The 72,089-nt window shown below is 38.4% G+C and overlaps 2 protein-coding genes and 1 non-coding gene across 4 annotated transcripts; 2 read left to right on the forward strand and 1 right to left on the reverse strand.

Annotated features, from left to right (window-relative positions):
- Positions 1-7,160: 7,160 nt before the first annotated feature.
- LOC112766231 (expansin-A4) lies at positions 7,161-9,479 on the forward strand. The gene is made up of 3 exons (XM_025812127.3): positions 7,161-7,436; positions 7,746-8,064; positions 8,675-9,479. Exons 1-3 carry the CDS (start codon positions 7,286-7,288, stop codon positions 8,982-8,984), a joined length of 780 nt encoding a protein of 259 aa, XP_025667912.1. The 5' UTR covers positions 7,161-7,285; the 3' UTR covers positions 8,985-9,479.
- An 831-nt stretch (positions 9,480-10,310) lies between these two features.
- Positions 10,311-17,736, reverse strand: LOC112764640 (protein INVOLVED IN DE NOVO 2). 2 transcript variants are annotated; one of them, XR_003183272.3, is made up of 11 exons: positions 17,504-17,736; positions 16,549-16,902; positions 16,044-16,400; positions 15,536-15,886; positions 14,420-15,358; positions 13,830-14,011; positions 13,094-13,183; positions 12,718-13,005; positions 11,850-12,059; positions 11,236-11,526; positions 10,311-10,728 (listed from the first exon to the last, which is right to left on the reverse strand). XR_003183272.3 is itself a non-coding variant. In XM_025810345.3 (10 exons), exons 2-10 carry the CDS (start codon positions 16,868-16,870, stop codon positions 10,507-10,509), a joined length of 2,961 nt encoding a protein of 986 aa, XP_025666130.1. In that variant the 5' UTR covers positions 16,871-16,902; positions 17,504-17,736; the 3' UTR covers positions 10,311-10,506. The 2 variants fall into 2 exon arrangements, 1 of the variants encoding a protein (XP_025666130.1); XM_025810345.3 differs by lacking the exon at positions 11,236-11,526.
- Positions 17,737-58,253: 40,517 nt separating this feature from the next.
- Positions 58,254-58,359, forward strand: LOC112768259 (small nucleolar RNA R71). The gene has a single exon (XR_003185696.1). It is a non-coding gene; the product is annotated as a small nucleolar RNA R71 (small nucleolar RNA).
- The last annotated feature ends 13,730 nt before the right edge of the window (positions 58,360-72,089 follow it).

Below are 72,089 nucleotides of genomic sequence, written 5' to 3' on the forward strand. Positions count from 1 at the left end.
AACATTAAATTAACAAACAAATTAAAATAAAACGAAATAGAAAAAAAATTCTAACTTAATAACATAACAAATGTTGGTCAATAATCATAGTCTAATGATAGTATTCCTTTTCACACACATATACGCACGCACATATAAAGGATATTCAAATAATTTTACTCTAATAGATTAACATGAAAGAGATATCTAAATTTCTGTCATACACACAGAGAAACGCATATATAAAATACATTTAAATAATTTTATTTTAATAGCTTTATATAAGACAGATATCTTCTCAGTCTCCATCTCTGTCCCTATTTATTCATTCATGAGAACGGATCCTTATATTTATAGAGATTTTGCGAGCTTTTATTGACACACGTATAAAAAATATTCAAATAATTTTACCCTAGCAAATTTACATGGAATAAATATCTGTCTCCGTGTCTATCCTTATTTATTTATGGAACAGGTCCTCATGTATGTCCATAAGGACTTTGCATGTCTCTATTTTGTTTCCATTGCAAATAATCTTTATAGATATTTGCGGGTTTGGGTTTATTGTCATTCTGACCAGAGACAACAAATAAGAATTGCAATGGCATTATGTTTTTATTAGGGTCGGGGTGAATAGAGATTTTGTGAAATTGTCAAGAGTCGGAATAAGATTTTATCAACGAAAAAAAAAAATTCATAGGTGAGACTGACGTTAGAAGGAAGCAAGAAAGGTACGGCGAATGCACGGCGTAATACGTGGAGCGATAAATGCGCCATGTCTTCCCATTCCTTCCACGTGGGTCCCATTCCCTCTCATTCCTTCTTTTCCCTTTTTCTATTTTGACGGTTAACACACATATACATGCATATGAGTTATGACTTTCCACACTAAATAAAAATATGTAAATAATTATAAATCTTATATGCTCCACATTTTTTATTTACTTTTGCATCAACAAAAGTTTAGGTCAATTGAAAATTATTGTATTCATTTCATTCCGTTAATTGATCTATAAACATATTTCTAAACAACGTAAGACATACATTAAGCTTATCAATAACTGGAAATGATAATAGATCATTAAGAGATCTTACTAATCGAAGGCTCCAAGCTAAGCTAAAATGATCTATACCTATATGATCAACCAAGACATTATTCAACTCTATTATGAGTATATATTGATTGTGTTTAATAATTTTATAATTTTACGATAATATATTCCTATGTAGAGTTATGTATCTTCCGTTACAAAAATGTAATATATATTATTCAATTATCTACCGCTAATCTATCTATCTATTATATAAAAGAAATATGAAAGTAGTTTTATGTTTAAATAATAAAATGTCATTCATTATGTATAATTTACAAAATAAAATATTTTGTTGTTTATCATCTAACTAATTTCAAATTTATTATTATTCTATTTATATATTAAAAAAGGTGGATTAATAGACACCAAATGTATCTATTGATACACCAATGCAATTATTATAAAAGCTAGTAAATTTGATCACAAATGATAGATTTTAGGGCATTTTTTTGTCTAATAATAAAAAAAGACTAAAGTATTATATGTATATATACAACATTTTTTACAATAACATTTTATAAATGATAATGACTTTCTCAATATGTTTAGGAGCACGACATTTATATAGCTCTCTTATAATTCTATTTTCGCGGTTTAGACTGTTCTCATTTTTTCGTTCGCTTTTATTATAAGAATATGATTATTGGTTTCTTTTTCTTTGGCTAGTAAGACATTTTCATTGGCCCCTAGACTGTCTTATGTAATAACAAGTCAAAATATGACATGTATGGTATCATCCAATTTTAGGTTGTACTTTGAAAAATCAATCAAAGATTCCAAAAATAGAAATGGTTGAAATGGGATTGGTTGATAGCACAACTTGCAAGTGAAGCAAAGGTTAATTTAATGAACATTGTATGGTGGCCCTGCACTGATGCTCCCTTAAACAGTTAAACCCTTTTGTCTCCTACACTACTCATCCCACTACTACTTCTCATACTACCCTTCTTCTTATTCTTCAAATGTGAAGTATGTATGATTAAGTTGGGTAGAAATTTTCCTTACAATATGTATGCATACAGTAGCGATGGAGGGTAGTGTAGTACTTGAAAGCTAAGGGGTCATCTCCCTAAAATTTATGAGTATTTTTATTTTTGTATCTATATTTTCTAAATTATTTTGATTATAATTAAGGTTTAATTAATTATACTGGTTCTCATACTTTCATCAAGTTTTCAGTTAGATCTTTATAATTTAAAAGTTTGTTATTGATCAATCTCTATAATTATATTAGATAAAAAAATTTAATTAAGTCATTTCTAATTTTTTCTTTAAAAATTTACATTTTTCTAAAAAAATTATTTTTATATTTGATAGAATGAATTATGAAATATTTTCAAAGCAAATATTTTATGATTAATGTGTTTATTTTTTTAAATAACAACTTATAAGGATGTAATTACAATTTTTTTTATCTAATATAAATTGAGACCCAATTTTAAGTTTTTAAACTATAAAGATCTAATTAAAAAAATTTTAAAAATTAATAAAGTAATAATTAAACCTATAATTAGTATGTATATTAAATTATTAATTTGAGGTATAACTTTAACTTTATTTTATCATATTTAATTTTGACAATTAAGAGAATAATGTGTGTGCTCATAATAATTTTTTGTGTATATTTAACATTAGTCATTATTTTACGTGATTAGTTTAAAAATGTATATTTAGGAAAACTTTCCTTTCTGTATAACAAATAATATATCGTACATAATCCATATATTTTTAAAATTTATATTTATTTAGTTTTATACATTATATGTTATATTTTAATCTGGTCACACTTCAACCAAAATATTGATAAATTATTTGTTCAGAATAAGATGCTTAATAAACTATATATAGTATTTTAATATTAAACTTCGTTATTGTTAATAGGTACTGCTTAAAAAAATAGTATATGCTAATTATTAATTTATTAGTAAATTAATATTTTATGAATTAACATATCAATATATACACTAATTATTGAAACACTATGATATCAGTTTACAATTAAACTATTAATAATTTATAACTAAAAACAATATTTTTTTTCTCTTAAAATTGATTCAAATGTTGGCCCTTAAGTATTTTTTCTGGTTCCACCCGTGTGTATAATGTTAGCTTTTTGTTACATGATAAAATATTTTGAAAATTAAGACTGCTTTAAGAATGTTATTTAAAATGGTACGTGTAAATTTAAAATAATGATTTATTTACTTACTAAAAATTAAACTACGCATAAGAATATATAATTAATCAACGACCACCAATTTAGTGTAGCTTTTAGACAATGTGGTACATTACATTTTTTAACGTAAATGGAGTTGCATATTTCGGAAAGAGAAAGTTTAAGGAGCCAACACTTTTATTAAATTTTGGCTAGCATTTAGTCAACAAAAGAAAAATGAGTAGTTCTTTATCATTAAATGAAATCTCACACCATTAAAAATACTATTGATGATTAATTGATGACTATAAATTATAAAATCTGCTGATCTCTTAGTATTCCTCTTTTGCAAAAAGAAAAATATTGGTAACGTTCAACTCGTAAATGAGAAATAAAATTAAAGAAAAAACGAGTTGTTATATATACAATATAAATATAGTATAAAAATATTCTTTCTTTTCAATGGCGTAAATTTTCATGTTATTTCTACAATTTTTTTAGCTAAATTAGAATGATAGAACTAAAAATATTTTAGCAAACTGATAGATTTTATTATCTTGATTCTTGCACTGAATACAAGATTCTTACATTATATTATTATTTAATAATCACTCATTTGTTTGTTTTATTAGAATAATACTATACATGCAAATAATTTTGTTAACTATTTCCAATTAAATTGGTCTAACATCAACAAAAATCAGTTATAGATAACATTATTCTAAGTTTTGTTATATGTTGTTTTTTTTTTCTTTCTTTTATCTATTTTATTGTGATAAATTAAGAAGAATTATATTTCTTTTTTTCTTTCTTTTATAAATCTTATATGCTCCACAATTTTTACTTACTTTTGCATCAACAAAAGTTTAGGTCAATTGAAAATTATTGTATTCATTCCATTCCGTTAGTTGATCTATATAAACATGTTTCTAAACAACGTAAGACATACATTAAGCTTATCAATTACTGGAAATGATAATAGATCATTAAGAGATCTTACTAATCGAAGGCTCCAAACTGAGCTAAATGATCTATGCCTATATATATATGATCAACGAAGACATTATTCAACTCTATTATGAGTATGTATTGATTATGTTTAATCATTTTATAATTTTAGAATAATATATTCCCTGTGATAGAGTTATGTATGTTCCATTACAAAAATGTATATATACTATTCAATTAGGCTAATCTATCTATTATATAAAAGAAATATGAAATATGAAAGTAGTTTGATGTCCAAATAATAAATGTCATTCATTATATATAATTTACAAAATAAAACATTTTGTTGTTTATAAAAACTAGTGAATTTGATCACAAATGATGGATTCAAGGGTATTTTTTGTCTAATAATAAAAAAGACTAAAATGTTATATGTATATATACAATATTTTTCACAATAACATTTTATGAATGACAGTAATTTTTTTAATATGTCTAGCGTCTAGCAGCACGATACTTGTATAGTTCTCTCATAATTTTATTTTCACTATTTAGACTACTCTCATTTTGCTCGCTTCGCTACTATTACGAGAATTACTTTTGTCTTTTTTTTTTTGGGTTTTAGAAGACTTTCAAGTTTCAACAGGCTAGTACTCTTAAATAATAAGTAAGTCAAAATATAATATGTATGGTATCATCTAATTTTAGATTCTACCTTGAAAAATCAATCAAAGATTCCAAAATGAGAAATGGTTGGAATGGGATTGGTTGATAGCACAACTTGCAAGTGAAGCAAAGGTTAATTTATATGAGCATTGTATTGTGGCCCTGATGATCCCTTAAACCCTTTTGTCTCCTACACTACTCATCCCCACTACTGCTTAGCTTCTCACACACCCCCCCCCTCTCTTCCCCTTTCTTATTCTTCAACTGCGAAGTATGTATGATTAATTTGGGTGAAATTCATTCGCATGGAGAGTAGAAATTAAAGTGAATTCCTTACAATATGTGTGCATACAGTAGTGGTGAAGGGTAGTGTAGTACTTCAAAGGGGGAGATGATCTCCCTAAAATTTATGAGTATTTTTATTGATAAATTATTTGTTCAAAATAAAATGCTTAATAAATTAACTATAATATTTTAATATTCAACTTCATTATTGCTAATAAGTATTGCTTAAAAAATATAGTATACTAATTAATTTATTAGTAAATTAATATTTTATGAATTAACTTATCAATACACTAATATTGAAACGCTACGATATCAGTTTACAATTAAACTATTAATATTTTATAACTTAAAACAATATATTTTTTTTTTCCTTAAAATTGACTCAAATGTTGGCTCCTAAGTTTTTTCCTGGCTCCACTCGTGTGTGTATAATGTTAGCTTTTTGTTACATGATAAAATATTTTGGAGATTAAGATTGCTTTAAGAATATTATTTAAAATGGTATACGTGTAAATTTAAAATAATGATTTATTTATTTACTAAAAACTACGCATAAGAATATATAATTAATCAACGACCACCAATTTAGTGTAGCTTTTAGACAATGTGATACATCACATTTTTAACGTAAATGGAGTTGCATATTTTGCAAAAGAAAAATATTGGTAATGTTCAACTCGTAAATGAGAAATCAAATTAAAGAAAAAAAAAAAAGAGTTGTTAACTTGTTATGAAATATAAATATAAGTATATAAACATATTTTTTTCTTTTCAATGACGTAACTTTTCATATTATTTCTATAATTTTTATACTAAGAAGTGTAAATCTAGATAAACTAGAATGATAGAACTAAAAAATGTTGTAGTAAACTGAGATTTTATTATCTTGAGTCTTGCATTGAATACAAGATTCTTACATTATATTATTATTTAATAATCACTTATTTGTTTGTTTTATTATATCTTTTTTTTCTTTCGTTTACCTATTTTATTGTGATAAATTAAGAAGAATTAGATTTCGTGTATCAAAGAATGATCCTAATAATAAAACATTTCAATAAAAAATATATATGAAAGTTGAAGTTGAAATCTCATTATTGTTAATATAATCAACAAGAGAATTATCGGTGCTAACTGCTAAGAATTAAATAATTTAATTCCTAATGCAAACAAATAAAGCAAGTAAAAATTAATGAATAATAGCCACTCAGATGAAGATATATAATCATATCAAAATAATAGTTAAAAATTATTAAATAATTTAATATATTTTACTAATTTATTTAACATTTTTATATAAGTAATTACCTTAAAATTACCAAAATTTGAGGATTTGATTTTTTGAAAAATAATTTTTATATGGAGAAAAAGATCTCCTGGAAAGTAAAATTTGAACAATTGGAAGAGAGAAGTACAATGGTATCAAACGATTTTATGGGGATCAAACCAGACCAAATAATTTATGTGATATAAAATTTATTGAATCAATTTAAGTATATATAATCAAATAATTTGTGTGATATAAAATTTGTTGAGAATCAATTTAAGTATATATATATTGGAAAAATATTTTTTTAAAATAAAAATATTAGTAAAATAGTAAATTAAGATTTAATCAATTTTAAATTTGTAACATTTATTGGTTGCTTATGACATCTTTAATTTTTCCAGCTCGACGCGACTAATTCTACTTAAGGTTTGTCGTTGCCTAATTAATTATTGTATACAAAAGTTAAGATTCAAATATCTAATTTAAAAATAATTAAAATATTTTATTATTGAGATTCTCAAAAAAGCTTGATTCATATATTTATTGACTAATTTTATGGTATCTATTATTTAGTATTTAATTTTTTTCTAATTTACTTTTTATATTAAATTTTAAATATTTAAAAATGATTTATTTTTATATTTTTAAATTAAAAATTAATTTTTAATTATTTTTAACAAGTTAAACACCACTTTTCGGTTTTCAGTTTTCACTTTTGATGCCCTAAAGTCCTAAACCTCAACAATGACCCATTTCTCTCTCTTGCTCTCCCTCCATATATACCAACACTCTCCACGCTCTTCCCTCCTCACACAAACACAACCCTTTGGCCTTCTCTTTCTCTGTCTCCAAAACACTAAAACTCGCATACAGAGAGAAGAAACCATGGCCACCAAAATCATCAGCATTGCAACACTACTCTTACTAGCTCTCTTCACAACAACACAAGCCAGAATCCCCGGTGTCTACACTGGCTCCGCATGGGAGACTGCTCACGCCACATTCTACGGTGGCAGCGACGCCTCCGGAACAATGGGTATCCACCATCACTTCAAAGTTTCTTCCTTTCTAACCCTTCAACTCAAAAACCTTCACTTTTCTTATATTTTACTATGTTTCCTCTGTTTTCCTCTGTTTTCAACTAAACCCATCTATCACCAAACCTTCAAAGTCCAAACCCACACATATAATGTTCTCTCATTTTCCACCTTCAAAAAATTTTAGCTTCCAAAATGGAAAATCGATTTTTTTTAATTAATAATTAGCGGCAAATGTTAATAATGTTCCATAGAAGAGAAGAGAAAGGAAAGCTGAAAATTAACTTGCTATTATGATTACTACGCAGGAGGGGCATGTGGTTATGGAAACTTGTACAGCCAAGGGTACGGTGTGAACACGGCGGCGTTGAGCACTGCACTGTTCAACAATGGCTTCAGCTGCGGAGCGTGTTTCGAGATCAAATGCGCCAACGACCCCAACTGGTGCCATGCGGGTTCGCCATCGATATTCGTGACGGCAACTAACTTCTGCCCTCCCAACTACGCTCTCCCAAGTGACAATGGGGGTTGGTGCAACCCTCCAAGGCCACACTTCGATCTCGCCATGCCCGTGTTCCTCAAGATCGCTCAGTACCGCGCTGGTATTGTTCCCGTCTCTTACCGCAGGTAACTAACTCTTCTTTGACTTTTTGAGATTGTGTCTTTTCAACTTATCAAAGAAAAAAAAAAGAGAGAAAACGGTGTCGTTTGGGGAGACAAAGTGAGCTAAGATTCTGCTACGGTGGAGACAAGACAGTAATAGTGGGAATGGTATGCAATATTTGACGATGTAGTCTCAACTCCCAACTATGAATACAAATGAGAGGAGGGTACCATTTTCTACGTGGACCCCAGTAGCCGAAAACGGACAATCTGGACCGTTCATCTCAACGGGATTCGGGATTCTGAAACATTTGGCCGCGTAACTGCACGATTCCCCAAACATAGAATCTTCTTTTTTCATCTTTCCACTCCATGCATCATGATTCCCTCCCACACTGTTTAACTATACAGAAAAGGAAAATTAAAAAAGATATTAAAAATTTGAAGTACTCTCAATTTTGCAGTGAATATTATGAGACTAATTTACTTTTTTTCACAAAACTAAAATATTGTTAAAGCTATATTTGTCTAAAGGTTACAAAAACTAACTCATAATTGGTGGATTTTTTTTTCTCTTAAAAAATGATAAAACCCTGTAACAATGTTTTATTACGATTGTGCCCCTGTTGTGTAGGGTTCCATGCCGCAAGCAAGGTGGGATGAGATTCACGATCAACGGTTTCCGTTACTTCAACTTGGTTTTGATCACGAACGTGGCAGGTGCAGGGGATATCATGAGGGCGAGTGTGAAGGGTTCCAATACAGGGTGGATGACCATGAGCCGTAACTGGGGTCAAAACTGGCAATCAAACTCTGTTTTGGTTGGTCAGTCACTCTCCTTCAGGGTCACAGCCAGTGACCGTCGCACTTCCACTTCTTGGAACATTGCACCCTCTAATTGGCAATTTGGCCAAACCTTCACCGGCAAAAACTTTAGGGTCTAGAAATATACATACAACATGTTATTATCGTATATATTTTATTTGTGAAATATTTGTATCCATTTGCGTATTATTCATCATTAAACGAGGTATAGACTCAATTTAATTGGAGTTTATATTTTATCTAATGATAAATAATATTTGAATTGGTACAATATTTCACATCTTATATATATGTTCAATGAACATCATTAAAATAGAAAATTAAAAAGCGGTGGTATGTATTAGTGATACTTTTTGACATTTTCTTTGTCTTGTTTTGAGGTAGTGGGGAATCAATCAAATATATGTCTTCGGTATATGGGTTTAGGTTTTTCTTCAAGTTTTTTATATAGATATCTCCATTTTGAGTAAAAGATGGTGGAGAATATGACGATGTAATGAACTTTTTGAAAGGAGCTGAAGTGGCTTGCAAGTTTATATGCCCGCAGCTATGCTTACTATATATATTATCATATTATATATTTTAATATAACATGATCATCAAGTCTGGTTAAATATTTTCTTTGTTAATTATAATTATAGTTTCTCATTGATATTGCTGAGATGAGTTTGATGTGAGTTTATGCTTTGCTATCTCGAGCCTTGGATATGGTTCATTTTATTAGTACTAATGATAAGCTACTACTAATTGAAATTCGAAAAGTGTGGTTAGTTGATGCATGCATCTTTCATAATTAAGCATGCTTTATTTACCAGCGCCGAAAAGTTAAAGGAGAAAAAAAATATTCAAATCAACGTTGATTAATAAGAGTATTTGTCTCTTCTTTGATATATTGGTATTAAAAGTAGATTCTATGCCTTCCGTGATGGTTTTCCTAACTTCTCTGATGCTATCTTATGTATTAATTATGTTAGTAATGTCGAGGTTATCTTTAATTTATTTGTGAAATTGCAAAAAGGTCTGATTTAGGCATAATGCAAGTCGAATTATATTAAAAGAAAGTAGGTTTATATATATATATATATTAGGATTTTCTAAGAAGTGTGCCTTAGAACATCTTCGACAGAAGAATTTATTTTTGTTCTTATTTTTGCTTCATCTATTCTTAAAGTTAAAGAGCAAGATAGTCGCATCGCAATCCACAATTACATCATACAAAGTAACAAAACTACACCAGTCCTTCTTTACTCGTCACTTTAAGAAAAGAAGTGGCATAATTATAATATATTTTATTATGTGTCATTATCACATATCAATTAAAAAAATTTATTTAGTTTTAAATTTTATCACACGATTACAATTCTAAGAATAATATTGACACAAACAATGAAACATAATGTAACAACAGAATAAATTAATCAGATGATAAAAACTAAGTGAAGACATTTCTACAAGCATATTTGATAATTAAAGCACATTGCTATAGTGAAGGACAAAATGATTTGAAACATTAATATAAAATTTCCCATGCAATAAATCTAGAAGTATTTTGAGAGAAAAGATGTAAATTTAAGCACTTAGTCCTTGTCTAAATAATTTTCTTTCTAGCTATTCACATCCAAGCATTTACATAATTTCCCTCTAACGTTTATGAAGTTTCCATTGCTCCAATAGAAAATTTACCCCTTCTTGCAAAGTGGCTTTTCTTCCATCTTTGTAGTTCCATAATTCCGAGGTTATGTACCGTCCACTTGGATTGTATTCATTTATCTCTCTTAAAGCTTCCACCACAGCGTTGTACACTTCTTCCCCCATCTCGTTTTTTAGTCCTTTCAACTTTTCATCGTTATCATCTACCATTTCCTGAAATGAAACAAATGAGCAAAGCCAGATAAGAAAAACATAATATCATAAAAATAATGCAACAAAGTTTTAGACATGAATAGAAGTTGTAAATGACTAAATGCAGTATTCCTGTTTGGAATAACAACAAATAGACCAAAACAATGGTCCACAACATTCCTATGTTCAACTGATATCCATATTTAGTTATTTACTTTCCATTGAAAGCAAATATGTTTAATCAAAAGTGTAATGCCAATGAGCCGTGGCTCAGACGGCATATGTCCCCCCTCCTCGCTAAGAGGTCTCGGGTTCGAGCCTCATCTAATATAAATTGACCCAAAAAAAAAAGTGTAATTAATCTTAAGGCGTCTTCCTCAATAATATTGGACACAAAAATAAAGGGGCAAAAGACATTACACCTTATGTAAAATAAGCTGATCGGTGTCACATAAAGACTAAAGACAAACCACACAACTTAGTTTGTCATAAAATTATTCAACTTAAAACATATACATTCAATGTTACCTTCCATTTTTTTTCCTCCAGTGATCTAAAGTCTTTTTCTAGATTTCATTTTATGGCAGATAGGGCCTATGAAATCCCAATTCTCAGTAAACATAAACCCTGAAGTTTCAGGACCAATATGTTCTAGAGGTCACACAGTTATAAACCTAGAGGTTGGCTGGCTATGGGGAAGGAAGGGTTTTGAAGGGTGTAAAATTTACACTACAAGCTTTCCCGTCCCCTCCCTTCTCTTCCAAACGCAATTCACAAACAAGCCTTATGGTACATGGATCAAAGCTTCTTCTTCATCTCCTGTTTCAAGTAAAGCAGCTATCATGGATATTTATTATCTTCATCCATCAATAAAACAATGGGATAAATGGAATGCTAATAAACGAAGGGTATTGGGTTATATAGAGTAGAAATCTTTAAAAAAATTTCTTCAATAAATACACTATAGAAGCATTGGAAACTACAAAGTTTTAGTTTTTTTAATAAATTATTTCTACATTAAACACCTTAACGAATGCCCTTTAGAAAAACTGTAAAAGAAAGATACAAATTCTATTAAGACTGAAGAGCAATATCAAGAAAAAAAATATTTCAATAGATCTATAAGATTAGCAAAGGCACACCTGATGTTTCCCATCAATTGTGCTGATTTTAAAGGGATGCCAGTCTGGGTCCTTAAGATACTCTTCCCACAATGAACACAGTTCTAAAGCTCTCTCTTCTGCTTCCTCATCATTATATCTTTTCCTCATAAATTCAACAAACGGTCTAATATCAAGTTCCCCCATTCTCCTCACACCAATATTGCCACGAGTACACATGTCTTTAACTCCCTGAAACATTTAAAATATAAGAAAGCATGGAGAAAGGAAAGGAAGTTTCAATGTTCAGAGCATAAAAATCCATGAGCCACAAGTCAGGTAACAGACGAGAACTGAATATCCACACAATATGACTGTTGCACCATTACAAGTCAGCAGTGCTGGTCTCTTCTACAAGTACAGTTTTAGAGACCTATGAATTAGAAATAATCAATTGGGCGACATGTTAATTAGATATCAAATAAATAAGTTTTGACTTTAGTGGAGTTACTTGGTTACCTTGATGTCTAACTGAATAAATTAAATTTGGCAAATAAAAAAAAGAAAAAGAATGCACTATAAAAGAAACCTTAATTTAAAACAAAGTATATTTCATCTCCAACGAAATTTTTATTTCTTTCATTGTGGTTCATACAGGACAGTTTCATCAATCAGTTAATATCTTATCTGATTCATATAAGAATTTATTGAGCTGACAACAAGCAAAACCTGTGTCTATAAAATGACCGGGTCATATTCCAATGACAGCCAAGAAATCAGATATCAAAGTATTAAAAAAAACAGGACCTGATTGAGCAGATGCGCTTACAGTGTAGTTCAAAAAAATATGCACTTTGGAATACTTTTCAATATGCGGTTATCAGGGAAAAAGGGAAAACAAAAAACTTACACTAATCAACACTTTTCGAGCATCCTGCAGCTCATCGTTGCTCTTACGCTCTTTAACAATTAGTGCTTGGTTCAATGTCCCTATCTCTCGAAGTGACTGTTCCTTATCTCTTAATTCGTTATATAAAATATCCATCACATTCAAAACTTCAGAATCTCCATCATCTTCCATGTGCTTCATGACATTTAATTTTCCTTTTAGTTGGTGAATCTCCAACTCCAATTTCTGTTTCATATCCAATTGTTTTTCAAGCCGGATAATTTTAGCATGGAGTTCTTCTTTTTGTCGCTGGATAAACAAATAGTCAATAGCATTAACAATTACACCTTTTTGCAATATAAAGTATAAATAAAGCCTCAAAACAGGTTATGCAAACCTCCTGATCTGCAGCCAGTCTCAAAAGATTTTTATTAGCCTTCTCTTGTTCATGAACAGCAATCTGAAGAGAGCTGTTTTTCATTGCATTCTGAAAAGACAATAAAATGAGGATTATCAAATAAACCTATCTTACATGCATCTTAATCACGCCAATATTATTAAAGGGGATCGACCACTCGTCTAAATAAAAAAAATATGATGCCAAAGTGTTGGTTACAGATTCTTCGGAATAAATAAAAAAAATAAATCTCATTTGGAGGATACAGGTGAAGTGGTAAAACTAGAAAAGCCACTGTAAAATTCTAATGCATACACCTCTAGACTGATGGTTTACTTTCTCCCTCTTTTCCAAAAATTTCATCCCATAAATTGCCTGCTTAGTGTATGACAACTCAATGGTATTCATTATTGTTCAATTGTAATTGTTCAACCCACGACACATATTGAAGATTGTGTCTGGTGATATCTACTAGAATGGAGTAAAGATCACACATAGTATAAGCTGGTTTAAGATCAAATTTTGCATGATGTAAACAATGATTATTGAATGCAATATAAAATTAAAACATTTACTGAGACTAGGTAACCATGTAATGCAGTGTATTTATCAATTAAGAATAAAATACACAACCCTCCGTCTTAACAACTAAGCACCCTTGAAAAGTATTTTCTCCTTCAATCTTCATTTTGAAGCATCTTAGAAAAGGAGTAACAAAATAACAAAAGCACCGCACCTCCTCAATCTCTTCTTTCAACTTTTTTCTTTCACTTTCATTATGTGCTTCCCGCTTTTCCAATTCTATTCTTCGCAACTCAAGCTCGGTTTTCTGAGATTCTAATTGTAACTTAAGCCTTTCATGGCCACTAAAAATATTCTGAAAATATTGCCTTGCACTTGACTGTATTTTCTTCATCTCTGAATACAAGCAATAAAGACATAAAACGATATCATTACCATCGTCCAGGATCATTCTAAAATAATCAGTTGCAAATCTATTGTCGTGTTCTAACAGGACGTTCTGAACATTTTTTAATTTATTTTTAAATAGTAGATTCTATCGTGAAAACATGATGCTATTGCAACCAAAGTTTTTGGACTTTAATTCTGCAATAAGTTATTAAAATTGGAGTTAGTCCAGCGATCCAGAAATTGTCATGCTGGAAGTTGTACTAGGCAAACAAATTATTGGTTGCATCACAGCATTGGGTACTTAAAAAATGGACAATAAACCGTAAACATGAAATAGTAACAATTGCATACATAACCAATGAATCATAATCCAAACTGAAGAAAAAGCGACTTAGGCAAAATATTAACATATACCTTCGTCATGAGATTTAGTGAGCTTATCTATTTCCCCCATTACAACATCAATTTTAATTGTAGCTTCACTGTACTGTACTTCCATCTCCTTTAAAAGCTTGTTCTTTACCTGAATAGTGTTAGTTAAATTGAGCACGAGTTTATCCTGCTTTCTAGCTTCTTCTTCCATAAGTTGATTTATAGTTCTGACATCCCTCATCTTCCGCAGTTGTTCCCCAATAATATTGTTCAACTTATAATCACTGACTCGTGCAAGCCAAGCATAAATACCATACTTCAGCTCAGTATTAGCAAGCCAGTCCTTTTTACCATGGTGATCTAGTTCATATGCTCTTTCAAAACGCAATGCATCATCCAAGCCTAGCCAATTATTATTGAATTCGACAAGAGCAGTTCCAGAGTGAACTTGTGAACTCCAAAGTGCACAAACTCTACGTGGATTAAAACCCCTGCTTTTGTATTCATCCCTCAACATGGCACCGCTTTGCCCAACACAACGTCCATCTTCTGTCTGTATAGTGGGAATATTAACTACAATCCCAGTCCAAGGCCACACAAACTGCTCATCAGAATTAACAAGATGGGTTTTGTCATCTGCAGGTTTCGATGGACCATCAATATTAATAACATCCTTTTTCAAATATTTTAGTAAAGCCAGATGATCTGCTTTCTCTGTGGCACTTCTCTTCTGTGAACTGCTCTGACCCACCCCAGAAGCATGTTCAAGTAGTTCTCTGTACACATAATCTCGTTTTCTCTTTTTTGGGCAGTATGGACACGTGAAAGTCTCATCTGAGGTTTTCACATTGTGATTTCCCATTTTAAGTTGTTCATAAGAATTATCTACATGCCACCTGCTTATTTGAGGTGCACTTGTATTAGTATCCCTTCTTGAGCGTTGTTCCATTACGCTTTTTCTCGGGCTTAGTACTTTGGTTCCTGAAAGACCAAAACTAGTGTTAGCACAAATTATTAATATCTTGTGTTATAGATTACTTCCATTAAATATTGTAAGAGGACAACTTCTGTTTTTGCATACTCTGTCACTGGAGTAATAATCACAACTTGAACAAAAACATTTGTAACGTATAATTGCTTTGCTAACTAAAAGTTTACCTTCATTCACAGATTTTAAGCGACCATTCGCATTAACCAGATCCGTTTTCAAATATTTCACTAAAGCTAGATGATTAGCCTTCTCTGTGCCACTTCTCTTTTGTGAGGAACTCTTACTTACCCCATAAGCATGTTCAAGAATTTCCCTGAGCACATAATACCGACTTAACTTTCTAGGGCAATAAGGACAAATGAAACCCTCGTCTGAGACTTTCACTATGTGCTTTCCCTTTTTGAGTTCCTCATAAGCTTTAATGAAATACCGCCGACTTATTCGAGATGCAGTTGTACCAGGATTTTTGTTAGAGCATTGACCCATCACAGTGTTGTGCGAACTCGCTGTTGGGGAACCTGAAAGACAAAAAGTACTGTCACTACCGACATTATTCATGTTGCTCTACAGATAGTCCCTTCAAATATCACTCAGAAATGACCCATTTCTGCATACTGGGAAAAATTTATGTTGAACAGAAATTTTGTTTTTGTTGCTTCATTAAGAGGTGATCACCTTTATCTGCAGGTTCTGATGGGCAATTTGCATCCTTAATTATAACATCCTTTTTCAAATATTTCATTAAAGCTAGATGAGTAGCTTTTTCTTTCATGCTTCTCTTCTGTGAACTACTCTGACCCACCCCAGAAGCATGTGCAAGGATTTCCCTGTACGCATAATTCTGTTTTCTGTTTTTAGGGCAGAATGGGCAAGCAAACGTATCATCTGAGGTTTTCGCATTTTGACTTGCCGTTTTGAGTTTGTTATAAAATTTATTTACATAGAACCCACTTATTTGAGTAGCACTTATATTAGTATCCTTGTCAGAGGAGTGATGCTGTACTGTATCTCCCATGCTTAATACATTGGTACCTGGAAACAACAGATTAATGTTAGAACTGATTTTTTTCTGTTGCCATATATATATTTATTATGCCATTAAACATGTTCATGAATTGGACAATTTCTGCAGAAAAACTTAGTAAAGAATAAATAACTTCAGCATAACAAGATTGAACACCTTTATCTACAGGTTTTGACGGGCCATCGAAACTCGCAAGATCTTTTCCCAAATATTTTGCTAAAGCCATATGATTAGCCTTCTCTCTTGCACTTCTTTTTAGTGCACTACTATGACAAACCTCAGAAGCATGTTGAAGGAGTTCCCTATACAGATATCCCTGTTTTCTCTTAGGGCAATATGGACAAGTGAAGGTCTCATCTGAGATTCTCACAAGGTGAATTCCCTTCTTGAGCTCTTCATAAGATTCATCTACATACCATGAACTTATTTGAGGTGCACTTGCGCTAGTATCCGTGTTGGAGGTGGAGCAATGAGCCATTACAGTTTCTCCCAGCCAAGGTATTACAATAACTGAAACACAGATATTAACATTAGAACTGAGTACAGATGGTTGCAGTGTTGGTTTACCTATCGCTTCCATGAAAAAATAAATAAAAAATAAACAAACATTGTGGAGTAGCAAATTTCTTCCAAAAATTCTCCATTACTTTAAATTTTATTAATTGTATAAAACTATAAATTGTTAGAATTTTTCCTATGAGTAAATTTATGGTTGAACCATGATCAAACCAGGGAAACAGTTCCAACCAGAAACATGACCAGTTTGATGCCTGCCCCATTTGATTTTAAAACAGTGATCTTACCACCATTGTCCCCCTTTTTTGTCTAGAGTTCATTTGGTTCCAGCTAACCTAACTCAAGTTATATAAGCTTATAATAAGAAGAAAAATTTACATAAAACAGAAAGACAATGCAATGCAGTGCACGAAAGCATGCATGGCAATTCGGCAATTCAAAGTTGAATAATAAATCAATCAATTTCATAGGATGAATTCTGAGTCACCAATGCACAAAGAATTAGGAAATTAAAAAAAAACAATAAGCATATATATATTTTGCAATTGGGTAAAATGTAGGGTAGAGAGAGAAGAAAGGAAGAGAGGTTATTCACCTGAGAACTAAGAAATTGGAAGACGTTTGAGGCGTAGTTTTGGAATTGGGGTATTGGGAGAAAGAAAGTAGTGCGATTGGAACAAAGAACGTTGCGAGTGAAGGGAATGAAACTATGGGAGCGATTTAGAGTAAGGAGTAACTCGGTACTGCCACTGCCATTTCCGTTTCAGTGTTTCACGTTTCCTTGTCAGCCGCAGAAATCACCCAAATAACAAAATCACTAATAATCGGACGGTTTAATTAATCTGTTGGTCTATATAATTTGCGAAATTTTTAATTAAATTTTTATATTTTTTTTAATTGAGTTTTTACACCAACTTTTTTTAATTAAATCCTTACATTTTTTTATTTGAGTTTTTGCATTAATTTTTTTTAGTTGAATCTCTGTACAATTAAACCAATTACTACTAAGAGGAACCTGATTGGAAAAAAAAATAGTACAGAGACCCAATTAAAAGAAAAAAAAAATATAGGGATCTAATTAAAAATTTCGTGAAACTATAAGGACTAATAGAATAATTAAACCTAATTTAACATTTTTAATAAGAAAAACTAACATTTGTACCCATGAATTTTACGAATGTTGACAAAAGTACTAATATAAAAAGAAAATTGACTGTACCCATAAAAGACTAGGTCCATCTGTCAAAAATACTCAAACATTATTAACTCGTTTGCTCCGTTAACTTAAAGGCCAACTCACGTTAAGTGCTTACCTGGCTATGAAACAGTAAATTGATGTATCCAAACATGTTGTTATCATTATAATATGAGAAAGTATGGAGAACTGTTCCGAGGGTTACCTGAAACTGTAGGTCGATCTCGAATGAGATCTTCTGTGCTGGTCGGAGCTGACGTGTCCGACTGGTGGATGGTGGCCGGAGCGGCCGTGTCCGACTTGTTGGACTGGCTATGCTGCTGATCCTTTGTCACCGGAGGGTGGTGGTACCTGCAAGGGACTCTGATACTTAAGTTAGCAAGGGTATTAAGCAGGTTTTTAGTAGAATCAGAATATGAGTTATACTTGGGTGCTCCATTGTATTTATAGTAGTGTGGAGTGACCTTCTTAGATAAGATAAGTTAGTTATCTTATCTTATCTTATCTTTGAGTGATGTCATCTTATCTTCAAGGGAACCGCCCTTATCTCTATAGGCTTGAACTGCCTTAGGATTTGGGTCGTGTTCCTCTGTTGGGCCCTTATTGGGCTTTTCCTGGCGATTTTGGCCGAACTCTTTGAAAAGAGGTCGGACGGTTTGACCTGAAGAGGTCGGTCGTCTTGTCGCTAAACATCCCGGGTCGGACAGCTCGACCCAGGGTATGAACAGTGCCCCTGCTCGAGCTCAGTCTTTCTTTTGAGGTCGAGTCTTTAGTTTTTAGGACTTCGATCTTTCTCTGGTGAAGCCGAACTCGAGCATTTGTCGACTTCTTCTTTGTAGAGTCTCCCTTTGAATGCGGAACGTTTTCTTTCTTTTTAATTTTTTGAAACAGGCGTTCCTTTTCTTTGAAACGCGCGTCTCTCTGCCTTGGGAACGTGCGAGGGTTTTAATAGCCCATTAATTCTTCCCTTTGCGGTTTTCCCCCTTTCTTCACTTTGAATTTTACCTTTCTCCCAGATTTTGGCTTCCGTTTCTTCTTCTCTCTTGCTCACTGTGTCTCCATTTTTCGCCTTTATTTTCTGGTTTGCCTGGGATTCTTTGTCTTTTACGCTTTCGCGCTTCTTCTTGTGGCACCGTTAGCGACTGTTTTGTTCTTTCGGAGGGTGGTCTTCAGCCTCGCTATTGCTTCGTCTTCTCAGTGCTCATTGTCTCTTCCCCTTTTCCGGTACGTTTCTGTTCTTTCTGTTCTTCTTCCTGCTTGCATTGTTTTTATGGAAAAGTTTTGATCTTGCTCAACTTTATGTTAGAAAGCTTGAACCTTTTTTGCGTCGTCATGCTTGATTGTTGCTGTGACGCATGCTTTTGGAGTTACTTTCGTCTTATGTACATCTTTTGGCTTTTTTCCTGATAGTTGATGCTTTTTCGAAAGCTTGTTATTGCCTTAGTTTGCGTCCTGAAACTGTTTGATTCTTTGAAAAAGGATTGTGCCTTTTGGTGATTTTGATCTGTTTGATGCTGATAGCTTCCTTGGTAGTTTTGTTGAATGATAGCTTCTTTTGATGGCTTTTTGAATTTTGTGGCTTTCTTCTCGGAGTGTCGCTTTTGTTAAAGTAAAAGGGGTTATTTTCTTGTTAGGAGGTGTAGAGATGTAGACTTGTAGATTTTCCTGAGTCCTTGTTCCATGATTGCCTCCAAAGGATGCCCCTGGATCTTTGGTGTGGGTCCTGGGGTATCCTTTTTTCTTGTTTGTGTTGCTTTTAGTCATATCTGTCCGAGCTAATTATGGCCGAGTTGTTGATTTAGTAATTCCTCTCTTTTTTTTTGTTGTAGGATTAGTTGACCATGTCTTCCTCTCGCAAAAATATTGTTGAGATCTCCTCCAAAGTCCCCGAGGGAATGTCCGATTGGCTGGACTCCCTTGTTCTGATGTGTGTTTCGCTTGTCGATTCCGAGTATCTTGTGGAACTTAGGAAACGTCATCGTATCTGTAATCGTAGAGACCAGGAAAAAGATTATGAGTTGATCGCGCCGGACTCCGAGGAGAGGGTTTGCTTTCCTTCTCTGACCCAAGGGGAGCATCCCTTCTTTTATGCATATGACTATTTTTTTCAGTCAGCTGAAAATTATCTTTCCTTTTACATCTTTTGAGACCGACTTGTTATGGTCATGCAATGTGTCCCCATCACAATTTCATCCGAATTCGTGGGGTTTTGTCAAAATTTTCCAGTTGTTATGTCAGGAGCTAGATATTAAGCCTTCACAAACTCTCTTCCTTTATCTTTTTGTTTTGACTAAACCCGGAATTTCTACCAAAAAGAAAGCCTCCTGGGTTTCCTTTCGATCCGCTCAGAGAAAGAAAGTATTTTCGATGTATGATGAGTCTTTTAGAGACTTCAAAAATTATTTCTTTAAAGTTCGAGCTGTTGAAGGAGCTCGCCCTTTTTTCCTAGATGAAAATGATGAGCCTACTTTTCCTTTAGAGTGGCAAAAGAATGTCGTGGTATCGAGGTATTCGTGGGATATGTTGAGTGAGGTCGAACATGCCTTTGTGAACTTGTTGGAGGAGAATTGGGGGCAGCCTCCTTACCTTGATACTAAAAAGTTTTTAGGGGATCCCTTGCTTCTCCGAGATGAGTTGGGTAGTGCCCGACTTCCCTCTTGTTATTTTTGTTTTTGTTGGTTTCTTTATCATTTTGGAACTTGGTTGTTGCTGTCTTTTTTCAGAGATGGTTAAAAATAATGACTCTTTGAGGGCCTTTAAAAAGGCGAGGAAAGCTACCGCGGTCCAGAACATCTCGGCCGGGGAGGGGTCCTCTCAGGTTCAGTCGAAGCCATCCATACCGAGCTCTCCTGGACCGAGGAGGATGATCCCTACTCCTCGGGTTCGTTTGGTTGATCCTCCACAGGCTTCTGTTGCTACCTCTGGCGCTCCTCCTCCGAAAAAGCAAAAGGCAGCTGAGCCCTTTAACTTTGATGCCCCTGACTTCGATGCTGTCGAGTTTGTCGACCAGCAAATCGGTCCTTCTGGTACCATCCCTACTGACGATGTTTCTCTTCTTCACCATCTGGATTTTATTACTCGAAGCAGCATCAAGATGGCACACATGAGGGCGGCTTTATATCGGACTGCCCAAGATCTTCCCATTCACGCTACAAAGGCCTTTATGGAGGAGGCCAAGTTGGAATTCGATCGGATGAAGGGTTTGAAGGAGGAGCTTGAAGTGAAGGTGACCAAGTTGGAGAAAGAGTTGGAGGGTGAAAAGACTAGTTCTATTGCCTTGGCGGCTTCTGCGAAGTTGGCTGAAGACAGGGCGTTGAAGCACAAGGAGAGCTATGTCACGACCTATAGGAAAATGATGCGTCTTAGAGATGATTTGGAGTCTGCCCGAGCTGATTATGCCGAGCTCCAGGGTCACCTTGTAGGCAGCATAAATGCTGCTTATGAGAACCTGAAGGAGCAGGTTCGGGTTCTTGCACCCGAGCTCGACCTTACTCTCTTCAGTTTGGACAACGTTGTGAAGGACGGAAAAATTGTCCCTGATGACCCTGATGATGATGATGTCGAATCTCGTTCTGTGCCCGCCGCCAAAGCTTCTGTTGTGCCGACTTCTTCACCCCCTGCAGCTATTTGTCCCGAGTCGGATCCTGATTGTCAAATCTTGAACCGGGATGATGGGACGGTGGATGCGGTGCCTCTTCAGACTCGTCCTCCTTCAACCCGTGCTGATGCAGCTGGGAAATCTTCAGATCCTCAATGATTATTTTGGATATTTGTGTATATAGCCCAGCTTGTGGGCTTTGAACTTTCATATTTTGTAATTGGTGGTTCTGACTTCTTGATACTCTTTTAGTTTCTTTTTTAGCAACTTTATTTTGAAAAACAAAGTAGTTTCTCAAGCTCTTGGGGCTGACTTTTGGTAGCCTCTTGGGTTTGTTATTATTATAACTTGTGTTTTTCATAACATGTTTGTCTGCATCTGTCTGGTACTTTTTTAGGTTTTTGGGAGTGTTGGAGCCTTGTTGTCTGACCTCTTTTGATTGCCTTTATATTTTCATACTTGTGGCTTGATTATTTTGAGGTTGTGGATGTTTGGGTCCAACTTGTATGTCAACTTCCTCACTTATGTCTGAAGTTATTTCTAGTAATCCGTTTTGTTTGGACCTTTGTTAGGTCTCTGTTAGGAATTACTTGTTAAGGTTTTTGGGCCGACTTCTTTACGTCGGTCCCTTCTAAGTTATTTCTAGTAGTCCTCTTTTTGGACCTTTGTCAGGTCTCTTTTAGGGATTACTTTTTATAACTTGTTTGTGGGAGGCCGACTTCCTCATGTCGGTCTCTTCTAAGTTATTTCTAGTAATCCTCTTTTTGGACCTTTGTCAGGTCTCTTTTAGGGATTACTTTTTATAACTTGTTTGTGGGAGGCTGACTTCATCATGTCGGTCTCTTCTAAGTTATTTCTAGTAATCCTCTTTTTGGACCTTTGTCAGGTCTCTTTTAGGGATTACTTTTTATAACTTGCTTGTGGGAGGCCGACTTCATCATGTCAGTCTCTTCTAAGTTATTTCTAGTAATCCTCTTTTTGGACATTTGTCAGCTCTCTTTTAGGGATTACTTTTTATAACTTGTTTGTGGGAGGCCGACTTCATCATGTCGGTCTCTTCTAAGTTATTTCTAGTAATCCTCTTTTTAGACCTTTGTCAGGTCTCTTTTAGGGATTACTTTTTATAACTTGTTTGTGGGAGGCCGACTTCATCATGTCGGTCTCTTCTAAGTTATTTCTCGTAATCCTCTTTTTTAAGGCTGGCCAGGCCTCTTTCCAGGGATTGACTTTTTATAACTTTAGTTATTGTGGTCGACTATTCCGACTTCTTTATGTCGGCCTGTCTTTTAAGTTATTTTTAGCAACCCATTTTGTTAAGACCTCGTCAGGTCCTTTCTATGGATCACTTTCGATAACTTCTTGCATTATTCTGTTTTTGTCGCTTTTTCATCTTTGCCGATTTTGTCGAAGTTAGGTTTGATCCTTGTTTGGTCGACCTTTTGATGAATTTGGTTTTCATCTTCTTTGGTCTTTATTGTGGTCGGACGATGAATTTGATCTTCACTTTCTACCGATCTTATAGCTTTATAATCAGGCGATGAATTTTTTAGCGTTTCAGACTAATGCATCTTTAGAATTTGTAGAAAATCTAAAAAACTTTATTCAGAAGAAAATGCAGATATATACATGTGGGAGTTTTATCCCTCTAAGTCGGGCAATTTGTAGATCTTGGCTTGGCACCTCATTAAAAAACCTTTTCAGGAAAAAGAGTGCACCTTATCCTAAGATCTTTATTACTTTCAACTATAGTACCTTCTTAGGTTGCAGGCGTGCCATAACCTAGGAAGCTCTCGCCCTTCGAGTTCGGACAGTCTGTAGTAGCCCTTTCCAAGTACTTCTATGACTCGGTTGGGTACTTTCCAGTTTGCTGCCAGCTTTCCTTCTCCAGGTCGAGTTGTTCCGATATCATTTCGGATTAGGATGAGGTCGTTCTCAGCAAAACCTTGCGGCACTACCTTTTGATTGTATCTTGAAGTTATTGGACGTTTTAATATCTCTTCCCTGATCCGAGCTCTTTCTCGAATTTCCGGAAGTAGGTAGAGTTCTTTCCTTTGAAGTTGGGAGTTGACTTCTTCATTATAGTGGATCACTCTGGGCGACCCTTCTTCGACCTCCACTGGGATCATTGCCTCCGTTCTATAGGCTAGTCGAAAAGGTGATTCATTTGTGGTGGAATGTGGCGTTGTTCGATATGCCTATAGGACTTGTGGGAGCTCTTCGGCCCAGGCTCCCTTTGCATCCTGTAATCTTCGTTTTAACCCGGCCAATATGACTTTGTTAGCAGCTTCCGCTTGTCCGTTGGCCTGGGGGTGTTCTACGGATATAAATTGGTGTTTTATGTTCAGATCGGCCACCAATTTTCTGAAGCCTGTATCTGTAAATTGAGTGTCATTGTCCGTGGTGATGGAGTGTGGAACCCCAAACCTTGTGACAATGTTTCTATATAGGAATTTTCGACTTCTTTGAGCAGTGGCGTTAGCTAGGGGTTCTGCCTCGATCTATTTTGTGAAATAGTCTACCCCTACTATGAGGAATTTGACTTGTCCCGATCCCTAAGGGAAAGGTCCGAGAAGGTCGAGTCCCCATTTTGTGAATAGCCAAGGTGAGGTTACGCTGATGAGTTTCTCTGGCGGGGCGATGTGAAAATTGGCGTGTTTCTGACATGGTGGACATGTCTTTACGAACTCTGTGGCTTGATTTTATAGAGTTGGCCAATAAAATCCTGTCCGGAGTACTTTTTTGGTAAGTGCCTGTGCTCCGAGATGATTGCCACAGATACCACTGTGTACTTCTTCTAAAACTTCCTTTGTGTTGGAAGTCGGCACACATTTTAACAATGGTATTGAAATTCCTCTTTTGTATAGAGTATTGTTTATGAAAGTGTAGTATTGTGCCTCCTGTTTTAACCTCTTTGCCTCCTTTTCATTTGTAGGGAGTGTTTCTATTTTGAGGTAGTTAATTATGGGAGTCATCCATCCTTGATCTAGATCTATTATGGCTAGGACTTTTTCTTCTTTCGAGATTGACGGGTTCTACAATATTTCCTGGATGAGGCTTCTATTGTTGCCCCTTGGTTTGGTGTTGGCTAGTTTTGAGAGTGCATCAGCTCGGGCATTCTGTTCTCGGGGTATGTGGCGGACCTCATATTCCCCGAGTTGTCCGAGCTGTTCCCTGGTTTTGTCCAAGTACTTTTTCATGGTGGGATCTTTGGTTTGGTAGCTCCCTGCTATTTGTGAAGTGACTACTTGTGAGTCGCTGAAGATGATAAGCTTTTGAGCTCCAACCTCCCTAGCCAGCTTCAAACCAGCTAGTAGCGCCTCATATTCAGCTTGGTTGTTTGAGGCAGGGAACCCGAATTTGAGGAAAAGTTCGATTTGGGTTCCCTGGTTGGTTTCAATTATCACACCCGCGCTGTTTCGAGGGTTACCTGAAACTGTAGGTCGATCTCGGACGAGATCTTCTGTGCTGGTCGGAGCTGACGTGTCCGGCTAGTGGATGGTGGCTGGAGCGACTGTGTCCGACTTGTTGGACTGGCTATGCTGCTGATCCTTTGTCACCGGAGAGTGGTGGTACCTGCAAGGAACTCCGATGCTTAAGTTAGCAAGGGTATTAAGTAGGTTTTTAGTAGAATCAGAGTATGGGTTATACCTGGGTGCTCCAGTGTATTTATAATGGTGTGGAGTGACCTTCTTAGATAAGATAAGTTAGTTATCTTATCTTATCTTTGAGTGAGGTCATCTTATCTTCAAGGGAACCGCCCTTATTTCTATAGGCTTGGGCTGCCTTTAGATTTGGGTCGTGTTCCTTTATCCGGGCCCTTTATTGGGCTTTTCTGGCGATTTGGCCGAGCTCTATGAGAAGAGGTCGGTTACCTTGTTGCTAAACATCCCGGGTCAGACAGTTTGACTCAGGGTATGAACAGTGCCCCTGCTCGAGCTTGATCTTTCTTCTGAGGTCGATTCCTAGTTTTTAAGACTTCGATCCTTCTATGGTGAAGCCGAACTCGAGCATTTTGTCGACTTCGCTGAAGCTTTTGAATGTGAAGCGTTTCTCCTTCGTTTCCTTCTAAAAGCGCGCGCTTTGCATTTAGCATTCTTGTCTTGGAAATGTGCGAGGGTTTAATTCCCTCTTTAATTTGATTTTAATGCCCCATTTCTCTTGCCTCTTTCATTTTGAACTTTACACATGAAAAACGGTTTTCTTCTTCTCTGTAACTTCCCCCCTTTTTTCTCTCTATCTTTCTACTTTACCTGAGACTTGCATTTTCGTGTTTTCCTCTGCGACGCTTGTTTGGTGCTTGTTGGTGCTTTGCTTGAGAGGCGATTCCAGATTTTGTCGCTTCGGCTTTCAACTTTTTCAAAGCTTTCCCCCTTTCTCTTCAGGTTGGCTCTCGTTACTTTTACTTCTTTCGTAAAGTCAAAATTTTTGCTTGAGTGCATTGTTGAAAAGCTTGAACCTTTTCGTGTTTTTGCGCCTGCCTGTCATTGTGATGTATCTTTCTGGCTTTCTTTCGACCTTAGGTATACTTTGGTATTTCTTCTGATGATTAGGGCTTATCTTAGGGCTTTGTATGTTTGTTGCGTTACTGTTTGATTTTGTTGCTTCTGTGGGATAATGATTTGTTCATTTCTGGAAAAGGTTGCATCTTTGATGATTCTCCTTGGTATATTTTGTTGCATGGTAGTTCTTGTAGACTGAGACTGTAGTTACAAGGTGGCTTTAACAATCCTTTTTCCTTTTCGAAGTGTTGAATGGGAGAAAGCTTTTCTCTGTTGTGATAGCTTTGTAGAGAATGATGGTCTTCTTGGTGATCTTGCTCTGATTTGCATTTTTTTGGCCTAGAGTCTTTTGCTAGGTTGTTTTAGTTTCTGTAGGTTTTCCTTAGTCTTTTGCTCTGTGTCACTGCCTCCAAAGGATGCCCCTGGACCTTGGTGTGTGTCTTGGGGCTTTCCTTTTACTGTTTGTATTGCCTGGATCATGTTTGTCCGAGTTGTTTTTTGGTTAGTAATCCATTTTCCTTTCTTGCTTGTAGGATTAGTTGGCCATGTCTACCGGCAAAAACATTGTAGAGACATCTTCTAAGGTTCCTGAGGGGATGTCCAACTGGTTGGACTCCCTTATGTTAATGTGTGTTTCTATGGTGAATGCTGAGTTTTGTGTGGAGCTTTGGAAACATCACCGTCTCTGTAAGAGTAGAGATCAGAAAAAGAATTATGAATTGGTAGCACCTGATTCCGAGGAGAGGGTTTGCTTTCCTGCTCTGACCCGGGGGGAGCGCCCCTTCTTTTATGCTTATGACTATTTTTTTCAGCCAGTTGAATATTACTTTTCCTTTCACTTCCTTTGAGACCGATTTGCTGTGGTCGTGTAACGTAGCTCCATCCCAGCTTCATCAAAACTCCTGGGGTTTTATCAAGATCTTTCAACTACTCTGCCAAGAGTTGGACGTTACTCTTTCTCAGACTCTATTCCTTTATCTTTTTGTTTTAATTAAGCCCGGGATTTCTTCTAAAAAGAAAGCCTCTTGGATTTCCTTTAGAGCTGCCCAGGGACATAAAGTTTTTGCCATGTATGATGAGTCCTTTAGGGACTTTAAGAATTATTTCTTTAAGGTCCGAGCGGTTGAGGGAGCTCGACCATTTTTTCTAGAAGCGAACGATGAACTGGCCTTCCCCTTGTGTTGGCAATAAAATGTAGTGGTATCTCGATACACGTGGGAGATGCTTGATGAAATCGAGTAGGTCTTTGTAAATGTTTTGGAGGATATTTGGGGGGAACCTCCTCATCTTGACACTAAGAAATTTTTGGGGGATCCATCCCTTGTCCGAACTGCATTGGGTATTTAATTAATATGCTTTGCTTTGTCTTGATTTTGCTTCCTTCTTTTTCCAATGTGTAATATGCTTTTATGGCTGATTTTATTTTTCAGAGATGGCCAAGAACAATGACTCCATGAAAGCCTTCAAAAAGGCGAGAAAGGCTACGGCGGCTCAGAACATCTCGGCCAAGGTGACTGGGGAGGGGTCCTCTCAGGTTCTGTCGAAGCCATTCGTACCGAGTTCTCCTAGACCGAGGAGAATGATCCCTACTCCCCGGGTTCGTTTGGTTGATCCTCCACAGGCTGCTGCTACCTCTTCTCCTACCGGCGCTCCTCCTCTGAAAAAGCAAAAAACAGCTGAGCCTTTTAACCTTGATGCCCCTGATTTCGATGCTGTCGAGTTTGTGGACCAGCAAATTGGTCCTTATGGTACCATCCCTACTGACGATATTTCTCTTCTTCGCCATTTGGACTTTATTACTTGGAGCAGCGTCAAGATGGCACACATGGGGGCGACTTTATATCGGACCGCCCAGGATCTTCCCATTCATGCCACAAAGGCCTTTATGGAGGAGGCTAAGTTGGAGTTCGACCGTATGAAGGGTTTGAAGGAGGAGCTTGAGGTGAAGGTGGCCAAGTTGGAGAAAGAGTTGGAGGGTGAAAAAGCTAGTTCTATTGCCTTGGCGGCTTCTGCCAAGTTGGCTGAAGACACGGCGTTGAAGCACAAGGAGAGCTATGTCACGACCTATAGGGAAGTGATGCATCTCAGGGAGGAATTGGAGTCTGCCTGAGTTGATTATGCCGAGCTCCAGGGTCACCTTGTAGGCAGCGTAAATGCTGCTTATGAGAACCTGAAGGAGCAGGTTCGGGTTCTTACACCCGAGCTCAGCCTTACTCTCTTTAGCTTTGACAACATTGTGAAGGACGACAAAATTGTCCCTGATGCTCTGATGATGATGATGTTGAACCTTCTTCTGTGCCCACCGCCAAAGCTTCTGTTGCGCCAACTTCTTCAACTGCTTCAGTTATCCGTCCCGAGTCGGATCTGATTGTCAAATCTTGAACCGGGATGATGGGACGGTGGATGCGGTGCCTCTTCAGACTCGCCCTCCTTCACCCCGTGCCGATGTAGCTGAGAAGTCTTCAGATCCTTAATGATTATTCTGGATGTTTGTGTATATAACCCGGCTTGTGGGCTTTGAACTTTTTATATTTTGTAATCGGTAGTTCTGACTTCTTGATACTCTTTTAGTTGCTTTTTTAGCAACTTTATTTTGAAAAACAAAGTAGTTTCTCAAGTTCTTGGGGCTGACTTTTGGTAGCCTCTTGGGTTTATAACTTGTGCTTTTCATAATATGTTTGTCTGCATCTGCCTGGTACCTTTTTAGGTTTTTGGGAGTGTTGGAGCCTTGTTGCCTTTGTATTTTCATACTTGTGGCTTGATTCTTTTGAGGTTGTGGATGTTTTGGGTCCAACTTTGTATGTCGACTTCCTCACTTCTGTCTGAAGTTATTTCTAGTAATTCGTTTTGTTCGGACCTTTGTTAGGTCTCTGTTAGGAATTACTTTTATAACGTTAAAGTTTTTGGGCCGACTTCTTTACGTTGGTCCCTCCTAAGTTATTTCTAGTAGTCCTCTTTTTAGACCTTTGTTAGGTCTCTTTTAGGGATTACTTTTTATAACTTGTTTGTGGGAGGCCGACTTCGTCGGTCTCTTCTAAGTTATTTCTAGTAATCCTCTTTTTGGACCTTTGTCAGGTCTCGTTTAGGGATTACTTTTTATAACTTATTTGTGGGAGGCCGACTTCATCATGTCGGTCTCTTCTAAGTTATTTCTAGTAATCCTCTTTTTTGGACCTTGTTCAGGTCTCTTTCAGGGGTTACTTTTATAACTTTATATTTTGGGCCGACTTCATCATGTCGGGCCTTTCTAAGTTATTTTAGTAATCCTCTTTTTTGGACCTTGTTCAAGTCTCTTTCAGGGGTTACTTTTATAACTTTATATTCTGGGCCGACTTCATCATATCGGGCCCTTCTAAGTTATTTTAGTAATCCTCTTTTATAGGGCTGGCCAGACCTCTTTCTAGGGATTTACTTTTTATAACTTTGGTTATTGTGGTCGACTGGTCTGACTTCTTTACGTCGGCCGGTCTTTAAGTTATTTTTAGCAATCCATTTTATTAAGACCTCGTTAGGTCCTTTCTATGGATCACTTTCGATAACTTCTTGCATTATTCTGTTTTCATCTTTGCCGATTTTGTAGGAATCAGGTTTAATCCCGTTTGGTCGACCTTTTGATGAATTTGGTTTTCATCTTTATTGGTCTTTATCGTGGTCGTGCAGTGAATTTGATTTTCACTTTCTGCCGATCTGTAGTTTTATAATCGGGCGATGAATTTTTAGCATTTCAGATTAATGCGTCTTGAGAATTTGTAGAAGATCTAAACAATTTTTATTCAAAAGAAAATGCAGATATATACATGTGGGAGTTTTATCCCTTTAAGTCGGGCAATTTGTAGGTATTGGCTTGGCACCTCGTTAAAAAACCTTTTCAGAAAAAAGAGTGCACCTTATCCTTAGATCCTTTATCACCCCTAACTATAGTACCTTCTTAGGTTGCAGGTGTGCCATGACCTAGGAAGCTCTCGCCCTTCGAGCTCGGACAGTCTGTAGTAGCCCTTTCCAAGTACTTCTATGACTCGGTAGGGTCCTTTCCAATTTGCTGCCAGCTTTCCTTCTCCAGGTCGAGTTGTTCCGATATCATTTCGGATTAGGATGAGGTCGTTCTCAGCAAAACCTCGCGGCACTACCTTTTGATTGTATCTCGAAGTCATTCGACGTTTTAATGCCTCTTTCTTGATCCGAGCTCTTTCTCGGACTTCTGGAAGTAGGTCAAGTTCTTCCCTTTGAAGTTGGGAGTTGGCTTCTTCATTATAGTGGATCACTCTGGGCTTCGATCTCCACTGGGATCATTGCCTCCATTCCGTAAGCTAATTGGAAGGGTGATTCCTTTGTGGTGGAATGTGGCGTTGTTCGGTATGCCCATAGGACTTATGGGAGCTCTTCAGCCCAGGCTCCCTTTGCGTCCTGTAATCTCCGTTTTACCCCAGTCAATATGACTTTGTTGGCAGCTTCGGCTTGTCTATTGGCCTGGGGATGTTCTACGGAAGTGAATTGGTGTTTTATATTCAAGTCGGCCACTAACTTTCTGAAGCTTGCATCTGTGAATTGGGTGCCATTGTCTGTGGTGATGGAGTATGGAACCCCAAACCTTGTGACAATGTTTCTATGTAGAAATTTTTGACTTCTTTGAGCAGTGGCGTTAGCTAGAGGTTCTGCCTCGATCCATTTTGTGAAGTAGTCTACCCCTACTATGAGGAATTTGACTTGTCCTGATCCCTGAGGGAAAGGTCCGAGAAGGTCGAGTCCCTATTTTGCAAACGGCCAGGGTGAGGTTACGCTGATGAGCTCCTCTGGCGAGGCGATGTGAAAGTTGGCATGTTTCTGACACGGTGGACACGTCTTTACGAACTCTGTGGCTTCTTTTTGTAGAGTTGGCCAATAAAATCCGGCCTGGAGTACTTTTTTGGTAAGTGCCTGCGCTCCGAGATGATTGCCACAGATGCCACTGTGTACTTCTTCTAAAACTTTCTTTGTGTTGGAAGTCGGTACACATTTTAACAATGGTATTGAAATCCCTCTTTTGTATAGAGTATTGTTTATGATAGTGTAGTATTGTGCCTCCCTTTTTAACCTCTTTGCCTCCTTCTTATCTGTGGGGAGTGTTTCTGTTTTGAGGTAGTTAATTATGGGAGTCATCCAACCTTGATCCAGACCTGTTATGGCTAGGACTTTCTCTTCTTCCGAGATTGACGGGTTCTGCAGCATTTCCTGGATGAGGTTCTATTGTTGCCCCCTGGTTTAGTGCTGGCTAGTTTTGAGAGTGCATCAACTCGAGCATTCTGTTCTCGGGGTATATAGCAGATCTCATATTTCCCGAGCTGTCCGAGCTGTTCCTTGGTTTCGTCCAAGTACTTTTTCATGGTGGGATCCTTGGCTTGGTAACTCCCTGCTATTTGTGAAGTGACTACCTGTGAATCGCTGAAGATGATAAGCTTTTGAGATCCAACCTCCTTAGCCAGCTTCAAACCAGCTAGTAATGCCTCATACTCAGCTTGGTTGTTTGAGGCAGGGAACCCGAATTTGAGGGAAAGTTTGATTTGGGTTCTCTGGTCACTTTCAATTATCACACCCGCGCCGCTTCCAATTTTGTTTGAGGAACCGTCTACATAGAGATTCCATTTTGTAGGAATTTCCGGGGTGTCTGTAAATTCTGCAATGAAGTCGGCCAAATATTGCGATTCGATGGCTGTCCGAGCTTCATACTGAAGGTCGAATTCAGACAACTCGACTGCCCATTGTAAGATTCTTCCTGCTAAATCTGTTTTCTGCAGAATGCCTTTTATTGGCTGGTTGGTCCGAACCTTGATGATGTGGCCTTAGAAATACGGACGAAGTCGTCGAGATGTTAATATGAGAGTGTAGGCGAATTTTTCTATTTTTTGGTAGTTCAGCTCGGATCCTTGTAGTGCCTTACTAATGAAGTATACTGGTTGTTGCCCACTGTTGTCTTCTCAGACCAATGCTGAGGCTACTGCCTGACTTCCTACTGCGAGGTATAATACAAGGGGTTCTCCTTCCCGTGGCCGAGTTAGGATAGGAGGTTATCCTAGGAACTTTTTGAAATCTTGGAAGGCCTGCTCGCACTCCGTTGTCCATTCGAACCTCTTTTCCTTCCTTAGAGTAGCATAGAAGGGGAGAGATCTTATTGCTGATCCCACTAGAAATCTGGACAAGGCTGCCAATCTTCCATTGAGCTGTTGTACCTCTTTGATGCAAGTCAGGCTTTTCATATTGAGTATGGCCTGACATTTATCCAGATTTGTCTCGATTCCTCTTTGTGTGAGCATAAAACCCAAGAATTTGCCAGCTTCTACTGCGAAGGTGTATTTTGCCGGGTTAAGTCGCATGTCATGCCTTCTTATAGTGTCGAATACTTGGGCGAGGTCGGACAGTAACCTCTCTTCATTTTGTGTTTTTATTAACATGTCGTCCACGTAGACTTCCATGATTTTTCCGATGTGGTCTGCAAAGACCTTATTCATTAATCTTTGATAAGTAGCTCCTGCATTTTTGAGTCCGAAAGGCATGACGACGTAGCAATAGTTTGCTTTTGGGGTTAAGAACAAAGTTTTTTCTTGATCAGGTGGGTACATCGGGATTTGATTGTATCCTGAGTAGGCATCCATAAACGAGAGGTATTTGTATCTGGAGGAGGCGTCCACCAGAGCGTTGATACTAGGGAGTGGATATGGATCCTTTGGGCAGGCTTTGTTGAGATCAGTGTAGTCAGTGCACATCTGCCACTTCCCATTTGATTTTTTCACCAAGACGACGTTAGCTAGCCATAGTGGGTACTTGACTTCTCTTATGAATCCTGCCTCTAGTAGGTCTTGTACCTGCTCTTCCACAGCTTGGGATCATTCTGGTCCGAGCTTTCTATGCCTCTGCTGTACTGGCCGAGATCCTGGGTAAACTGCCAGCTTGTGGCTCATTAACTTAGGGTCTATGCCTGGCATGTCTGCAGCCTTCCATGCAAAGAGGTCGACATTATCTCGTAAGAATTGTACGAGTGAATCTTTTATATCTCCTGTTAAGATTGTGCCAATATTGGTTGTCTTGTCTGGGACATCTTCGATCTAGACTTTTTCTATTTCACCTTCGGGTTGCGGACGAAGTTCTTCCCTCCCTCGAACTCCACCAAGTTCGATGGTGTGGAATTCTTCTCCTCTGCCTCTGAGGTTTAGGCTTTCGTTATAACAGCGGCGCGCCGTCTTCTGATCTGCTTTTATTGTAGCTATTCCTTCTGTAGTTGGAAATTTCATACACAGGTGTGGGGTCGAGACTACTGCGCCGAGCTAATTTAACGTTGTCTGACCTATTAAGGCATTGTAGGCTGAACTCACGTCGACCACGATGTAGTCTATCTTGAGCGTTTTTGATTGATTTTCTTTTCCAAAGGTCGTGTGTAGTGAGATGTACCCGAGTGGTTGGATTGGAGTGTCTCCCAGTCCGAATAGGCTGTTCGGATATGCTCTGAGTTCTTTTTCTTCCAGACCGAGTTTGTCGAAGGCAGTTTTGAACAAGATGTCAGCGGAGCTTCCCTGGTCGACCAGTGTGCGATGGAGATTTGCGTTAGCCAATATGATGGTGATGACCATGGGATCGTCATGTCCTGAGATGATTCCAGTTGCGTCCTCTTTAGTAAAAGTAATTGTGGGGATGTCGGGTGTTTCCTCTTTTCCCTCGACATGATATACTTCTTTAAGATATCTTTTGCGAGATGATTTGGAGATTCCTCCTCCCGCAAATCCTCCGTGTATCATGTGGACATGTCTCTCTGCTGTACGAGGTGATCGCTTAGTTTGTCCGACATCTTCGTCCCTTCTTCTTTTTCTTTGCTCGTCAACTCGGCTGGCTAGGTACCGATCTAATTTCCCTTCTCTTACCAGTTTTTCTATGACATTTTTTAAGTAAAAGCATTCGTTGGTGGAATGACCACGGATTCGATGGTATTCACAATATTCAGTCCGATTTTCTCCTCCTTTTTTGCTTTTGAGTGGTCGAGCTGGGGGTATTTTTTCAGTATGACAGACTTCTCTGTAGATATCCACAAGGGACACCCGAAGAGGGGTGTAATTGTGGTATTTTTTGATTTTTCCCCATGTTAATCTTCTTTCTTTTTGGACTCTTTATCCTTATCTCGGGATGAGTAGGAGAATCCGAATTTTGAGATCTCTCCTAGTCGAGAGTTTTCCTCCATGATGATGTACTTCTCTGCTCGTTCTTGCACTTCGTTCAGAGATGTGGGATGTTTTTTCGATATAGATTGGCTAAAAGGTCCCTCTCACAAGCCATTGATGAGACCCATAATGGCTGCCTCTGTTGGTAGGCTTTGTATGTCCAGACATGCTTTGTTGAATCTTTCCATGTAGCTGCGGAGACTTTCCTGATCTCCTTGCTTGATTCCTAATAGAATTAGGGCGTGCTTATCTTTGTCCTTTTGGATGGAGAATCTGGCCAGAAACTTCTTGGCTAAGTCATCGAAGCTTGAGATGGACTTAGGGGGTAGATTGTCGAACCATCTAATTGCTGTCTTTGTTAAAGTAGTCGGGAAGGCTTTGCAGCGAACTGCATCTGAGGCGTCGGTGAGGTACATTCTACTTCTGAAATTGCTGAGGTGATGGCCGGGATCTGCTGTGCCATCGTATAAAGTCATGTCGGGAAGTGTGAAGTCCTTTGGGATTGTGGTCCCCATGATCTCTTTGGTGAATGGGTCTTGGTCCTTACGGGAGTCGTCTTCGTGCTTGGATCGAGTATTTTTGGCCTTGAGATCTGCTTCGAGTTTTAGGAATTTGTCCTCTAACTCGCGGCGTCGCCTAACTTCCCTTTGTAGGTCTCTTTCAGCTTCTCGTTGATGCTCCACCTCTTTTTTGAGTTGTTTTAGGCGGTTTTGAAGTGCCTCCATGGCTTTCGCATTTGGCGAATTTTTGTCTTTGTTAGGTTGAGGAGTATCTTTTGGTGTAGTATCCGTGTTTTTGTGTGGCGCCCTGTCTTCTAGATCAGAGTCGTGATCGTTGTCAATGTTGTCCGCCATGGTGAGGGGATGACTTCCAGGATCCCCGACAACGGTGCCAATGTTCCGAGGGTTATCTAAAATTATAGGTCGATCTCGGACGAGATCTTCTGTGCTGGTCGGAGCTTACGTGTCAGGCTAGTGGATGGTGGCAGGAGCGACCGTGTTTGACTTGTTGGACTGGCTATGCTGCTGATCCTTTGTCACCGGAGGGTGGTGGTACCTGCAAGGGACTCCGATGCTTAAGTTAGCAAGGGTATTAAGCAGGTTTTTAGTAGAATCAGAGTATGAGTTATACCTGGGTGCTCCAGTGTATTTATAATGGTGTGGAGTGACCTTCTTAGATAAGATAAGTTAGTTATCTTATCTTATCTTTTAGTGAGGTCATCTTATCTTCAAGGGAACCGCCCTTATCTCTATAGGCTTGGGCTGCTTTTGGATTTGGGTCGTGTTCCTTTATCCGGGCCCTTTATTGGGCTTTCTTGGCGATTTGGCCGAGCTCTATAAGAAGAGGTCTGGTAGTCTGACCTGAAGAGGTCGGTTACCTTGTTGCTAAACATCCCGGGTCGGACAGTTCGACCCAGGATATGAACACGTTCCGCTTCTAGTTTTATTTGAGGAACCATCTATATAGAGATTCCATTCTGTAGGGATTTCCGGGGTGTCTGTAAATTCTGTAATAAAGTCGGACAGATATTGCGATTTGATGGCTGTCCGACCTTCGTATTGAAGGTCAAATTTGGACAATTCATCTGCCCATTGCAAGATTCTACCTGCTAAGTCTATTTTCTGTAAGATCTCTTTTATGGGTTGGTTGGTCCGAACCCTAATGGTGTGGGCTTGGAAAAATGGGCGAAGTCGTCGAGATGTTAGTATGAGAGCATAGGCGAATTTTTCTATTTTTTGGTAGTTCAGCTCGGACCCTTGTAGTGCTTTGTTGATGAAGTATATGGGCTGTTGTCCACTGTCATCTTCTCGGACCAGTGCTGAGGCTACTGCCCAATTTCCTACTGTGAGGTACAATATAAGTGGTTCTCCTTCCCGTGGCTGAGTTAGAATAGGTGGTTGTCCCAAGAATCTTTTGAAATCTTGGAAAGCTTGCTCGCACTCTGTTGTCCATTGAAACCTCTTTCCCTTTCTTAGAGTGGCGTAGAAGGGGAGAGATCTTATTGCCGATCCAGCTAGGAATCTGGACAAGGCTGCTAACCTTCCATTGAGTTGTTGTACCTCTTTGACACAAGTCGGGTTCTTCATGTCGAGTATGGCCCGACATTTATCTGGATTTGCCTCGATTCCTCTTTGTGTGAGCATAAAACCCAAGAATTTGCCAGCTTCTACTGTGAAGGTGCATTTTTCAGGATTAAGTCGCATGCCATGCCTTCTTATAGTGTCGAATACTTGGGTTAGGTCGGACAGTAACGTCTCTTCACTTTGTGTCTTTATTAACATATCGTCCACATAGACTTCCATGATTTTCCCGATGTGGTCTGTAAAGACCTTATTCATTAATCTCTGATAAGTAGCTCCCGCATTTTTGAGTGCAAAAGGCATGACGATGTAGCAGTAGTTTGCTTTTGGGGTTAAAAATGAAATTTTTTCTTGATCGGGTGGGTACATCGGGATTTGATTGTATCCTGAGTAAGCGTCCATAAACGAGAGGTATTTGTATCCAGAGGAGGTATCCACCAGAGCGTTGATACTTGGGAGTGGATATGGATCCTTTGGGCAGGCTTTGTTGAGATCAGTGTAGTCGGTGCACATCCGCCACTTCCCATTTGATTTTTTTCACCAAGACGACGTTAGCTAACCATAGTGGGTACTTGACTTCTCTTATGAATCCTGCCTCCAATAGGGCTTGTACCTGCTCTTCCACAGCTTGGGATCATTCTGGTTCGAGCTTTCTATGCCTCTGCTGTACTGGCCGAGATCTTGGGTAGACTGCCAGCTTGTGGCACATTAACTTAGGGTCTATGCCCGGCATGTCTGCGGCCTTCCATGCAAAGAGGTCGACGTTATCTCGTAAGAACTGCACGAGTGATTCTTTTATATCTCCTTGATAAACCATTATTTTATGATTTATATTGTGTTTAATTGTGTGGTTTTATCAATTTTTTACCCACTTATTCATATGATAAGCATGTATTTACAATTATTTCCCAAAATCACTCCATGGTTGAAAACTTGCTTCCTAGAGACTTTTAATTATGTATTTTAATTCTCCTTTATACCATTCGATGCCGTGATCCGTGTGTTAAGTGTTTCAGGCTTCATAGGACACGAATGACTTGGAAAGTAGAGAGGAGGCTTGCAAAAATGGAAGGAACACAAGAAACTAGGAGATGACCAGCGAGCAATGACGCGAGCGCATGGCCCACGCAAACGCGCGAAATGGAGAATTTGCAACGACGTGGACGCATGCCTGACGTAAACGCGTGGATTGGAGTCTGCACGAATGACGCGAACGCGTGAACCACGCGAACGCGTGGCAAGGAAAAACGCTGAATGACCCGAACGCTGAATGACGCGAACGCGTGACCTGCACGATCTGCAGAAATAACAGAATTCGCTGGGGGCGATTTCAGGCCGCATTTTGACCTAGTTTTCGGCCCAGAAACACAGACTAAACCTAGGAAACATGCAGAAACTCAAGGACACATCCACACACATTCAGATTCATCACATTAGGATTACTCTTAGTTTTATATCTGAATTTAGATTAGTGTTACATCGATAGTTTATGCTTTTGCTTTTGATTGTGGATGTTGAAGAGCCATTACCTCCGTTGAAGATATTATTTTAGTTTGTTTCTTTACTCCCTTATTTTTAATTAATTACTCATTGACTCTGTTCAGATAATTATATTGCATTTTGAATCTATTAATATATGAAGTTATTTTTATTTAATTAATTTTAATTCTCTATTTTATTTTATTTAATTATGCCTTCTCATATTTTTATGATTATTAATTTCATGTCAATGGAGTAGAATTTCTACTTGACATGGGGGTTGGTTAAGAGGAGATACTTGAGTTGAAATGCTCAAGTGCTTGGTTGAATTGGACGTTGTTAGCTAATTCTATACCTACTAACACTAGACCTCCCTAAGGGAGAGGACTAGGAATTGAGGGTGCGAGTTAGTTTAATCACCATACTTTTCCTTATTTAGTAAGGGGTAACCGAGTGATAGATTCCAACAAGGATAGAAATTCCATTTAATTATTCCCCCAGTCAAGGCCTTTTATTCAGCGTATTAATAAATATTCTTAGTTTATTTTTATTGCTTTAATTTTTAATCATTTCAATTACTCGTTATCAAAACTCAATTTTTCTGAAAATCCCTAGTCGATAAAATATCACTCTTTCCTGCAACTCGTTGGGAGACGACCTGGGACTCATACTCCCAGTATCTTTATTTCTAAAATTTGTGACAACCCTTTTTAAATTGGTGAGACAGATCTTAGCCGGTTAAGAGCTATACGTGCAACGCTGTTCTCTTAATTGAAATCTATTAATTGGTTAACTTCTGCCACGCATCACTCCTTTTAGGATTGTTCCAATGTTGGTTGTTTTGTCTGGGACATCTCCGATTTAGACTTTTCTACTTTGCCTTCAGGTTGTAGACGGAGTTCTTCCCTTCCTTGAATTCCACCAAGTTCGATGGTGTGAAATTCTTCTCCTCTGCCCCTGAGGTTTAGACTTTCATTATAACAGCGGCGTGCCATCTTCTGATCTGCTTTTATTGTAGCTATTCCTTCTGTGGTTGGAAATTTCATGCACAGGTGTGGAGTTGAGACTACTGCGCCGAGCTGATTTAACGTTGTCCGACCTATTAGGGCATTGTAGGCTGAACTCACGTCGACCACGATGTAGTCTATATTGAGTGTCCTTGACCGATATCCTTTTCCAATGGTCGTGTATAATGAGATGTACCCAAGTGGTTGGATTGGAGTATCTCCCAGCCCGAACAGGCTGTTTGGATATGCTCTGATCTCTTTTTCTTCCAGGCCGAGTTTGTCGAATGCAATTTTGAACAAGATGTTGGCCGAGCTTCCTTGGTCTACCAGTGTGCGGTGGAGATTTGCGTTGGCCAATATGATAGTGATGACCATGGGATCGTCATCTCCCGAGATAATGCCGACTGCATCCTCTTTGGTAAAAGTGATTGTGGGGATGTCGGGTGCTTCCTCTTTTCCCTCGACATGAAATACATCTTTTAGATGTCTTTTGCGAGATGATTTGGAGATACCTCCTCCCGCGAATCCTCCGTGTATCATGTGAACATGTTTCTCGGGAGAACGAGGTGGTCGTTCAGCCCGTCCGACATCTTCGTCCCTTCTTCTTTTTCTTGGATCGTCTGCTCGGCTGGCTAAATACCGATCTAACTTTCCTTCTCTTACCAGTTTTTTATGATATTTTTTAGGTCGAAATATTCGTTGGTGGAATGTCTATAGATTCGATGATATTCACAATATTCAGCCCGGTTTCCTCCTCCTTTTTTGCTTTTGAGTGGTCGAGCTGGAGGTATCTTTTCAGTATGGCATACTTCTCTGTAGACATCCACAAGAGACACCCAAAGAGGGGGTATAATTGTGGTATTTTTTGATCTTTTCCCCATGTTGATTCTTTTTTTTCTTGAATTCTTTGTCCTTATTTCGGGAGGAGTTGGAGAATTCGGATTTTGAGATCTCTCCTAGTCGAGAGTTTTCCTCCATGTTGATGTACTTCTCCGCTCGTTCTTGAACTTCGTTCAGAGATGTGGGATGTTTTTTCGATATAGAGTGGCTAAAAGGTCCCTCTCGCAAGCCATTGATGAGACCCATAATGGCGGCCTCTGATGGTAGACTTTGTATGTCCAGACATGTTTTGTTGAATCTTTCCATGTAGCTGCGGAGACTCTCCTGATCTCCTTGTTTGATCCCTAGTAGGCTTGGGGCGTGTTTGGTTTTGTCTTTCTGGATAGAGAATCTGGCTAGAAACTTCTTGGCTAGGTCGTCGAAGCTTGAGATGGACCTAGGGAGTAGATTGTCGAACCACTTAATCGCCGTTTTTGTTAAGGTAGTCGGGAAGGCTTTACAGCGGACTGCGTCTGAGGCATCGGTAAGGTACATTCAACTCTTGAAATTACTGAGGTGATGGCTGGGATCTGCCGTGCCATCGTATAAAGTCATATCTGGGAGTTTAAAGTCTTTTGGAATTTTGGTCTTCATGATCTCCTTGGTGAATAGATCTTGGTCCTTGCGGGAGCTATCCTCATGAGTGGATCGAGTAGCTTTGGCCTTAAGATCGGCTTCGAGTTTTAGAAGTTTGTCCTCCAATTCCCGGCGTCGCCTTATTTCCCTTTGTAGGTCTTTCCCAGCTTTTCGTTGATGTTGGGCTTCTTTTTCAAGTTGTTTTAAACGGTCTTGAAGCCCCTCCAGGGCTCCCGGGTTTGGTGAACTCTTATCTCTGTTAGGTTGCGGGATATCTTTGGGTATAGTGTCCGCATTTTTGTGCGGCATTCTATCTTCTAGATCTGGGTCGTGGTCGTTGTCATGGTCGTCTACCATGGTGGTGGGATGACTTCCAGGATCCCCGGCAACAACGCCAATGTTCTGAGGGTTACCTGAAACTGTAGATCAATCTCGGATGAGATCTTCTGTGCTGGTCGGAGCTGACGTGTCCGGCTGGTGGATGGTGGCCGGAGCGGCCGTGTCCGACTTGTTGGACTGGCTATGCTGCTGATCCTTTGTCATCGGAGGGTGGTGGTACCTGCAAGGGACTTCGATGCTTAAGTTAGCAAGGGTATTAAGCAGGTTTTTAGTAGAATCAGAGTATGAGTTATACCTGGGTGATCCAGTGTATTTATAGTAGTGTGGAGTGACCTTCTTAGATAAGATAAGTTAGTTATCTTATCTTATCTTATCTTTGAATGAGGTTATCTTATCTTCAAGGAAATCGCCCTTATCTCTATAGGCTTGAACTGCCTTAGGATTTGGGTCGTGTTCCTTTGTTGGGCCTTTATTGGGCTTTTCCTGGCGATTTTGGCCGAACTCTTTGAAAAGATGTCAGACGGTTTGACCTGAAGAGGTCGATCGTCTTGTCGCTAAACATCCCGGGTTGGACAGCTCGACCCAGGGTATGAACAAAAACCAATGAATATAGTGTACAATGTGTACAATAGAGCTAAAATTAAAATTAATATCAAATGATAATTAAGTTAAATAATTATTAATAATTTTCAATTTGAAATTCAAAGCAAATAAGGATTTGCAATTACGTACACCGCAAAAATGGCCTCCCTCTTTCCCATGTGTTGTGAATTCCTTCTCATCCACTCTCTTCCCTTCTCACCGATGAAAGCTCCGACAGCAACGTCAGCCGCCACCGCCGCCAGAGCATCGGACCACGCCGTCGCCAGAATGCCGCCCTCTGACCCACCAACGTACGAACAGCACCGTCGCGCACTTTGCGTCACTCACTAGAAGCATCTCAACGCGTTGGTTGTACGGCCCCTCCGGCAGCCGGTGTGTTTCACTGTCACTCCGTTTTCATCCGCCACAAACAAGGGATAGAAGCGGCTGACTGGTGCGGTATTTACAACCACACTTACTAACCGGCAAGTGCACCGGGTCATACCAAGTAATACCTTACGTGAGTAAGGGTCGATCCCACGAGGATTGATGGATTAAGCAACAATAGCGTTTGATAGGATTAGTTAGACAAATAGAAAATAGTGTTGAGAGTTCAAAGACATTAAATAATAGCAAAAATATTTAAGATAGACAGATAAATAAGTTGGGAATAAAATATGGAGAAAACAGTTAAGGCTTCAGAGTTATCTATTTTCTGGATTGACTTTTCTTTTTAACTAATTTTAATCATGTAAGATTTAATTCATGGCAAACTATTTGTGACTAGACCCTAATTCCTTAGACCTTCCTAGTCTCCTCTAAAATGCATCAACTGCCAATTCCTTGGTCAATTAATTCCAATTAGAGGGTGATGATCAAATTCTAGTTTATATGCCACAAGAATCCTAATTATCCAAAAATAAAGGGATTATATGTCACGTATCCCGTTGTTCCGAGGGTTACCTGAAACTGTAGGTCGATCTCGGATGAGATCCTCAGTGATGGTCGGAACCGATGTGTCCAGCTGGTGAATGGAGGCCGGAGCTGGTACGTCTGACTTGTTTGGACTTGGACGTGCTGCTGATCCTCTGTCACCGAAGGGTGGGGGGTACCTGCAAGAGACTCCGATGCTTAAGTTAGCATGGGTATTAAACAGGTGTTATGTAGAATCAGAATATGAGTTATACCTGGGTGCTCCAGTGTATTTATAGTAGTGTAGGCTGACCTTTCTGATAAGATAAGTTAGTTATCTTATCTTATCTTATCTTTATCTTGAGTGAAGTCAGCTTATCTTTAAGGGAACCGCCTTTATCTCTGTAGGCTTGAACTGCCTTTGGATTTGGGTCGTGTTCCTCCATTTGGGCCATTTACTGGCTCTCCTGTCGATTTGGCCGATCTCTTTAAGAAGAGGTTGGATAGTCGGACCTGAAGAGGTCAGTCGTTTTGCCAACAATCATCCTGGGTTGGACAGTTCGACCCAGGGTATGAACAGTGCCCCTGCTTTGAGCTCGGTCTTCTTTTTGAGGTCGAGTTCTTGACTTCGGTCCTTCTCTAATGAAGCCGAACTCAAGCATTTTGTCGATTCCTTTGTAGAAGCTTTTAAATGTAGAACGTTTTTCCTCTAAAAGCGCGCGCTTTTTATCGGCGCTGTTTTGGGAATGCAAGCGGTTTTAATATCCGCATTTAATTGGCATTTAATTGCCCCGTTTCCCCTAACTTCTCTATTTTTTGAATTTCGCACTCAAGAAAACGGTTTCTCTCCTTCGCCCTTTTCGTAACTTCTTCACATTTCTTCTTTCACTCTCTCGCTTTCTGTTTTGCGCTTTTGCTTTCGTCGCTTGGCGTTTTTTCTGGGCAGCCTTTGTCTCTGCGCTTCCACTCTTCCTCGCAGCTTCTTCCGTCTTCAGGTTAGTCCCATTTCGTATTTTCCTCGTTTGTTTTTGTCTTTGCGATGGGGTTTTCCTTTTGATCTTCTTTTTGGAGAAAGTTTGGGTCTTTCCATTTTTTATCATGCTTGACTTGTTGCATGCTCTGGAATTTCTTTGTTTTTTGGTGCGAATCTTTTTCTTGTTGCTTGAATCTTTTTCTTTTGCATGTTGCCACCGTTTCTGTTTGTGCCTTGGCTGATGATTTTTTGCTTGATTTCAAAAGAAAGTTTGCGCCTTTGCTACTTGTTTTTTTTGACATTTCTGATATACTGTAGAAGTAGTGCTTTTTGCTGGTAAACTGTAGAAGTGTGGTTCCTTTGCGTTTTTGCTTCCTTTGTTTTCTTTCTGGATTTTGTTTTGACGAGTGCTGGGATGTAAGCCGTAGAAATAACTTGAAAACCTTGCTTGTTTACTGCCTCCAAGGGATGCCCCAAGACCTTTGTCTTGAGTCTTGGGGTTTTCCCTTTTTGTTTATCCGCCCGTCGAGATGTTTTGCCCTCTGTCCGAGATGTTTTTGTGTAATCTATTCTTCCTTTCTTTTTGTAGGATTTAGTTGACCTCATGTCTTCCCGAAATAACGTAACAGAAATGCCTTCCCAGGTTCCCGCGGGTATGGCTGATTGGGTGGACTCCATGGTTCTTATGTGTGTCTCGCTGGTTGATTCCGAATTTTGTACTCAGCTTAGGCAGTTTCACAGTGTCTGTAGTAATTCTGGTGATGAGAAGAATTATGAACTTGTCCCTCCCTCTTCTGACGAGAGAGTCTGTTTTTCGACTCGAGTTATTGACAATCGCCCCTTCTTTTATGCTTACGATTTTTTCTTTGGTCAACTGGGTATTACTCTTCCTTTTACTCCATTTGAAACCGACTTGTTATGGTCTTGTAATGTTGCCCCTTCTCAACTTCACCCCAACTCCTGGGGTTTTATAAAAATTTTCCAGTTGCTGTGCGACGGTTTTGGTATTCCTGCTTCCCAATCTCTCTTTTTCTATTTGTTTGTTTTGACTAAGCCCGGTGTGGTAAAAAAGAAGTCAGCTTGGGTCTCCTTTCGTTCTACCCAAGTAAAGAAAGTTTTTTCCATGTTTGACGAGTCGTTCCGTGACTTTAAGAACTACTTTTTCAAGGTCCGAGCTGTTGAAAGAGCTCGGCCCTTTTTTCTGGATGAAAATGACGAACCTGCCTTTCCCTTGGAATGGCAAAAAGACGTGAGGGTCTCCCGGTATTCGTGGGAGATGTTGGATGAGGCTGAGCGGGCCTTTGTGACTATCTTGGAAGAACGCTGGGGTCAACCTCCCCATCTTGACACAAAGAAATTCCTAACCAATCCTTCTCTTTTTCAATCTGAACTGGGTATCTTGTGTTTCTTTTATGATTTTGTTTATGTTGCTTGTAGCTGTCTTTTCTGACTTGTCCGACTTATAGCTGAGTTTTCTGTTTTGTTTGCAGAGACAATGAAGAATAATGAATCCATGAAAGCTTATAAGAGGGCGCAGAGGGCGACTGCTGCTGCCCAAGCGGCTGGGGAGGGATCTTCCCAAGTGCGCGGGAAGCCATCGGTGCAGAGTTCTGCCGGGGTGAAGAAGGTGATCCCTACTCCCCGAGTTCGTTTGGCAGATCCTCACGTCACCTCTGATGCCCCTTCTGTTGCTCCTCCCAATAAAAAACAAAAGACTGCTGAGCCTTTTGACCTCGATGCTCCTGATTTTAATGCTATTGAATTCGTGGATCAACAAATCGGCCCTTACGGTGCTCTTTCCATGGACGATGTGTCCATCCTTCATCACTTAGATTTTATGGCTCGAAATCATGTTAAGATGGCGTACATGTCGGCTGCCATATATCGGACTGCTCAGAATCTCCCTCTCCATGCTACTAAGGCATTTATGGAAGAGGCGAAACAAGAATTCGACCGGATGAAGGGACTGAAGGAGGATCTTGAGGTGAAAGTGGCTAAGCTGGAAAAAGACTTGGAGAACGAGAAGGCAAGTTCTGAAGCGCTGGCTGCTTCTTTGAGGTTGGCTGAAGACGCAGCCTTGATGCATAAGGATAGCTATGTTACATCCTATAGGGAGGGGAGGCGCCTGAGAGAGGAGCTTGACAATGCCCAGGAAGACTATGCTGAGCTCCAAGGTCATCTCGTTGGCAGCGTGACTGCTGCTTATGAGAACTTAAGAGAACAAGTTTGAATCATTGCTCCCGAGGCCGATCTTATCCTCTTTAGCTTGGATAATGTTGTCAGGGATGGCAAGATTGTCCCTGATGATGAGGGTGATGACGATGAGGTGGTTCCTCCCCCTGTGTTTTCTACCAAGGTGCCGACTTCTTCCGCTCCTCCAGTTGGGCCCGAGTTGGATTGCCAGATCCTGAACCGGGAGGATGGTACTGTAGATGCGGTGCCGATTCAGACTCGCCTCCCCTCTCCTTGTTCTGATGCTGTCAAGAAGGCTCCTGATGCTGCCGAGAAGGTTTCTGATGCTTGTTGATCTTTTTCTTTAAAGTAGTTGGCCCGGCTTGTGGGCGTTTGGAAACTTTTTATTTGATTGATGACATTTCTTAGTTGCTTTTCTAGCAACTTTTTATTTTTGAAAAACAAACAATTAGCTTGCCGTCTTTTGGATAGTAAGTGTTGGTGGCCTTTCGAGGCCTTATGACTCTGTAAAGAACAGGTTTTTTTGGCTAGGCTTCCTTCTGCCAATGCTGACATCTTACAGCCCGACCTCCTTTTTTGTTTTGTAGCTTGAATCTCCGTAGTTGTAGGGGTGGGTCCGACTTGTTTGGTTTTCTTGCTTTGTGTGTGTTCTTTAGCGCTCTGTAACCGATTTTTTTGCGTTGGTCCCCTGCTAAACTCTTGGACCTTTGTCAGGTCTCTTTCGGGGATTATTTTTTACGATCTTCTCGTTTGTAGGAGATCGACTTCGTTAGGTCGACCTTTTCCAGGTTATTTTCGTAATCCTCTTTCTTGGACTTTTGTTAGGTCTCTTTCAGTAGTAGGAGTCTGACTTGGTTGTATCGGTCTCCTTTAAGTTATTTTTTGTAATCCTCTTTCTTGGATCTTTGTCAGATCTCTTTCAGGGATTACTTTTATAACTTTTTAGTAGTAGGAGTCCGACTTCATTATATCGGTCTCCTTTAAGTTATTTTTGTAATCCTCTTTCTTGGATCTTTGTCAGATCTCTTTCAGGGATTACTTTTATAACTTTTTAGTAGTAGGAGTCCGAATTCATTATATCGGTCTCCTTTAAGTTATTTTTGTAATCCTCTTTCTTGGATCTTTGTCAGATCTCTTTCAGGGATTACTTTTATAACTTTTTAGTAGTAGGAGTCCGACTTCATTATATCGGTCTCCTTTAAGTTATTTTTGTAATCCTCTTTCTTGGATCTTTGTCAGATCTCTTTCAGGGATTACTTTTATAACTTTTTAGTAGTAGGAGTCCGACTTCATTATATCGGTCTCCTTTAAGTTATTTGTAGTCCTCTTTCTTGGATCCTTGTCAGATCTCTTTCAGGGACTACTTTGATAACTTTCCATTTTGGGCTGACTTTGTCATGTCGAGCCCTTCTAAGTTAAAGTAATCCTCTTTAATAGGGTTGGCCAGACCTCTTTCCAGGGTTTACTTATAACTTGGGTTGACTTGGTCCGACTTCTCAACGTCGGCCAGTCTTTAAGTTATTATTTTAGCAATCCGTAAGACCTCGTCAGGTTCTTTTTTAGATCACTTTCGATAACTTCTTACATTATTCTGTGTTCATCTTTGCCGATTTGTAGAAAGTGGTTGTCATCTCTAGATCGTCCTTTGGGTGAATCGCGTTTTCACCTTTATCGGACGGTTGTCTTTATCGTGATCGTGCAGTGAAATTGTTTTTCACTTTCTGCCGATCTGTTGCTTTATAATCGGACGATGAATGCTTCAGATTAATGCATCTTGAAATCTTTGTAGAGTATCTAAAATATATTTTATTTAAAGGAAAAGTGCAAATATATACATATGGGATTGTCTGAGTCTCAACTTGGTGCCTCGTTAAAAAACCTTTTCAGGAAAAAGAGTGCCTCCAATGATGAGATCTTTTATCTTTTCTAACTGTAGTACCTTCTGAGGTTGCGGGCATGCCATGACCTGGGAAGCTCTCGTCCATCGAGTTCAGACAGTCTGTAGTAGCCCTTTCCAAGTACTTCTACAACTCGGTAGGGTCCTTTCCAGTTTGCTGCCAGGTTTTCCTCTCCTGGTCGAGTTGTTCCGATATCATTTCGGATTAGGATGAAACTTCTCGGCACTACCTTTTGATTATATCTAGAAGCCATTCGGCATTTTAGAGCTTCTTCCCTGATCCGAGCTTTTTCTTGGATTTCGGGTAACAAGTCGAGCTCTTCTCTCTGAAGTTGGAAGTTTGCTTCCTCATTGTAGTGAACTATTCTGGGCGACCCTTCCTCAATCTCTATTGGAATCATCGCCTCTGTTCCGTATGCTAATCAGAAGGGGGATTCCTTCGTGGTGGAATGTGGCGTTGTTCGATATGCCGACAGGACCTGTGGGAGCTCTTCTGTCCAGGCTCCCTTTGCATCTTGTAATCTCCATTTTAATCCGGCCAATATGACTTTGTTAGCAGCTTTGGCCTGCCCATTGGCTTGTGGATGTTCGACGGAGGTGTACTGGTGCTTTATATTCAAGTCGGCTACTAGTTTTCTGAAGCCTGCATCTGTGAATTGGGTGCCATTGTCTGTGGTTATTGAATATGGAACCCCGAATCTTGTGACAATGTTTCGATATAAGAATTTCTGGCTTCTTTGAGCGGTGGCATTGGCTAGGGGCTCTGCCTCGATCCACTTTGTAAAGTAATCTACTCCCACTATGAGAAATTTAACTTGTCCTGATCCCTGTGGGAAGGGGCCGAGAAGATCGAGTCCCCATTTTGCAAACGGCCAAGGCGAAGTCACGCTGATGAGCTCTTCTGGCGGGGCGATGTGGAAGTTGGCATGTTTTTGACATGGTGGACATATCTTTACAAATTCTGTGGCTTCTTTGTGTAGAGTTGGCCAATAAAATCCTGCCCGGAGTACTTTTTTAGCGAGAGCTCGTGCTCCGAGATGATTGCCACAAATGCCGCCGTGTATTTCTTCTAGTACTTCCCTTGTGTTGGAGGTCGGCACGCATTTTAGTAAAGATATTGAGATTCTTCTTTTGTATAGGATGTTGTTTATGATGGTGTAGTACTGTGCCTCCCTTTTTAACTTCTTTGCCTCCTTTTCTTCTGTGGGGAGTGTTCCTTCTTTGAGGTAGTTGATTATGGGGGTCATCCATCCTTGGTTCTGACTTGTTATGGCCAGGACTTTTTCCTCTTCCGAGATTGACGGGTTTTGCAACATTTCCTGGATGAGGCTTCTATTGTTGCCCCCTGGTTTGGTGCTGGCTAGTTTTGAGAGTGCATCAGCTCGGGCATTTTGTTCGCGGGGTATGTGGCAGATCTTATATTCCCCGACTTGTCCGAGTAATTCTTTGGTTTTATCCAAATATTTTTTCATGGTGGGGTCTTTGGCTTGGTAGCTCCCTGTTATTTGTGATGTGACCACTTGTGAATCGCTGTAAATATTGAGTTTTTGAGCTCCGACCTCTTTAGCCAGCTTCAAACCAGCTAATAATGCTTCATATTCCGCTTGGTTATTGGAGGCCGGGAACCCGAACTTGAGGGAGAGCTCAACTTGGGTTCCTTGGTTGCTTTCTATTATCACGCATGCGCCGCTTCCAGTTTTATTTGAGGAACCGTCCACGTAGAGATTCCATTCTGTGGGAGTTTCCAGGGTATCTGTGAATTCTGCGATGAAGTCGGCCAGATACTATGATTTGATGGCCGTCCGAGCTTCATATTGGAGGTCGAATTCTGACAACTCGACTGCCCATTGTAGAATTCTGCTTGCTAAATCTGTTTTCTGCAATATTCCTTTTATGGGCTGGTTAGTTCTAACCTTAATGGTGTGAGCCTGGAAGTACGGGCGGAGTCGTCGAGATGTTAGGATGAGGGTATAGGCAAATTTTTCTATTTTCTAGTAGTTCAGCTCGGATCCCTGTAGTGCTTTGCTAATGAAGTAGACGGGTTGTTGCCCGTTTTCGTCTTCTCTGACTAGTGCTGAGGCTATCGTCCGGCTTCCTACTGCGAGATATAATTTTAGTGGTTCTCCTTCTCGTGGTCAAGATAGGATAGGTGGCCGTCCTAAGAACTCCTTGAAGTCTCGGAAAGCTTGTTCAAATTCTGTCGTCCATTCGAACTGTTTTCCCTTTCTTAAAGTAGCATAGAAGGGGAGAGATCTTATCGCAGCTCCTGCTAAGAATCGGGATAGGGCGGCCAATCTCCCGTTGAGTTGTTGTACTTCTTTGACACAGGTTGGGCTCTTCATGTTGAGTATAGCTTGACATTTGTCTGGATTTGCTTCAATTCCCCTTTGTGTGAGCATGAAACCCAAGAATTTTCCTGCTTCAACTGCGAAGGTGCATTTTGCGGGGTTGAGTCGCATGTTATGCTTCCTTATAGTGTCAAACTCTTGAGCTAGGTCGGACAATAATGTATCTTCGCTTTGTGTTTTTATCAACATGTCGTCCACATAGACTTCCATGATTTTTCCGATATGATCGGAGAAGACTTTATTCATTAGCCTTTGATAAGTAGCTCCCGCGTTCTTGAGACCGAAAGGCATCACGATGTAGCAGTAGTTCGCCTTTGGTGTTAAGAACGAGGTCTTTTCTTGATCTGGTGGATACATGGGGATTTGGTTGTATCCCGAATAGGCGTCCATAAACGAGAGGTATCTATATCCGGAGGAAGCATCTACCAGAGCGTCAATACTTGGGAGTGGGTATGGATCTTTTCGGCAGGCTTTGTTGAGATCGGTGTAATCGGTACACATGCGCCACTTCCCGTTTGATTTTTTCACCAAGACGACGTTGGCTATCCATAGTGGGTACTTGACTTCTCTTATGAATCCTACCTCCAGTAACGTTTGTACTTGTTCTTCCACAGCTTGGGATCGTTCTGGTCCGAGTTTTCTTCGCTTCTGCTGCACCGGCCGAGATCCTGGATAGACCGCCAACTTGTGGCACATTAGCTTGGGGTCTATGCCTGGCATGTCTGCGGCTTTCCATGCGAAGAGGTCGACATTATCTCGTAAGAATTGTATCAGTAAATCTTTTGAGTCTCCTTTTAGGACCGTGCCGATATTAGTTGTTTTGTCCGAGGTGTCTCCAATCTGAACCTTCTCTACCTCACCTTCTGGGTGCGGACGGAGTTCTTCTCGACGCTGAGCTCCGCCAAGCTCAATTGTATGAAATTCTTCTCCTCTGCCTTTGAGGTTTAAGCTCTCGTTATAACAGCGACGTGCCATCTTTTGATCTGCTTTTATCGTGGCTATCCCCTCTGCAGTTGGGAATTTCATGCATAGATGCGGAGTTGAGACTATTGCGCCGAGTTGATTGAGTGTTGTCCGACCTATGAGAGCATTGTAGGCTGAACTTACGTCGACCACAATGTAGTCTATTTTGAGGGTCCTAGATTGGTTCCCTTTTCCAAAAGTAGTATGTAGCGATACGTATCCCAGCGGTTGTATCGGAGTGTCTCCTAGTCCAAAAAGATTGTTCAGGTATGCTCTAAGTTCCTTTTCGTCTAAACCAAGCTTGTCGAAGGCTGTTTTGAATAAGATGTCGGCAGAACTCCCTTGGTCTACTAGTGTGCGGTGTAGATTGGCGTTTGCCAGTATAATAGTGATGACCATGGGATCGTCGTGTCCCGAGATGATACCGGATGCGTCCTCTTTAGTAAATGTTATCGCCGGGATGTCGGGTGCTTCCTCCTTTCCCTCAACATGATATACTTTTTTGAGATATCTCTTTCGGGATGATTTGGAGATCCCACCTCCTGCGAATCCACCGTGGATCATGTGGACGTGTCTTTCTGGTGTCCGAGGTGACCGTTCAGCTCGTCCATCATCTTCGTCTCTCCGTCTTTTTCTTTGGTCATCATCCCGGGTGGCCAGAAATCGATCTAATTTTCCTTCTCTTACCAATTTTTCTATGATATTTTTCAAGTCGAAGCACTCGTTGGTAGAATGCCCTCGAATTTGATGGTATTCACAATATTCCTTCCGGTTTCCTCCTCCCCTTTTGCCTTTGAGTGGCCGCGTTGGTGGGATTTTTTCTATATGGCAGACTTCTTTGTACACGTCGACCAGGGATGCTTTGAGAGGAGTGTAGTTGTGGTATTTTTTGATTTTCTCACCCTGTCGATCTTCTTTCCTTTTGGAGTCCTTGTCTTTGTCTCGGTAGGAGGCCCCAGATTTTGAGATTTCTCCCAGCCGAGCGTTCTCTTCCATGTTGATGTATTTTTCTGCTCACTCCTGGACTTCGTCTAAGGAGGTAGGATACTTTTTTGATATAGATTAGCTGAAAGGTCCCTCTTGTAAGCCATTGATAAGCCCCATGATGGTGGCCTCTGTTGGTAAACTTTGTATGTCCATGCATGTTTTGTTGAATCTTTCCATGTAGTTGCGGAGGCTCTCCCGATCTCCTTGCTTGATCCCTAGTAAGCTGGGTGCGTGCTTGGCCTTATCTTTCTGGATGGAGAATCTGGCCAGGAACTTTTTGGCCAGGTCGTCGAAGTTTGAGATGGACTTTGGAGGTAAGTTGTCGAACCATCTGATCGCCGTTTTCGTGAAAGTTGTTGGAAAAGCTTTGCAGCGAACGGCATGGTTTTGGGATGACTTTCAGGTTCCCCGGAAACGGCGCCAATGTTCCGAGGGTTACCTGAAACTGTAGGTCGATCTCGGACGAGATCCTCAGTGATGGTCGGAAACGATGTGTCCGGCTGGTGAATGGAGGCCGGAACTGGTACGTCCGACTTGTTTGGACTTGGACGTGCTGCTGATCTTCTGTCACCGAAGGGTGGGGGGTACCTGCAAGAGACTCTGATGCTTAAGTTAGCATCGGTATTAAACAGGTGTTATGTAGAATCAGAATATGAGTTATACCTGGGTGCTCCAGTGTATTTATAGTAGTGTGGGCTGACCTTTCTGATAAGATAAGTTAGTTATCTATCTTATCTTATCTTTATCTTGAGTGAAGTCAGCTTATCTTTAAGGGAACCGCCTTTATCTCTGTAGGCTTGAACTGCCTTTGGATTTGGGTCGTGTTCCTCCATTTGGTCCCTTTACTGGACTCTCCTGTCGATTTGGCCGATCTCTTTAAGAAGAGGTTGGATAGTCGGACCTGAAGAGGTCAGTCGTTTTTCCACCAATCATCCCGGGTTGGACAGTTCGACCCAGGGTATGAACACCCGTTAAATACAAACAATTAGAAATTCAGGATAATATATTTTCAAGCTATTGTTCAAGTAAAAAGCTTTTCCAAGTTATACAAGAACTCAAATAGAACATGGGTCATACTTCCGTTCCACCCAAATTCATAAAATAAAGAATGAAAATAATTATTGAAATATAAATCAAAACATGAATTAAAATAGAAAAATAATATTATCAATCCATATAATAGACAGAGCTCCTAACTTTAACAATGGAGGATTAGTTGCTCATGGAATATGGAATGTAAATTTTTATGGAATAATGTTGTGGAATGTTCTCCTGGAACCACCCTATTGGGATCCCTTTTATAACTAATCCTAATAATTTAAAAATTAAATTTCTAAAATTAAAATTAAAATAATATCTTTTCCTAAAATAAGATTTGAATTTAAATTCGAATTAATTAACAAGTCTTCAGCTGATGGGTGGGGACCACTTGATTTGTCCCTTCTGCAGCTTCTAATATGTGATTTTTGGGCTAAGAACTGGGTCAAAACAGCCCAGAAATCGCCCCCAGCGTTTTTCTGCGTTTTCTGCACGTGGCGCATGTCACGCGTATGCGTCGGTCACGCGTTCGCGTCATTTGTGCAGATTCCACTCCACGCGTTCGCGTCAGGCACGCAATCGCATCATTGCGATTTCCTCCATTCCGCGCGGTCGCGTGAGCCATGCGTCCGCGTCGGTATTCGCTGGTCATACAATAGACAGAGCTCCTAACCTTAACAATGGAGGATTAGTTGCTCGTGGAATATGGAATGTAAATTTTTATGGAATAATATTGTGGAATGTTTTTCTGGAACCACCCTATTGGGATCCCTTTTATAACTAATCCTAATAATTTAAAAATCAAATTTATAAAATTAAAATTAAAATAATATCTTTTCCTAAAATAAGATTTGAATTTAAATTCGAATTAATTAACAAGTCTTCAGCTGATGGGTGGGGACCACTTGATTTGTCCCTTCTGCAGCTTCTAATCTGTGATTTCTGGGCTAAGAACTAGGTCAAAATAGCCCAGAAATCGCCCCCAGCGTTTTTCTGCGTTTTCTGCACATGGCGCATGTCACGCGTACGCGTCGGTCACGCGTTCGCGTCATTTGTGCAGATTCCAGTCCACGCGTTCGCGTCAGGCACGCGATCGCGTCATTGCGATTTCCTCCATTCCGCGCGGTCGTGTGAGCCATGCGTCCCCGTCGGTATTCGCTGGTCATCTCCTTGGTTTCTTCTCTTTCTGTGCAAAAACTTCATCAAATCCATCCGAATGCTACCTAAAATAAATAAAATTGCACAAAACTCAAAATAGCATCCATAGTGGGTAAAATATAATTAATTCTTAATTAAACTCAACAAGTTAGATGCAAATTCACTAGGAAAAGATAGGAAAGATGCTCACGCATCACAACACCAAACTTAAACTGTTGCTTGTCCTCAAGCAACCAAAAACTAATATAAGCTTAGGATGTGAATTTGCATGAGAATGAGAGTTCGATTAAGCTCATGTCTCTTCTTATAGTGGGGTTTACAACTGCAATCCTGAATAGTTTTGGCATCTCACTTTATCCTTTGAAGTTCAGAATGATTGGCATCCATAGGAACTCAGAATCCAGATAGTGTTATTGATTCTCCTAGTTCAGTATATTGATTCTTGAACACAGCTACTTTATGAGTCTTGGCCATGACTCTAAGCATTTTGTTTTTCAGTATTACCACCGGATACATAAATGCCACAGACACATAACTGGGTGAACCTTTTCAGATTGTGACTCAGCTTTGTTGGAGTCCCCAGTTAGAGGTGCCTAGAGTTCTTAAGCACACTCTTTTTGCTTTGGATCACGACTTTAACCGCTCAGTCTCAAGCTTTTCACTTGACACCTTCACGCCACAAGCACATGGTTAGGAACAGCTTGATTTAGCTGCTTAGGCCAGGATTTTATTCCTTTGGGCCCTCCTATCCATTAATGCTCAAAGCCTTGGATCCTTTTTACCCTTGCCTTTTAGTTAAAAGGGTTATTGGCTTTTTCTGCTTGCTTTTTTTTTTCTTTTTTTCGCCATTTTTTTTCGCAAGCTTTATGTTTTTCACTGCTTTTTCTTGCTTCAAGAATCAATTTTATGATTTTTCAGATTATCAATAACATTTCTCTTTTTCATCATTCTTTCAAGAGCCAACAATTTTAACATTCATAAACTTTACTATAAAAAATATGCACTGTTCAAGCATTCATTCAGAATCACAGAAAATACCACCACATCTAAGTAAATGAGACTACTCTAAAAATTAAACTCAAATTCTCATGCAATATATCACTCCTGTATTTTTTTTTAATTTGGATTTAAGCTCAGTGAGTAATACATGAGACATCTTTTCAGAATTAAAGCAATAGGAAAAACTAAACTAGTCCTAGGATTCTAACTAATAAAGGATCATGCAGCAGACAAAGCAAAATAGTAGAAAATCAGAACATAACATAGTAAAAGTGAGAAGGAATATAGAATGAAAGGAACTCAACCACCTTAGTTATCTTAGCAGTCGTTTTGTTCTTCTGGTTGTGCTCCTCTGTGAAGATGATTCGCCTCCCTTTTGGTGCCATAGGAATAAACAGAAAACTTCTAAGCGAAGCGTCAACACCAAACTTAAAGGTTTACTTTTCCTCAAGCAAAGAAGAACTGAAAATAGAAAGAGATAAATTATTATGAAGAAAGAAAAAGAAGAGGATAAAAGAATAAGAGAGAATAGAGATTGGGAGAGAGAGAGAGAAAGAAAACTGGGCAGTGAAAACGACGCGTTCGCGTACGGCACGCGATCGCGTACGTCGCGCATTCTTCATAATGACGCGTTAGCGTCAGGCACGCGTCCGCGTGCCTTGGATTTTGTGCGATTCGCGCGAAGCCAGCCGCGCGCCCGCGTGACTTTCTGTTCGCATGGCTTAGGAGCCAAATTTTCATATGACGCGTTCGCGTCGTGCACGCGCTTGCGTGGATGGCCATATGTGCAACTGACGCGAACGCGTCAGTCACGCGTCCGCGTGACCAAATTTGTGCTTTTAGCACACTTTTTGCCCCAAGCCGGCACAACTCTCTGCCCAAACGCTCTTTTACGTCGAATTTGCAGGTCACGCGTTCGCGTCGGTGACGCGCCCACGTAAATGGCAAAAATCACAAACGACGCAAACGGGTGGGGTACGCGTTCGCGTGGGATAGTTTGTGCGAAAGGCATGAGTCCAGCGCCACTCCCGCGCAACTCTCTGTCAATTTTTATTTTTTACGCACACATGATTGACGCGTTCGCGTCAATGACGCTTGCGCGTTGTGTGCCCCCTTTTTTTTTTGAAATATAGCTTGAGGTGTTCGGTTCCTGGAAGAACATAGCTGCATGATCAGAAAATTAGTAAGAACTCAATAAAAATAAAATAAAATAACTAAGAAAACTACTACTACGAAAAATAGCTAAGGATACGAAATTATCGGGTTGCCTCCCGACAAGCGCTTCTTTATCGTCACTAGCTTGACGGTCAGCTCCTCTAAGGAGGAGGATCATAGGGACTCAGCTCTTCACCCCTTACTTTGAACTTCTTTCCTGTGTCTCCATAACGTAGCTCAATATGCTCCAGAGAAAGGATTCTGATTACTGTATAAACCCATGCTGGATTGCTGGTCAACACCACCTTCATTCCTGGGGAGAAACCTTCAGTAGGGATCTTTTTGTTTCTCCATCCCCTGGGTATTTTCTTCTTTTTGGGAACCTCCTCCTTGGTGGATGATGCATTTTCAACACCAAACTTAGGTTTGATGTCAGGAGAAATTTTATTGATTGTCACCAAAGGAGGTTTGAGTTGCAGACTCTGCTGTGCATCATCAGGGGGTTCTTAAAGGTTTGGATCAACAAGCTCAGCCTGCATGCACCTCTCTTCTTCACCTGTTGAATGTATATCTTTGAAGACATGAAAGACCAGTTGCTCATTATGCACTCTAAGCACTAATTCACCCACTTCTACATCAATTAGAGCTCTTCCAGTGGCTAGGAATGGTCTTCCTAGAATTATAGAGGCATTCTCATCCTCCCCTGTATCAAGAATTACAAAATCTGCTGGGAGGAAGAACTTACCTACTTTGACCAAGATATTCTCCACTAATCCGTATGCAGGCTTCATAGATTTGTCCGCCATCTGTAATGCTATCTTTGTGAGTTGTGCCTCTTGGATCTGCAGCTTCTTCATCACAGACAAGGGCATTAAATTGATGCTTGCTCCCAGATCACATAACGCTTTCTCAAAGGTTGTGCTCCCAATGGTGCATGGAATTTGAAAGCTCCCTGGATCTGGCATCTTCTTTGGTAAGTTATTCTGAATGATGGCACTGCATTCTTTAGTCAGGACCACTGTCTCATTTCCCTTTAAAGGCTTCTTCTTTGACAACAACTCCTTCATGAACTTGGCATAGAGAGGCATTTATTCCAAAACCTCAGCAAAAGGAATATTGATTTGCAACTTTCTGAAGACTTCCAAAAACTTTGAAAACTGCTTGTCCTTGGTCTCCTTTTGAAGTCTCTGAGGATATGGCATTTTTGGTTTGTACTCAGGAGCCTTTGGCAATGTAGGATAAGTTTCAAGAGAGTCTGGGAATGGGTTGTCCGCACGCTTTGGAGGGGCGTGTTCTACTTCTTCCTTCTTCTCCTCTGGAGCTTCTTTTTCTACTAACTCTTCATTGGCCTTGGTCTCAGAGTCAGCTACTTTACCACTTCTCAATTGAATAGCCTTGCAATCTTCTCCTGGGTTCACCACTGTATCCTCTTGAAATGTACTTGTAGACCTCTCAAGTATTTGCTTGCTCAGTTGGCCCACTAGCACCTCTAAGTTTCTAATAGAGGCTCTGGTTTTCTGTATAACTTGTGCTTCCGTACTTGCCACTTGTTCACTTATTACGGTGATAGCCTTACATTCCTCTCTTGGATTTGGAATTGTGTTACTAGGAAGGCTATTAGTGGTCCTCTGATTAATTTCATTAACCTTTGTGGCTAATTGACCCATTTGCATCTCCAGGTTCTTGATGGATGCTCTGGTTTCCTGTCTAAAGCCTGTCAATATTGCTTCCAAATCATTGTTCTGCTGGAAACTGCCCTGAGAACTATTGTTGAAGTTCTGAAGTCTATGAGGTTGGTCCCTCCACCCAAAGTTTGGGTGATTTCTCCATCCCTGGTTGTATGTCTTAGAATATGGATCATTGTTGGGATTCCTAGGGCCACTCCCCATGTAATTCACCTGTTCATAAGAAGGTTGAGCATAATCATGATTATCATTTTGAACAAAATTACCTGCCATGTCATAGGAGATTTCCTGTGGTGGATTTTGGGTGTTGATAGCTGAGGCTTGCATGCCACCCATCTGTTGAGTAAGTAGATTTATTTGCTGAGACATAAGCTTGTTCTGAGAAAGAAGAGCATTCACAGCTTCTACTTCCAAGACGCCTCTCTTCTGAGAGGTCTCAGAGTTCACAGGATTCCTGTTAGATGAGTATAAATATTGGTTGCTTGCAACCAATTCAATCAGCTCAATGGTCTCCTCTGGTGTCTTCTTCTTGTGCAATGAACCGCCTGCAGAAGTGTCTAGGCTCATCTTGGACATCTCACCCAAGCCTTCATAAAAGATATCCAGTTGGGTCCATTTGGAGAACATGTCTGGAGGGCATTGCCTAGTCAGTAGCTTGTATCTCTCCCAAGCTTCATAAAGAGTTTCACTCTCCTTCTGTCTAAAAGTCTGAACCTCTAACCTAAGCTTAGTCAGCTTCTTTGGTGGGAAAAATTTAGTGAGAAATTCAGTAACGACCTTTTCCTAAGTATTCAGACTCTCCTTTGGTTGGGAATCTAGCCATAGCTTTGCTTTATCCCTCAGAGCAAACGGGAAGAGCATCAGTTTGTACACCTCTGGGTTCACTCCATTTGTCTTCACAGTATCACATATCTGTAGAAAATCAGAAATAAACTGATTTGGATCTTCATGAGGAAGTCCGTGATACTGGCAGTTTTGTTGCACTAGGGTGACCAATTGTGGCTTCAACTCAAAGTTGTTTGCAACTATAGGAGGTACCACAATGCTTTTTCCATAGAGATCCGTAGTAGGGGCAGAATAAGAGCCAAGAACTCTCCTCTGTTGATCATCCCCATTCGGATTTACCACATTGGCATTAACATTATTATTTGCCATAGTGGATTCTGCAGCCTTGCAAAGTCTTGCTTGTTGTAAACGTCGCCTGAAATTTCTTTCAGGTTCAGGATCAAAGTCTAAGAGATGTTCTTTGTCTCTATTCCTACGCATACACAAGCAGAAAACAAGAAAAAATGGGACTCTCTACGTCAGAGTGCAAAGAAGTCCCTGTGAGGTAACTTGTGTAAAATAATAAAATAAAAATACTAAATAAATAAATAAAAAATTTTGAAAATAATAACTAAAATTAAATAAAAAAATTTCGAAAATTAAAAAGAAAAAATAAACAGAAAAATTAAAATAAAATCAACTGGGTAACACCAAACTTAATTTTAGAAATTAAAAAAAATTATTAGTATTAAATTATTAAAAAAAATTTAATTTTTAATTTTTTTTAATTAGAGACAAAAATAAAATAAAAATAATTAAAAAAAATTTAATGGCAGGAAAAAAACGAAAATAAAAAATAAAATGAAAATAAAATAAAAATGGGATAAAATAAAATAAAAAATAAAAACGGACTAAAAAATGGAACGAAACAGTAGGGGGGGAACCGAAAAAAAAAAGGAAAACAGGGAGGGGGGAAAGTAAACGAAAAGGAAGAAAAAAAATAACGAAAAGGAAAAAAAATAACGAAAAAAATGTAAAACAAAAATTAATAATAATAAAATATATATATATATATATATATATATATAATTATCTAATCTAAGCAATCAAACAACGAATAGTTGTTAATCACTATCAATTCCCGGCAACGGCGCCAAAAACTTGGTGCGGTATTTATAACCACACTTACTAACTTACTGGCAAGTGCACCGGGTAATACCTTACGTGAGTAAGGGTCGATCCCACGGGGATTGATGGATTAAGCAACAATAGCGTTTGATAGGATTAGTTAGACAAATAGAAAATAGTGTTGAGAGTTCAAAGACATTAAATAATAGCAAAAATATTTAAGATAGACAGATAAATAAGTTGGGAATAAAATATGGAAAAAACAGTTAAGGCTTCAGAGTTATCTATTTTCTGGATTGACTTTTCTTATTAACTAATTTTAATCATGTAAGATTTAATTCATGGCAAACTATTTGTGACTAGACCCTAATTCCTTAAACCTTCCTAGTCTCCTCTAAAATTCATCACCTGCCAATTCCTTGGTCAATTAATCCCAATTAGAGGGTGATGATCAAATTCTAGTTTATATGCCACAAGAATCCTAATTATCCAAAAATAAAGGGATTATATGTCACGTATCCCGTTAAATACAAACAATTAGAAATTCAGGATAATATGTTTTCAAGCTATTGTTCAAGTAAAGAGCTTTTCCAAGTTATATAAGAACTCAAATAGAACATGGGTCATACTTCCGTTCCACCCAAATTCATAAAATAAAAAACGAAAACAATTATTGAAATATAAATCAAAACATGAATTAAAATAGAAAAATAATATTATCAATCCATATAATAGACAGAGCTCCTAACCTTAACAATGGAGGATTAGTTGCTCATGGAATATGGAATGTAAATTTTTATGGAATAATGTTGTGGAATGTTCTCCTGGAACCACCCTATTGGGATCCCTTTTATAACTAATCCTAATAATTTAAAAATCAAATTTCTAAAATTAAAATTAAAATAATATCTTTTCCTAAAATAAGATTTGAATTTAAATTCGAATTAATTAACAAGTCTTCAGCTGATGGGTGGGGACCACTTGATTTGTCCCTTCTGCAGCTTATAATCTGTGATTTCTGGGCTAAGAACTGGGTCAAAACAGCCCAGAAATCGCCCCCAGCATTTTTCTGCGTTTTCTGCACGTGGCGCATGTCACGCGTATGCGTCGGTCACGCGTTCGCGTTATTTGTGCAGATTCCAGTCCACGCGTTCGCGTCAGGCACGCGATTGCATCATTGCGATTTCCTCCATTCCGTGCAGTAGCGTTAGCGTGAGCCATGCGTTCGCGTCGGTATTCGCTGGTCATCTTCTTGGTTTCTTCTCTTTCTCTGCAGAAACTTCATCAAATCCATCCGAATGCTACCTAAAATGAATAAAATTGCACAAAACTCAAAATAGCATCCATAGTGGGTAAAATATAATTAATTCTTAATTAAACTCAACAAGTTAGATGCAAATTTACTAGGAAAAGATAGAAAAGATGCTCACGCATCACTGGCCGTATTATACGTGGATCACTCCTCACAGCCACGTTAATGGAGAACGGTAATAATTAGGATTAGTAATTAAACATTTCACTTTCTTTGCATAAAAGCTTCTACATTATAGAACAAAATTCAAAAAATTTGATCGAGTGGATACATTATTTATAAATCACTATTAGAATTTCCATAACTTTAAATTTTCTCTAGACTCCAAAGAAGCTTAATCTTTTCTATAATTTTTAATAATTAAAATAACCATCCGACTACTTAATGAAATGAACATCCAACATTTTTAATTATATATACTTAAACTAACTTTCCTTGTAAGAATTACAATACTCATCTGCCAGCCTATTGAATTGAACATCCATCAATGAACACGTGAGGGGAAAGCATGGGTGGGGAAGGCATGTGTGTGGTTATGGGGCTGCAGGGTGTCACATTGTTAAAATTTGAAATTTAAAATTGGGGGATTTAAAATTTGAAATTTGAAATTTGATAGTTATTTTGTCATATATTTTCGGAGATTTAGTAGTGGGTAGGAAATAGTTAAAATTTGAAAATGGGAGTAAAAGTTTTTTATTATTAAAGTTTAGGAGGTGTTTTTTATTTTTTAATCCACCGTGAGCCAATAAATCAACCCATTGTATATATTGTCAAGATTCTTCATTATCTCCCTAGCGGCGTTCTTATAATATTACTCATTTTTCTAATTTATCCTCAATTGTTTCCTAAATTTAAAATTGAAACCCTAGAATGTCTGGGAGAAGCAAAGGTAACCATTGTTCTTCGAATGAAAACTTCAGCGAAAAAGGGACTTCGTCGTTCAAGAGGGGTGAAGAAAAAATTTTGTCTGGGAGATGCTTCTGCAGACAGGATGTGATATTGCTACAATCTGAAACCTTAACAAATCCTGAGAGATGGTTCGTTAGGTGTCCTCTATAGAAAGTAAGTCTTTTTGTTTTTGTACTTCTGTTTATGTTAACTTATAATGAATGATTCCTTATTCTGATGTTTCATGCTGCAGATGATGGATTGCAAGTATTTTGTATGGCTGAATGACAATAATGGAGGTTGGGAGGGATTGACAAGAGCCCATATTAGAAAAAATCAAGATAGCTAATGTGCTACCCATGAGGTCAATGTCACTGGGCAAAGAAAAGAGATTGGAGAGAATAGTTTGAAGATCTTGTTAAAAATGGAAAAGTTCCATGGCGAAATTAGAGCTATTAGGTCATGGATTATAACAATTTTCTTTGGTTTGTTGATTTGTGTAAGCTTGAATCTGTTCCAATTAATGAATATGTAATTGTGCGTATGGTGTATGTTGTTCTGGGGCCTTTTGTGGTTATTTGGTTTCAATGACGATGAACTTTAAAATTCTGTTAATATCATTTGTTGTGAAAAAGTCAAGTTGTGTTATGACATTAATGTCCATAATTGTTGATATATTTGATATCTGTGACATTAGATGTAATACATATTTGACAAAACAAGATATATAAATGTTGTAAACTGACAAATCTAGTCGGAAATCTGGTATTGTGCACTAAATAACGAAAATGTGACCTGGAAATAAAACCAAATAAAAGACGTTCATTCCATACGCTATAATAAACTTGAAAATAATTCTAACCTAAGTATTTATCAACAAAAGTCTCAAAATAAGTCTATGAGTTTGATGTCAAAGTAGCAAATCCAAATTACCTAAAAGTACCAATACAAACCATGAACATGAAAGCATCAGGTAGTGCAAGCTCCAGCCTCACTTCCTTAACAGGTGCATCGGCATTGCTATGTGGAAATGATCTCCCTTGGTCATGCTTATCACTTGCAATGTTGTGGAGGTCCTCTGACTCATAACAATGAACACCAGGTTCATCATCTGAGTATTCTCCTCCATCTACCAGAATGAATATTGATGGAGATTGATTCGGATCTGCATTAGAGATAAATATTTGTCCAGTCGAAGGGTTCTCTTAGTATATCTCCTTATCTGTTTCCTCCTACTGCCTCCAGTAGCCTCCTCTGTGTTGTTATTCTGTATTTCTGGAGCATTGACTGGTAGATGGATTGGTAGAAGGGGTGTTGGTTGGGGGGTTGACTGTGGTTCAGGCATGGTTTAGGAGAGGAGCTGATTTTGTGGTAAAGGGACCTATTGGGTGAGCAATTCGTCTTGTGGATTGTCAGAGTTAGAAGGTGGATCTGTGTATGTTGATGACTTTGGTTGGACATTGTTGTCAATGTCAAACTGTACAGATATGTCCCCCAAGTTGCCATGGTCAGAAGGAATAGATGTTGCTGAAAGTGTGTTTGGTGTAGCAGATTCTTCAGATACAGATTGTGTAGGAGGCTACACATTTGGTTCAGGGAGTTGAGAAGGTGTTTCTAGACGTTAGGAGGTGATATTTGGTGGTGGTTGTCTATTCATAAGGTCGTCAAAATTTTGCTTGTTAGTTTCAGATATGATAGCTAAGACTGATGGATTTGGGCTGGCATTTGATTGGGCCTTATTTGTAATATGGGTCTCCTCTACACTTTGCACCTCAGTTTGTACTCCTCTCATTTGAAGAGTTCTCCTAGGACCTTTTACATTTTTTGGAGTTGGAGTTTTTCTAACACAAGTTTTCACCCTCTTCTTTGATGGAGTAACATTAACCTCACGAGCTGCTCCTACACCACCTTCATTCATATATATAACATCTACTTGCTGATGGGGTACTCTGTGTATAATTCAATCTTATGCTCATTTTCCACAGCAGCTTCATATATCTTAACAATATCCATGTGAAATCGTAGAAGTTTCAAACCACCATCAATTTCTATTCCAGGCCATCGCCAGTAAAAGTTGGAGAAAATTGGATACCCAATGTCTTTGGGTAGGTCACTAATGAAGAAGTCATTCAGGGTATACATGTTAACTCTCTCCACCTCAGTAGTTTTACCTTGTACATAACACAACTTGCCATCTGATTCCCTTTCAAGTCTACCTCTATAGTGTATCACTAACATGATATGCGTGGTGGCCATTTTTGTGAATAACAAAAAAAAAATACATAATCATATCTTCTAACATTACCCAATGCCCAAATAAATAAATCATCAAAAAATAAATAAACCATCAATAAAATAATCAGTTTATAACATTACCCAACACCCGATTTTTTTCAAAATTAAGAAGACATGAATAAACCATCAAAAAATAACAAACCATACAAATACACCTACTATTTTTTCCAAATTTTTTAAACTGAAACACAACCCTCACAGTGACAAATTCTATGCGATCAGTGAAATGAAAGAACCCTAACTCCAGTTAACAATTTCATGGTGTACGAGTTCAGTGAAAAGAAAAATTGGTAACTAAAATGAGAAATTAGGCACCAGAACGATAGGAACATGACTTACCTCTCATTGTGAGAGTGACGAGTGTCTTCTAATTATCTCAACACACCCATGAGGATTGTGTAATTTGATGGTTTAGGTGAACTCTAACAGCGGGTAATCACGGGGTTTTGTCTAACTGATCTGTGGGTAAGGTAAGAAACTATTGAACCCTTGTGAATTATTCAATTAGTGAACCTTATGATGATTATAGTGATATTGTGTGAATTAGATTGTGTTCTTGTTGATTTGAAGTTCAATTGGGTGGTTTGGAACAAAATCCGGGTGATTAAGCTTGTGGAATTGGTAATTAGGGGCTTGGAGCTTGTGGAAGAGTGCATTTTTTAGGTGTTTTGAATTTAGGGAGGAATCAGCCAAGGTATGATTTTGGTTTCTCGTAGTTAATTTTAATGTCTCGTGAAAACTTAGGCTAGAAGACTTTAAGATAGGAATGAACTGAATAAATTATTGATAGATTGTGTATATGGTATATGATGTGTGTATAAAAGATGAATGAATTTGTATGTGCTGGATTATGACTTTGATGAGTATAAAATAATGATGATTGTTGATGTATTGAGGGTTGGTGGTGGGTTTGTGAAATTGAATTGAATGGATTGGTTAAGAGATGTGTGGTTTGATTTTGTAAACGATTTGCTATTGGAGTTGGTTAGTTTTGGAAAAAGATTTAATATTGGAATTGGTTTGATTTTGAATTGATTTGATATTGAAAATGATTTGAATGATCGAGAGGTGTTTGGTTTGGTGATTGGGACCCTTGAAGGGTGCCAGAAGTTTGAATTTTAGAGGAGATGCTATCGAAATTTCTATAAAAATTGAAGATTTGATTTGAAGTGTTATTTTAAAAAAGAAAAGAGATTATCATGTGGCTTGTATATTTTGAGACTAATTGTTGACCCTCTATCACAAGATATGTGTAACATCTTCACTATCAGAATGTCACACTTTCGCCTGCACCACTCTGATAGATTGGATTTTATGACGACTCTAATAATATTTAATATTAAAATAGGAGCCTGTTTAAAACTTAAAATATGCATAACTTTTAGAAAGACTTTTTCATTGAAAATACATATATACATACTTACAAAGAATACATATATATACACATAGTATCAATATACAAACTTTACATATCATAAATCATATTCTTCTTACAAAATTTGTAAAGATAAAGGCGTAGGAAAAATAATAACTAAGATAATACAAAGACATCGAATAAACAAAAAATGAAATAAACTCTTTTAGAACTTCGTTGCCCATATCCTGAAAAGGAAAACCTGTAGGGGAGTGAGAACATCGTCCTCGCTGGTTCTCACTATAAGGTTATAGAAATTGCTATAATAAGATACGTAAAATAAAACTGTTTTTAAAGTACAGTGATCCTTGCTCGTCTTGTGTGTCTTTTCATAAACCAAAGGTTCACGTTCAAAAAATCCAAAAATCTTTTTTAAAGAGAACTTGGTTGATTCTTCAAAATCCAAAACCTTTTTCCTTTCTTGTAAAATCTTAAAAGTTTTCCTAGATAGTATGAATGACCAACCTATTCCAAGCATAGGTTCATTAAGTCTATGCTAAACCAGTTTGATTTTTCATACCTTACTAGACCATAAACATAAAGAAGTTACCTAAATTGTATAAATGAGCATCCTAACCAAGCATAGGTTCATTAAGTCTATGCTGAACCAATCAGATATTTTATATAGAACTAGACCTCAAACACATACCAGCCATGGTCTCAGGCCCATCACATAATCAAACACGGCCCCAGGCCTAAACAACTCAATGAACATCCAATCACCACAATCCAAACAATTTTCAATCACAAACACAAGTAAATAGGTTCAAACACAATCAAAGCAGTTATATCAAGTATAGCAATTAGCAGTTAAACATAATTATTTACATAGGCAAACCAATTACAATATGTACACCCAAAAAATGTCACATAGATGCATATGATGAATGTCTGTCCTACTGGCTGTGATATCACATTGTCGGTTCAACTGCCAACCCGACACATTCCAATGAGAATGTCGCCTTTCGGTCACGAATATATAAATGGGAACCCCCACGGATATAGTGCTGGGCACACTACTCACGGATATAGTGCCGGGCACACTCTTGTGATCCAAAAGGATGTGAGTGGGATACTCTGCCTCCAACCTCACATCTACACATAAGCGGGATTAACCAACCGTCCTTACACCGGCGCCGTAACCTCGACAAGCGGGATTAACCAACTGTCCTTGCCAGCCGCAAGCAACTTATCAACAATCTCAGTAATATCCACAATCAATCGGGCTCAAAATCTTATTTCAAAAATCATTCTGGCCCATTTATTTTCAAATAACAAACGTATTCAAGAACCACTTTTTCTCAAATCAATTTTCTTTCAAAACAAAGTCACTTTCCATAACATCTTTCCAAAACTCCCAAACAACTTCAAAACCATGCAAAATTCAAAATCTCTTCTGAAAGACTCAAAATCGTTCGTTTTAAATCTGGATTTGGTCATAAAATTCCTCGGCAGAGTCTCAAGACTTTAAGGGAGAATAACCTAACTCATTTTCTTAAATTCATTGAAAATCTCTAAAACCTTAGCTTCTTGATTTGAATAAATAAAATAGAATTTAAACCAAAACTAAGTCATGTATCCAAATATTCCGAATCAATTTCAAAACTAACTTACTTAAACTAAAACTAAATCATTTAAACTGAAAACCAATTTCAATTTCATTCTTAAATCTGAAACGTTTCCAAAGGCTCGAAAATTATTTTAGTTTTGCTAAATCAAAGTATTAGAGAATACTTCAAACTTTTCCTAAAACGTCGTCAAGTAAAATTATTCAATTGAAATTCAAGTTTCTTTTTAAATTCACTAAAACTCCAATTCTGCTTATTTAATCCAATTCCAAAACATAAGTATTTTCATCTTTAAATCGACTGTAAAACATAATTCTTTTCTTAAATAAATTACATTAAAAAATATAATAACTTTTCCTAATAAATAAGTTCAAACATAATTCATTTATCAATAATTCAAAGCATAATTCCTTATTTTCAAAATAACGATTCAAACAAAGTCTCGAATTTTATAGAAATTTCGACAGCACCTCCCCTAAAAATTAGATTTTGCCACCCTTTTCGGGTCCTAACCAAACCAAACCTCAACCCTTTCCAACGGGTTCAAGATCAAACCAGTTTCCAATAAAACAAAATTCAGACTTTCAACTATTAAAATCATTTCAAATCAAACCAATCAGAAATCTCTAATTTAACAAAAACAGTCAATAATTCAATCAAATAGACAACCATATTCATCCAAGACAAACCAGACAATTCATAAGACTTACATAATCACCAAAAATGCACTTCTCATATCAATATCATATAACAATTCCAATTACAAAAGTAAGTTTTTAGAAAAACCCTACCTCAACAAGCGAAACCACTAACCAAACGCGTCAGAGAATTCCTTTTCTCCTCAGCCCGCAATCAAACGACATCGACTCCGACAATTTTTCGCAACTGTAACAGCCCCAAAAGTACCACTCACAACAGAAACTCGACCCTGAGATATTAACGCTGTAAAACTCAAAAATACATAACTGAATACTAACGCAAGGATTTTTGAAATAGAAACACTTACTGTAATAAGAAAATGAAATAGCAGCGATCTTTGAACTGGTTTGGCAGTAGCCCCGCAGCCACCCCAAGCGACAGCGGCGACCAGTACTTCAGCGACGGCGGCTGTAACAACATGCAGTGACGATAAAGGTTCCCGGAATCTCAAAAGAAATGAAAACCAAACTCAAAACCTTTACCGGCAGTAGATCTCAGCGGCAGCAGAGACGGCGGTGGCTGGGCGCGGGTCTCTCCCTCTCTCTCTCTCTCTCTCTCTCTCTCTCTCTCTCTCTCTCTCTCTCTCTCTCCAGCTCCGCCATGGGTGACAATGACTCTACTCCACGACGGCAGCTCCCTTGCGGCGCGTCTCTCTCTCTCTCTCTCTTCGCAAACGGTGACGGCGTCTGGCAGCGGGGAGGATGAACGACGGCGGCGCAAACAGCAGGATGCGGTGGCAGTCCGCGATGATGGCGCGATCTCCTTCTCTCTCGGATTTTCCTCTTGATGGCACAGCTGCGGCGATAGCGTCTGGTGGTGGCAGCGTGCTGGTAGCTGGACGTGGTGGCGATGGCGCAGGTGGTAGCGACAGTCTCCTTCCTCCTTCCTCTTTGGATCGCAGCTCCCTCTCTTTTCTCCTTCCCATGCTTCCGTCTCTCCTTTCCTTTTCTTTCTTTCCTTCTTTTCTTTTTTCTTGCAGCTGCTGCTGTTGTGTGTGTCGTGTGTGTGTTGTGTGTGTGGGTTGGGTAGCTAGGGTTAGGATTAGGTAAAAAATTAGGGTTTTAATTTGGAGATTTTGGGTTTAATTTGAGTAGGGTAATTTTAATAAAATTGGGGTATAAAGTATTAATTTGAAATCTAATTTAATCTTTAAAATTACTTTAAAATATTATTTGTGGTATTAAAATACTAATTGATTCTCAATCAATTACTCTAATTGGAAATACATGGTAATTTAATTAATTTTCTTTATCCCTAAAACTTAAAGTATTTAATTATAAAAATATAAATTATTTAAATCAAATCATATAAAATTCTTATTAATTTATAACTACCAACTTTATATTTTAAATATAGAAAATAACTCAATAATTGTAAAATTGGATAAAATTCTAAATTAGATAGCCAAACCTGATTATTTTTGAATTTCTAAAATTTTAAATTGTAAATAAAAAATTAATCCATAATTATAGAGTTTGGATAAAAATCTTAATTTATTTCAAATCCAATTAATCAAAACTACCTTTAATTATTTTCAATAAAATAATTTCTGAAATTAAAACTGTAAATAAATATATGATTTGAAATTAGTTCAAAATAGGATTTTTCAAAAGTTCTGGGTCTTATAATATGACCGAGCACTTTAATTCCTCGGGTTCTCCCAGGGGCATGCATATATATATATATATATATATATATATATATATATATATATATATATATATATATATATATATATATATATATATATATATATATATACAAATTTGAGCTTAGGTTGTCTTACGCATGGATAAATTGAGCTTGGGATTTTCCCATGGATATTATTGAGCTTGGGGATGCGCGCACAGAGGGACTATCCACGGTTAGCTACCAGAACATGTCGGGTTGGCTATATAACCGACAGATGATATCATCAGTCATAGGACAGAGATACATCATATGCATTCGTATGTTTTGCTTGAGTGTGCATTGTTTTGGTTTGCTTAACTCTGCTTATCCGCTACTTGTTCTACTTGCTATAACTGTACCTCTATTTGTGTTTTTTTTTTTGTTTTTGTATGTGTATGTTTCTGAGAGACCCTCTCTTAGTAGAGGAGTGATGAGGGTTGTTCCACCGGTGATTCGGAGGTTTAGAGTTGATGGAAGGTACAAAATTAGAATAGGGCTAGAATCCTTCAGTTAGATTACCGATATTATTGGTTTAGAATAAATTTTAAGATTAATCTGAGTGTCAAAGTTCTAGGAATGCCTCTGAGGCACCTCGTTGAGCATCTCTCGACCTGCATTTGAAAAATAATAGAAATATGTATGGAGTGAGAACCAAAACAATACACATTCAAGCAAAACATACAAAAGCACATGATGTATGCCTGTCCTAAGGCTGATGAGTCTCATCTGCCGATTATAAAGCCAAGCCCGACATGTCCAGTAGCTAACCCTGGACAGAATACCAAACACGGAGCAAGTGAGACAACGCCTCAACCCTTGCATCTTACCCGTGTACCTGGAGCAGGGGACAACTTCACCCTTGCTTCTTACCCAGGTGGTGTTACAGTTCTTAACCCAGAGCAAGCGGTAACAGAACTCAACCCTTGCATCTTACCCGAAGTCTCAAACTTTTATCCGGAACAAGTGACCAACACCACGACCCCTTACCCGACTTACTCAACATATACTCGGAGCGAATGGACAATGCCATTGCCTCCTACCCGGTCACACATATCTCATTATCATTATAATTCATTCATATTCATTCAACAATTAGACTTAAAAATCAATTCTCATCATCCTTCATTATTTATTATTACACCTCCTATTTCATCAATAATACATACTCTAAACACAATTCATTCTTTTCTAAATAAAGCAAACTCAAAACGTAATCCTTTTCTTAATAACTCAAAATCAAATTATAAAATCCTTAAAAATCCAAATATTTCTAAATAACCACTTTAAACGAAGCCTCCTATTTTCATAAAAATTTCGGCAATATATCCTCTAAAACTTAGACTTTTGCCACCCTTCAAGGGTCCCAACCACCAAACCAAACACATCTCAATCATTCAAACAATTTCCAGTGTCAAATTATTTCTAAATCAAACTTATTCCAATATTAAATATTTTTCAAAAACCAACCAACTCCAATAGCAAACCATTTACGAAATTGAATCACACATCACATACCATATATACAATCCATTAATAATTCACTCAGTTTATCATTCCTATCTTAAGGCCTTCTAGCCTAAGTTTTCACGTAACATTAAACATTAACTACGAGAAACTAAAATTATACCTTGGCTGATTCCTCCCTAAGCTTGGAACACCTCAAAAACCTCTCCTTTCACAAGCTCCAAGCTTCCAAACATCAATTTTTCAAGCTTAATCACCCGGATTTTGTTCCAAACCGTCAAATTGAACTCCAAATTAAACTCCAAATCAACAAGAACACCATCTTATTCACGGATCAATTGGACAAAACTCAGTGATTATCTACTGCTAGAGTTCACCACTTTGTTCAGATAGAATTGAAGAGAATTCCGAGACAAACACGTGGCCGCTAACGGCTCGTCAATCGGAGCTCCAGATTGAAAGTTATGGAGATGGAATTTTGTGAAGGAGGGTTAGGTTTTCTCAATGTGATTCTCTCTTCTGCGTGCTTCCAACGAAAATAATGGGGAAGAAGGGTTGAACTTGAGTTCATATAAGTGGGCCTTGGGCCTGGTTTAGGTTCGGTTCAATCAGTTTGTCCTATTGGCTCAATTTTGGGCCAAAATATTTAAAATTAGTGTCAAAACTCATATTTTAATTATTTTTATTTAATTAAACTATAAAATTTAATTTTTTAATTTTTTTAAATAATAATTAAATTTATTGGTTAATTATTTATTAACTTCGCAGATTTTACAGCTCCCCATTTTAGCAATGCACTTTTTTTCTGATATTATAAAAGATTCTATCTCTTTAATCTATGCATAATTTTTGGAATTTTATTTCGATGTGTTTGTGCTGATAATTTTTTTGCCCTACTCTATTTGATTTGGGTTTTGTTACCTCCTTCACATTCTCTATGTTGTTAGAGTTCATGGCTTCCCATCTCTTTTTTTTTTCTGTTTAATAAAATGTGCTATCTTTTTTATATATTCATAATGTTAGATTTGTAACACCTTTACTATCGGAATGTCACGCTTCTAGCTGTGCCACTCTGATAGATTGGGTATTACGACTTTAAACCTATTTAATACTAAGATAGGAGCCTATTTAAACTTAAAACCACATATCCTTGTAAAAACACTTTTCCATTATATATATATATATATATATATATATATATATATATGTATGTATGTATGTATGTATGTATGTATGTATGTATGTATGTATATA

Source organism: Arachis hypogaea, chromosome 17, assembly GCF_003086295.3.
Source record: "Arachis hypogaea cultivar Tifrunner chromosome 17, arahy.Tifrunner.gnm2.J5K5, whole genome shotgun sequence".
NCBI classification, from domain to species: Eukaryota; Viridiplantae; Streptophyta; class Magnoliopsida; order Fabales; family Fabaceae; genus Arachis; species Arachis hypogaea.

Bases quoted from the DNA above. Each gene is read 5' to 3' on its own strand.
- LOC112764640 (XM_025810345.3), bottom strand. From the start codon at position 16,870: ATGGCTCATTGCTCCACCTCCAACACGGATACTAGCGCAAGTGCACCT. The intron at 14,012-14,419 runs GTATATGTTAAT...GCTTGTATTCAG, and splicing joins CACTAAATCTCATGACGAAG to AGATGAAGAAAATACAGTCA. The intron at 13,006-13,093 runs GTTTGCATAACC...TTGTTTATCCAG, and splicing joins GACTGGCTGCAGATCAGGAG to CGACAAAAAGAAGAACTCCA.
- LOC112766231 (XM_025812127.3), top strand. From the start codon at position 7,286: ATGGCCACCAAAATCATCAGCATTGCAACACTACTCTTACTAGCTCTC. The intron at 7,437-7,745 runs GTATCCACCATC...ATTACTACGCAG, and splicing joins CGACGCCTCCGGAACAATGG to GAGGGGCATGTGGTTATGGA. The intron at 8,065-8,674 runs GTAACTAACTCT...CCTGTTGTGTAG, and splicing joins GTTCCCGTCTCTTACCGCAG to GGTTCCATGCCGCAAGCAAG.